The sequence below is a fragment of the Haemaphysalis longicornis genome, unplaced genomic scaffold (assembly GCF_048455015.1).
Source record: "Haemaphysalis longicornis isolate Haplotype H1 unplaced genomic scaffold, Haemaphysalis longicornis Haplotype H1 scaffold_13, whole genome shotgun sequence".
Taxonomy (NCBI): domain Eukaryota; kingdom Metazoa; phylum Arthropoda; class Arachnida; order Ixodida; family Ixodidae; genus Haemaphysalis; species Haemaphysalis longicornis.
Window position 1 is genome coordinate 16,681,907 of NW_027526233.1, and position 72,089 is coordinate 16,753,995.

General features: G+C 46.4%; 1 protein-coding gene and 1 pseudogene across 3 annotated transcripts; both read left to right on the plus strand.

Annotated features, from left to right (window-relative positions):
* The first annotated feature begins 5,136 nt into the window (after positions 1-5,136).
* On the plus strand, positions 5,137-16,204 carry LOC144164006 (uncharacterized). 3 transcript variants are annotated; one of them, XR_013320990.1, is made up of 3 exons: positions 5,137-5,373; positions 5,984-6,070; positions 15,522-16,204. XR_013320990.1 is itself a non-coding variant. In XM_077694630.1 (2 exons), the coding sequence occupies exon 1, from the start codon at positions 12,356-12,358 to the stop codon at positions 12,710-12,712; it is 357 nt and encodes a 118-aa protein (XP_077550756.1). In that variant the 5' UTR covers positions 12,246-12,355; the 3' UTR covers positions 12,713-12,758; positions 15,522-16,204. The 3 variants fall into 3 exon arrangements, 1 of the variants encoding a protein (XP_077550756.1); XR_013320991.1 differs by lacking the exon at positions 15,522-16,204 and adding an exon at positions 10,279-10,433; XM_077694630.1 differs by lacking the exons at positions 5,137-5,373; positions 5,984-6,070 and adding an exon at positions 12,246-12,758.
* A 16,111-nt stretch (positions 16,205-32,315) lies between these two features.
* LOC144163720 (uncharacterized) lies at positions 32,316-58,786 on the plus strand (annotated as a pseudogene).
* The last annotated feature ends 13,303 nt before the right edge of the window (positions 58,787-72,089 follow it).

Below are 72,089 nucleotides of genomic sequence, written 5' to 3' on the forward strand. Positions count from 1 at the left end.
CTTAGTTTCCCGCTTGTCTAGGATTAGCGGTGGTATCATTGTTACTGCTGCTTCAATGATACACACACGGTATACGCATTATGTGACACATGTATATTTATGAAGCGGCTCCGGCGCGGCGTCACCAGTCTCCCCAGAACTAAGCAAGTTCCACAGGCGCACGCCGGTGTTGCTCGACTCACGAGCCATCGGGTCCACGCAAGGCACACCTCGCATGATCATCCAGTGGACCGGGCCACAACGTGCGGAACGGAGGTCGCCGAAAACGTTCTGTTCTGTGCACTGTGCGACGCCACTGCTCCTCGCGCATGCGCATCACGGCTCTTCAGGAGGCACACGAAACTGTTCAGCCTCGGCCAGTGTAGCTCATGCTACAAAATTCTGTAAATAACTCCAGCTCTCGTAGGAGTCATATTAATTAAAACTGTTTGACAAACTGTTGGAACTTGTTTATAAACCGATGTGAAGCTCCCTGGAGCATTTCATGGGATAACCTAAACATTTAGGCTATGCTCTACGTATTCAATGTTTCGATTCAGAAACTAAACCATAAAACATTAACATATAATCTATGTTATTCGATTACATTGATTTGATTGATTGACTGATTAAAGTTTTATGCCTTTTGCAGAGGTCGAAGTCTCCTGGAGCACATTCAAATTTATATCCCTGCTGAAGTGGAGAGGGAGTGCGCGCTGTGGTTTCTCAATTGATATTGCAGCGCATTCGTTATGGAGAAACCGGCCTACGGAACGCAAATAATGTTTCATCGACTTTTCATTCTTTGGCTTCGTTTTATTCATCATTTATATGTAGAGGTACATAACTCACCATGCACCGATAGCGGCCGCCTCGCATGCTACCCAACTGCCGCAAAGTTATTTGGAATGTTAAAACAAGTCACCTCAGCCTCTAGTATTTCTCGACTCCCTCCAGGCGAAAGATGTAAACATATATGTCGCATTGAGCGCGTTTTGTAAGCTTCACGAGATAGGGTGCTAAAAAAGTTAATGTTCCGCGAGACGGTGAGAAGGAGACAAGATTCCGCGCCAGGAAAAGAAATCAGCACTGGGGAGGTGGGTTGCACAAGGACTCTACGAAATGACGGCGCAGACTTTTCTCGGAATAAGTGTGGCTAGGTAGCGGGATAAGCTTTGAGAGTGCTGGGCTAACATTAACACCAGATTGAGACGAGTGAAAGGGCAGATCAATACCAGGTTCAACTATGTTTTCACGAAAGTTCTTTTCGTTTTTGGAAAGCTCTAAGCATCCCACGAAACTTTTGATGTTTTTACTGACTAGTATTGATGTCCTTAGTTGCGCACACGGTTCGAAGTTTTAAAGCATGCTTATAAAAGCTCAAGCCTAATTCGTCACGCGTGCTCGTGCGTTGTCATAATAGGGGTAGGTCAACCGTCGTCGCGATGGTGCTGGAGAAACAATGTATTGATAAAAATACCCTAGTAATAAACTTCCCGCAATTCCCCCTGTATACGTGGTTGGGCAACCCAGCCTCACAAGGGTATATTGGTCAATGACTGTGTGCTGGAAAAATACATTTAGGGCGAAAGCCTTTCGTGCCCACTGCGCGGAAAAAGCGTCATTTTTGTTGCTGTCTTCTCAAGCAAACAGCCGCTGCTGTAAACAGTAAAAACGCAGGCGTGATTACATAATATTTTAGGCTGTATCTCCAAAGTAGCAGGCCCGAGCGCGACCAATGTTCTTGGTCCATACTTAATCCACACGTATTACACCTTGCCGTTAGATCTTTTCAAAAGGGAAGGCCGGGGGGCATAGGGGCTTGGGAGCGGGCGGTAAAGAACTCAATTATCAAAGGGTTTCGCAAGTCACGACTGGTGTCTTACACGGGGTAGACTTCACATGTTGCCAATGGTAAAGAAAAGTTTAGCTGTGCTTTTAATCGGGGCGTACACCCATTTAGGTTGACTGCGCAGAAACGGGGAGGTTTGAGCAGTAATGTTCTAACCTCCCAGAATTTAAAATACTGTTAAATGGAGTTAAAATTGTAGAATGTGGCTTGCTGCATAAAGAACAAAACGCACGAGCTCTCCAGTGCCCTGAGGCAAACGGTGGTGGTTGAGCCGTCACTCAGTGGGGTGGGTTCGCCTCAGTCCAGGTACCCTTGGGCCTTGGCCGCAGCCCTGGCATGCGTCCCTGAACCAAATAGTGAACAAGTTTTTTTTATTCGAGATGGCATTTTTTGCAGTGCGACCACTTAATTAGAGGCACGAGAATATTATCGAGCATATTTCTCAGTGGTAAGATTTCAATGTTGTTTGGTAAGCAATACATTTTAATCAAGCTTTCGGCGGTTTCCGGTAGACGTCCCGTAGTTTGGCTCAACTTCCCATCTTCTAAGGATCCGAGACTTGCTCGTTGGTGAGGCCCTACGTGCCCAGATCCTGGAAAGCGCCGGAAATGAGCGATCGTATCGCAACCAGAATACCAGAGTAAGAATATTCGGCAAAACTGCTGAACAAATGAGTGAACCGTTGTACGAAATTTCAGATTTGTCATGTGAGTGCGAAAACGGGAGACCAAAGTGTTGCAGCCGGACTCGCTCGTTGAATCGTTGAATAACAACGGAAAGAACAGTTGCCGAGAGTCCACAGGTAGCCAGCGAAGTTTGCACATGGATGGGGAAAGTGATCAGTTTGCTGGCAGAATGTGAGTGAATTGAGTGAGATCAGTGGGTTTGTTTGTAGCCGGAAACTCAGATTTGCTTTCACACTTGCGACGCCAACCGGTCTGAGAAGACACATCGAGGGCCACGGCTTTCTCACAGTCCAAAGTGGCCTCTACTATTACAAACTTGTTCAGGGTGCCCAGGTGGTGCGGGTCTATGAATAAAACTACGAATGGCGGGCGTTTTTTTATTACCAGAATATTATTTCCGTACCAACCCACGAAACGCCTTGTAGCGTTTATTTGATGTTCATCAAACACTTCTTGCAATCAAGGTCAAGCAAGTGCCTCGAACGGTTTAGCTGCGGAGATGCAAACGCAACTAACCATGATTGCCTCTCCAGATGAACCTATTTGCAGCACAGCACCACCGATAACTTTATTCATAAATGCTCTAGCCTGTATGACTTTGCGATCATTGGTTATCATTTCAGAGATTCTGAAAGCCAAAAGAATATTCGCAACTTTTCTTGGAATTATAATAGTAGGGTGAGAGACATGAAGCTGTTTATATGCCAAGACTGTTGAAGCGTAGGCAGTGCGTGTTAGGTGGTATCACAACCATTTAAAAAAAACACCGATCTAATCAAATTCGGTACTTAAAGAAGTATTGCATTGTATGCGTAACAACTGCCCTCCGCATGCAACGCAATGAAGATAACTTATGCATGACTTATTCTAAGCGTTTCCTTTTTCTTTTATTATGCTGGAATTAGAGGAACGCCTGCCAGGAGACCAGAGGTGATACCCTTAAAACCACCATCAGCAGCTCCCATAAAATTATACAGTAGAAATGTGGATGCATTCACCAGCCTCGCCTCAATTGCGCACGCATCGACTACCGACGGGTCAACCATCGAGGCATCGCCCAGCCAGGAATCAGTACCTGTCGCCACAGCCGAGCAATTTGATGTCTTTAGAGAGGCTTTTGAAGTTGCGGAGGAACAACGAAAAAAGAAACATCCCCCTCGCGAGGGGCACGATCAAACGCAGAGCATTTCCGCCGGGGGCGCGCCTGCAAGTCGTATGGATTAGGTATTCGTTGTTGTTGTTGTAATTATTGTCTTCCAGCGTAGACATTGTCGATGAAGTCGATGGCGAAACGTGAAACGTGCCGTGAACCCCCTGCCGCGGCCATGACGCAACGTGGAGCGGCTATGACGCGACGTGGCGCGGCTATGACGCAACACAATCTAACACAATACGCTTTAATCCAATCCAATCCAAATCCAAACCAATCCAATCCAAGCCAATCCAAGCCAACCCAAGCCAATCCAATCGAATCCAATCCAATGTCCCTCGCGAGAGAGTGTTATAGCGCCGAAATCGCGCCACCACACGAACGCGTGATGTTGACGTCACGATCACGCCACACACTAAACATTTTTACGCCCTTTTGGCCAAAAAGGGTGTAAGATAATTGAAAAAAGGGTGTTGGCAGGCCCTTACGCCCTTTTTCTTGAATCTCAACACCCTTTTTTGTAGCTTTCCACCCTTTTTGCGTGAAAAAAAGAGTGTTGACCAACCTCGACACCCTTTTTTTGGAAGGGTTTTGAAAGGGTGGGGAAAAGGTGTTCAGCTCATCATTGATTGAGGTCATGCATGCAATATAATTTCAAAAAGACACCCCATTGTGCCATCCTCCCAACCTCGTCAAAAATGTTCAAAAGCAAAAAAAAAGCTACCAAATTCAATAAAAAGCAGCGGCAGCACCGACGTTGAAACAGGAAAAAATATCAGCCCTTGCTTATTACGACATCGACAGAATAACACTCCCCCTCCCACTTTTTGTTTTCTACAACCTTGCACCGAGCACAGCACAACCTTGAACTGTGACATCTGTATCATCATTCCGTCATTCCCTGTTCCTCTCCTGCCCTACCAGCACAATCATAGCCCCCTCTGACAACAGTCATTCTCGTCACTCAGTGGAGTTATAAAGTACTAGCAATCACAATTTTATTCCATTCTTATTGTTAGCGACCGTAAATATTGTGTACAAATGCAATAAACAGAACACCTAGTTTCTCCCACAGAAACAACGTTGGAGAACAAGGCAGATATCAAAAGAAAACAAAAGTTGGGAATGGAGGGGGCATGAAGTCGGGCGCTAAATAAACAGACGCCAAATAATAATACGATTACTTACACTAGAACACTGCCAAATTTCATTGCGCAGTGTTATCTTACTATCTGCTGCTTTTTTTAACATTCAAATGGAGCGCCAAAAAACTCAGTCCGCGTTTTGTGTTTGTAAACTTTAAAAATCTAAGCTTCTTTATTATATTGCACACAAAAAATAATAATTTAGTGTTGTAGTCAGTAAAAGAGGCAATTATTTATTGTTGTCGTTTTAATTTCTTTACGCAACTCCCTGCCAACGGCCGAAACCCTGAGTACGGCGCATGGCGGCGTGGCCGGATTCCGGAACAGATACCCCGTGACCCTCCATGCCGTGACCCGTCTTTCATGGATTGTTTACTGTGGTGTGCAGTTACACAAGCGCAGTTATTATGATTAATTGGACACCTCGTCGTCTTCGGTTATGTCTGTCGTGTTCGACTTCGCGATGAAGTATTTGAGAACAACTTTGCCACCTGAAGACGGCTAAATTCGTTCGGCGCTTGCCCCTGAACGTCGCTCGCTCTTCTGCTTCGTTTCCTGCAGGTAAGCTGTCTCGACACATTTGCCGCCTTTCTTTTCACTGGATGCCGTTTGTAGCTGTCAGCGCCGCTTAAAGGATTCGTTAACAGGAGCCCGCGTGTGTGAATTGTTTAACTGAACTAGCTAGGTTGAACCTTGAGGGCTCGTCTTTAGAAAGGCGATGTGCGAAAGAACATTGTGGTGCTTGCATTGAGCGCTGAACGCACTGGCGCTCAGTAACGCAGTGGCGCTCAGTAACTCAGTAACATTTCCCATTCCGCAGCACTACATTGAACAGCTTTAGAGTTCCCCACTGCAAGCCACGTCTTACGCGTAGTTTATCAGAACACGGGCGGCTACTCCTCTAAACTGTGCTGCGCAGCGTTTACGGCTTCGTTAATCACCGCTGTCATTTGTGCCGTGTTGGGAATGGCGAGGGAAAATCGTTTGCGAGCGAATGTGCGCGCCTCGCAAGCTTCGTTGCGTTTGCGGCGAGCCACCTCACCATGTGTACAGTGCCGCTGTACGCGGGCATTGATTTTGGCTGAATATTGTGTTGCCCGAGTTGTAACATTCGTGCACCCAATAATTTCCATTCTTGCCTGTGTGGTAATCATGTGTCATCCTGTTTTAGACCTCTGGACGGTCTGAGCACATCACGTCCCTCCATTCAACCGGACAAGAGCCAAAAGCATTGTCAACAGTGTTTGGCCGCCAGAACGTAAGTTTTCAAACACAGTTTTGGTAGCACAGTGGGCTACCATACTTGAATAATGTTCGATCACTTGAATGTACAAGTTCTCGCCCCCGTAACAATTATTGGTGTTTCATGCACAACCTAACATGTAGCCGCTAAATGGCAACCTTTCTTGTTAATTTCGGAAAACTCAGTTTCACCCAAAATCATAATGCGGGCGTAACAGTTAATCACCATGTATACGAACTTCCTGGTGTTAGTCATGTTTACGGTGAAGCCATATTTCTTAGGTGGTGACACCCAAATGTTGTTACCTTTGTAGTTTAGTCTTCGATAAAGCCTTACCAGTTCTGTTTTCAGCTATTTTTTGGATGTTTATCATGTAAATTGACAGTCCTTGCAGTCCACTTTTTCAAATAGTTATGTAACTGCCTGTACCATTTAAAGAGGCCTGATTGGAGTTCTGAAGGCTGCGATTTACGCACGCTAGTGCTGTACCGCCAATAAAGAAACATCCTTCCACAAAGAAAAAGATTTGAAAGTGTAAAGTATAAGCAGCATTATTCTTAAGTGGAACATGCTAATTGCTAGTCCTGGGGCTTTTCCTGAAAGCACTGTGGATGTTATGAGAGAAGAAAACCACTCAAACACATCTGCCAAGGCCGTTGCTGCTCCAAGATGCGTGCAAGCATTGAGTCTTCTGAGCAATACATTACACCCTTTTTTTTTAAACAACCGACGTGCATGCTGAACGTACTCCTGATTGGGCGTGTGCCAGGCGCGTAGCCAGGAATTTTTTTCGGGGGGAGGGGGGGGGTGTGGTCAACCAAAAAATGGGACGGGGAAATATGTAGGCAAGGCATCTTGCGCGTTGTTTTGCAAACGAAGCTTGAAATAACTGACTTAAACATGCGATTTGTGTATGCTCAACACTACCTGTAAAGCCCACCTTAAAGGAGCCATGAAGACAAAATACAAGTTGGGTTTATTAGAAAGACTGCTTAGTCCTGATAACAATGATCCCAATATCATCGCAATCTTCGAAAAAATAACGGAGATATTAAGGGAAACGTTTGAAGCAGTCGCGACCCCCTAGCCAATTTCCTGCAACTTATCTATGACGTCACGGAACCTTGTTTGTGCGATTGGCGGCCGCCTAACTGACCTGTCGCGACGGCACATGACTGGACGTCTGTAATCCGGCCTCTAGTTTCATTTGACCGCATCACTTGAACGTTAAGGTGCAGTTAAGGCACTGAAAATTATGTTTTATTGTGGGCCCGTATGACGTCATTCTTGCTCATAACACGTCACTGTGGCGCAAAATTTGAAAGTTTTAAATACTTCTTGCTTTTTTTTGTTAAAAAACATATTTTGCGGCTTTAATGGAGCTGAGTGACATACTGAATCCTAGTTCTTTCAAATTAAACGAAGTTGTATTTTCTCTTCATGGCTCCTTTAATGAGCTTAGATGGTGATGATAGTGATGATCAGCTAAATTGCTGTTCGCTGGTCTATGGGCAGACCACGGGCGATTCATTCGTCCGCAGAGCAGGTGGTTAGGCGGACTCGCGCTCGTGAGTGTGATCATGAGTGCGCTCGTGAGTGGCGCGCGGACCCCGAAGTTCCTCAGGCAGAAGTGGAGGCCAACACTGAATTTTTACTATCAAGATTCTCGTGTTTTAGAAAAGGGACTATTAAGTTTTCTTCTCAGCTATGAAGTACAGTCCAGCACGATTTGAAGTTTATTGAGCGGCCAAGCGTGCCACCAGCCCACGGTTTCTTTCGGAACCATGAAAATCGAGATTTCACACTCTTCGCTCCCTTGTTGGCTGTTCCATGATACAACAATGGCCTGCACGACTGACTTGCCACCCTTTGGGTTTCAAGCTGTACAGGGCCGTCCACGCTAGGTGCGAACACGGCGCAGTGTGGCCTCGCTCAGCGGAGCGCCAGCGCACAATCCACGGCCGCGCATCGAAGCTAAGCGGCGCAGGCGCACTGGGGCTTGGAGGCGGGGTTTCGTGTAGTCTGCTAGAGCGGGAGAGCGCCGTGCCTGCTTTGCTGTGAAGCACGCCTAACTGTAGGCTTGCCTGTAGCGTCTAAGCGCGCTGCGACGGCGTTGCGGGAAAGCGCACTTTCCTTACGACGGTGCGTTGTGTAGTTTCTGCGTACGAGAACCCACAACTTCCGCTTTTCAGTTCCGTGGTGCAGGTTAAATGCAAGTATTGTTACAAACATTTCAGGACTGGCGGCTTGGTTTGGTTCAATGAGAGACGCTGTATAGAACGGCATCGTATAATTTCGACCACTAGGATTTATTTAATGCTCACTGGCATTACGCAGAACATAATTGTCTGTGCATTTCGCCTCCGTAGAATTTCGGTCACAGCGGCTGGGTTTCGATCTGCCGAATTTCTTCCAGATGTGTATTGGCTTTTTTCAAACATATGAATATCGCGCATCGTCGAGATGGTTCAAGCAGTCGCCCAGCCAGGAAGTCACGCCCCCAGCACAATCGTCTACTCTACGGTCGAATCCTGGACCGGTCCCACTCTAGTGTGCTAAATTATAATGCATACGTCATTGGTTGCGCTCCCTACATGGCTAGTTATTTGGAAAAAGCAGCCCCTCCCTTTGTTGCCACCTGTGCGCATCCTCCTTTATGGTAAGACCCGTACTTCCTCGCGACTCCTTGAACCATCTCAACGATGCGCGGTATTCATATGTTTGAAAAAAGCCAATACACATCTGGAAGAAATTCGGCAGATCGAAACCCAGCCGCTGTGACCGAAATTCCACGGAGGCGAAATGCACAGACAATTATGTTCTGCGTAATGCCAGTGAGCATTAAATAAATCCTAGTGGCCGAAATTATACGATACTGTTCTATACAGCGTCTCTCATTGAACCAAACCAAGCCGCCAGTACTGAAATGTTTGCAACAATACTTGCATTTAACCTGCACCACGGAACTGAAAAGCGGAAGCTGTGGGTTCTCGTACGCAGAAACTACACAACGCACCGTAGTAAGGAAAGTGCGCTTTCCCGCAACGCTGTCGCAGCGCGCTTAGACGCTACAAGCAAGCCTACAGTTAGGCGTGCTTCACAGCAAAGCAGGCACGGCGCTCTCCCGCTCCAGCAGACTACACGAAACCCCGCCTCCAAGCCCCAGTGCGCCTGCGCCGCTTAGCTTCGATGCGCGGCCGTGGATTGTGCGCTGGCGCTCCGCTGAGCGAGGCCAGGCTGCGCCGTGTTCGCACCTAGCGTGGACGACCCTGTACATTCGTTGTTATCAAGCACAGACTTGGACTTGGTTGCCCTTTATCTACACCAATGATAACGAAACTTGCATGGAATATTTGCTAAAGCTGTTGTTCTTCCTGCTTCGTTTGAAAGAGTAGCTTTCCCGCGACAACCTCCGAATCGCAGTGGACTGTACATGCGGCGCATTCATATATTATGGCGGTGAAACTAGCAAATGTGCGTCTTCGTCCTTAAGTAATCGCCTTTTGTTATTTTTTGTGCTAGTAGCGCGAGTAGTAAACTTTCGCTAAGCGGAACACCTTATTGCACTGCTGTTGAATGTTGAGCTTGTTGCACGTTCCTTAAATTTCATTACATTTCTATCTGTTAAATCGAAACAGACATGGCTTCAGTAAAACTCCGGTTAAGCAAATACAGAATGCTGATTCTAACCAAGAGGGAGGTCATGGAAACTGGAATAGTGGCAAAAAAACAAAGCTCCGCATTAGGGAGAATTGTGCAGTTTTGTTGATGTGGAGGAAATAAAAGATGAGCAGAGCAATGCTTTTTATGCAGAAGAAATTATGGATCTGCAATAGTCAATGAAATGCGATGTCGGTAGAAAAGTAAACATATCAAGGATTGATAGTTGACTGAACAAAATACAGCGACGTGCTCTGTCATGTGATTATACTTTGTACCAGTGTAAAGACAAGGAATGACACGCTCCCGACAACATGTAAGCCTATATGAGGCTTTTCCTGCTGTTCTGCCATTCCCCGGCCGTGCTGTTCCGCCATTGAAACAGTGCGGCTGTTTCGATTGGCTCGTGGCAGGTTCCCAGCGCTTGTCGGTGTATCCGGCGCGAAATGCAGCCGGGCTGTATATGTTGACAGGTACAGCATCTGGAGCGGGCGCAGGGATCAGACGTTGACATAGCCCTTGTTTTCAGCTTTATATGAGCAAGAATGTCCTTAAAACTGCAGGTTCCGCGCCTGCAGGTGACTTCAGGCGGTTTTTCAGGCTGCTTAAACCGCAGCCCAGCAGTTATCTTCTTGGATGTTCTTTTCCCCGGGGCTTCTCCTCCAAGCCGCAGTAGCGCTGAGGATCTGACCCCGGGTATCCTCAACCGACAAACTCAGCCTCCGATACAAAACTGTACATTTATTTACAGCCCAGCAGGCGACTAAAAAACAGTGCTCAGGCAGAGCTCGAAGACGACGGGCCGAGCTCTCCTGCGCCCGGGCCACGTCTCCCGATGTCGTCTCCTTGTCTTCATCTTCCCTCCACCCTGACGCTGGGGGCTAGGGAAGAGGGAAAAGCGAGTCCTTCGTGGGGGTCCAACCCCATGTGGTGGCCATTAGCGCATCCGGTGCGAGCAGGCGTGACCTTCCTCGGGATGCGCGGAGTTTCAAGGCGCCAAGCGACACGTGCGTTCAATTTCTGTGCCGCTCGTCCCGGGGCCCGCGCCAGTTCGTGCGTCGAAGCGCCCGACACCTCCACCGCCACTGTGAAACATACCTTCAGGAATGTTTCACACACGAAACACACACCACACACACATTTGGCCCGTGCACCATCGTTCCTTCAGTTGACGACACAACAATCAGCACGGCCAGTGCCTCTTGACCCTGGCTGCAGGTCACCATGACAAATTAGGCACAATCCTCACATAGCTCATTCAGAGCGAGCGGCCTTTAGAATGCGGTACGCACCGGCCGTCGTCGTCCGAAAACGCCCTTGCCATGCGCCGCACACCCTCACACAACAGTATCAGGGGCCCCTCTCTTCCTCGCTCGGGAAGGGACCACTGCTGGGTCGTCAGCATGCGTTGGAGCCACTCTGCACTGAGGTGAAGCTGACTGACGCTTGCGCCTCTTTCCAGGCGAACCCTCGGGTTCGGCCGTTTATGACCCACCGTACGCGCACGAGGTGTCACTTTCTACGACACACCTTTGGTCAGGGTAAGCAGCAGAGGGCTGCTTCGTGGGCACGTTAACGCGGTCATGCAATGCCGGAGAGGCTATCTCTTCAGTCACTGCAGTTCTACCTGCAACTGCCTGGGGCTGCGTTACTTGAGCGGCCGTACCCTGATTTGCACTTCCCTCTCTCAATTCGCTGGAGCTTCCCATGGCAATCATATTTTCAGGACTCGACATTTGGGGACCTCCAGAAACACACGACGCAGTGTGCGCGACACCAACTGCATCCGATTCTTCACGCGATTCCCGTGCTGCCGCATCCTGCAAAGCTACTGGCCGCTCGGCCATGCTCCCAGGATGTTCTCTGTCTCCGCACGGTGCGACGACAGGCTCACGCTCAACTGAAGCCAGTCTCTGCCCCTTCAGAATGGCTGATTTAAGAACCTCATAGTTCTTCCGCTCCTTAATGTGCGAACCCTCGCGTTCGGCCGCTACTGAACCACCGTTCGCGCACGAAGCGTCGTTCTCTACCACACACCGTTGTGTGACGCAAGGAGTAGAGAGGGGCTCATCGGTCACATGAATTAGAACATGCGACGCAGCTGAGGCTGTTTCTCTGGCTATCAGCTTTTTCACGGGCATGCCCACACTCCTTCGACGCACGAACTGGCACGGGCCCCGGGACGAGCGGCACAGAAATTGAACGCACGTGTCGCTCGGCGCCTTGAAACTCCGCGCATCCCGAGGAAGGTCGCGCCTGCTCGCACCGGATGCGCTAGTGGCCACCACATGGGGTTGGACCCCCACGAAGGACTCGCTTTTCCCTCTTCCCTGGCCCCCAGCGTCAGGGTGGAGGGAATATGAAGACAAGGAGACGAGAGAGACGCAGTCCCGGCACAGGAGAGCTCGGCCCGTCGTCTTTGAGCTCCGCCTGAGCACTGTTTTTTAGCCGCCCACTGGGCTGTAAATAAATGTACAGTTTTGATCGGAGGCTGACTTTGTCGGTTGGAGATACCCGGGTGAGATCCTCAGCGCTGCAGCGGCTTGGAGGAGAAGCCCCGGGGAAAAGAACATCCAAGAAGATAACTGGCGCAGTCGACAGGATCTTCAACAGCGACGACTCAGCCAGCCGGCGGGCGAGATGGAGCAGGCGGAGAAGTCGCGGCCTGCTGAACGGGACCGGCGGGAGCAGCGAGCTCGTCAGCCTGGTGGAGAAGCGGCTCGACCGGCACTCAGCGGACTTCTCAACGGAGAGCGGCAGCCTGCTGAACGAGATCTGCAGGAGCAGCGAGCTCGCCACCCAGGTGGAGAAGCGGCTCGAGCAGCGCTCAACGGAGACCGAGGCAATCTCTGCGGCCTGCTGAGCAGCGGAGAAGCAGCTTGGCGAGCGGTCAGTGGAGGCATCAGCAGCCCACTGAAGGAGAAGCGGCAGGCGAGAAGTCGGCGGGCGATTGTTTGGCGGACACCTCGGCGGAAGGAGCGGTGCATAAATGGATAACCCATCTGCACCGGTGCGGCATCTCTACAGGCGCCGAGCTATACAGGTCAGTGCCTCGTTTGATGCTGGGTCTGCGGTTCACCATGACATCTAGCGGCTATCTAGGTGTAGCCGCAAGATAATGATGAGGATTAGGAAGCGTGCATGAACGTTGCAGGGACAGCAAGCATTGCAATGTCGTTCGCTGAGCAGAAGGCGCTATTGCTGGCGAAATTGAGAATCGCTGAGGCAGAGTTAGCAGCAGAACGTTCGAAGAGTGAACGTTTCAAGAGAGCTAACAATGTTCCTACCTCACCGATTGCTCAAACAGTAATGTTCAGCACTCGGGGAGAGAGTGAACTGGGGTGCTCCGGTACGCCGAAAGATGCGCTGGGTGGAACCCATTCACTGGACGCGCGTAGTCCTCCTGTTTCGCGGGATCCGCCACGATCAGAGTCACGTGGGAAAGGCGAAGATAGGATAGTGGCGCACGCTCCTTCGTGGGCGTTGAGATTTTCTTCAACCAGGGAGCAGGATAGTGAAGCATCCCGCTTAGAGAATTTCACCGAAATAAAGATGGAGGTGAAGGAAGGTGTTACGCGCGAGGCTGCGTTGGTAAATGACAGGCAGTCAAAGTTGAATGAGAGTGTGCGCATGCCCGTGATGAAGCTGATGGCAAGAGAGAAAGGCTCCGCAGCGTCGCATGTTATTGTTCATGTTGACGATGAGCCCCTCGCTACTCCTTGCTTCACACAACGTTGTGTGGTAGAGAACGGCGCTTTGTGCGCGCACAGGGGTGCAGTAGCGGCCGAACACGAGGGTTCGCACAGGAAGGAGGGGAAGAACTATGAAGTTCTTAAATCAGCTGTTGTGAAGGGGCTGGTTTCAGTCGAGCGTGAGCCCGTTGTCGCCGCGTTCAGAGAGGGAGAACGTTCCGGGAGCGTGGGTGAGCGGCCAGTTGCATTGCAGGATGCAGCAGCACGGGAATCGCGCGAGGAATCGGATGCAGTTGGTGTCACGCACACTGTATCTTGTGTTTCTCGAGATACCCAAATGTCGAGTACCGACAATGTGATTGCCATAGGGAGCTCCAGCGAATTCAGTGAGGAAAGTGTAAATCAGGGTACGGCCGCTCATGTATTGCAGCCCAGGGCAGTTGCAGGTAGGTCTGTAGGAGTGGCTGAAGAGATAGCCCCTACAGCATTTCATGTCAGCGTTGACGTAGCCGCTAAGCAGTCCTCTCCTGCTTACGCTGACCAACGGTGCGTAGTGGAGCACGGCGCTCCGAGCGCAGAAGCGGCCGAACCCGAGGGTTCGCCTAGAAAGAGGCGAAAGTGTCAGTCAGCTTCACCTCAGTGCAGAGTGGCTTCAATGCATGGTGACGAGCCAGCAGTGGTCCCTTCTCGAGCGAGGAAACGAGGAGGAGAGGGGCCCATGATACTGTTGTGTGAGGGTGTGCGGCGCATGGCAAGGGCGTTTTCGGACGACGACGGCCGGTGCGTACCGCATTCTAAAGGCCGCTCGCTCTGAATGAGCTATGTGAGGATTGTGCCTAATTTGTCATGGTGACCTGCAGCCAGGGTCAAGGGGCACTGGCCGTGCTCATTGTTGTGTTGCCAATTGAAGGAACGATGGAGCACGCTCGCAAAGTGTGTGTGGTGTGTGAAACATTCCTGAAGTTATGTTTCACAGTGACGATGGAGGTGTCGGGCGCTTCGACGCATGAACTGGCGCGGGCCCTGGGACGAGCAGCACAGAAATTGAACGCACGTGTCGTGTCACGCGGCGCCTTGAAACTCCCCGCATTCCGAGGAGGGTCGCGCCTCCTCGCACCGGATGCGCTAATGGCCACCACATGGGGTTCCCACGAAGGACTCGCTTTTCCCTCTTCCCTGGCCCCCAGCGTCAGGGTGGAGGGAATATGAAGACAAGGAGACGAGAGAGACGCGGTCCAGGCACAGGAGAGCTCGGCCCGTCGTCTTCGAGCTCCGCCTGAGCACTGTTTTTTAGCCGCCCACTGGGCGGTAAATAAATGTATAGTTTTGATCGGAGGCTGAGTTTGTCGGTTGGAGATACCCGGGGTGAGATCCTGAGCGCTGCAGCGGCTTGGATTAGAAGCCCCGGGGAAAAGAACACCCACAAAGATAACTCCAGCCTTGGCATAAAACATTATGAAGGGGGGGGCACCGGGACCCCCCCTCCCTTCCCCCCCCCGGCTACGCCCTTGGCGTGTGCTTATTCTTTCTCTTGCATCCACCACATTCGAGTCGTCAAGTTGATTTGGGAATGCTGGAATCCAGCATATGCTGGCAAGATACGAGGGCTTGAACACAACCCACTTGCCCGCAATGAGTTTTCAAAGATCTCCACCACCTGAAGGTACTGAAGTGAGATGTAAGCATTGCCGGAAAACCATACCAGATAAGGGTACCAAATCATAGTTATGGGTCTTTCTCGCCCATTTATGTGTTTTGAACGAAAAAAGTGCCATTTAAAGGTGACACGTCGTTCCCTGCCGATTTCTGATGCCTGATTAAGTTTGTGGGCATAAATTTAGCAGCTTTCTCACATGTCTAACGTGTATGTGTGCTTGTTAGGAGTGAAGTAGGTAAAAATTGAAAGGTTTGATTGTAGTTGTGTATAGATTACCTACATTTTTTTCATTCCGAAAAGAAAAATTGAGGTAACCCTGCCAATTGTTCTGCATTGCTGCGTTTTATTATGCTTGTATGATTCGTAGAACCTGCAGGAGTTCAGCTGCTTGTTAACGGAAAAATGAACAGTGGTACAAAAAAAAGTGCATCTACTAAAAAAATCTTCACAATCGCAGGATGCCAACGGTCCACCTACCAACTTGCGTCCTGCATTGTTTCTGCTGGCTGGAGCGGCGCATGGAGCATTTTTCAACTTCTCGAAGTTTGTGATCAAGCGCTGCCCCAAGTGAAGGAAGCCACAGAGGGATCTTCGGTTTTAATGCCACAATTTCATGTGCTTAGCACTTACTCGTAAGGCATTTTAAATATTCATCATCCCAGAGGATATGTTACCTTCGTCTTGGGTGGAATGTGGCTGCAATCAGGTTATTTGTGACAGAAACAAGTGAACCACGTGGTGAGAGTCATTGAGGCCCTGTTGATTGCGCATGTTACTGAAATAACATTTTCATTCAGCTGAATACTTTCTAAATATTACAATTTGTGAACAAAATATGATAAAAGTCATGATTAGTTGTACTGCAGTGCAGGAAAGAAATGCCAGCACATGTTTTAGGAGCCTCTTGTATTTCAGGTCATTGGCTGGTGAGCAATAAAACATAACCGAAAATTGTTTAAAGTGAAATCAAATATTTGTTGTCGCCAGTGCATGGCCCGTAGTAAAAGCTATCTGGTCTCCCAATTTCAAATGAGACAGGAAATGCCAAAAAAATAAGGAAATAAACAAGACAGCTTGCTACAATAAACCAATTCAAATAATTGCTCAATGTCTATAAAGTGGTGATTCAGGCGGGTTAGTTCGGTATTGATGAAATAGAAGCAGGCCCTCGCCTGGTCAAAAACAAATAAACAAATAAAGACATTTTGGGCCACTACTGGCCTTTGATCACAATGAAAGGGGGGTGAAAGGTCGCGATTATTTATAGGTTTGGTGGTGCAGAGTGCGCATGTATATCTCGGGGAGATTACCCCGCGACTGGTTAATCGTGTTTTTAGTTGGTTGAATATGCACTGATTCTAAAAGTAGTCGTGTCGACAGGCACTTCTCTGATGCGATTATGCTTGCGGAATCCCAATCGATGACGTGGTCAGTAGCCAGGTGATGATCCGCCAAGGCATTTCAGCTTGCATTGCCTTTTTTGACATCGTTCTGGTGCTATTGAATTCTTATTTTAAATATTTCCAGTTTCACCTATGTAGGGTGCGTCGCAATCCTTGCATGGAATTTTGTAGGCAACTCCGGGGAATCTTGATTTTTCTAAAGGGTCCTTCACGCGTACCAGCTTCTGCTTAAGCCTGTTCGTTGGCACGTGTGCAATTTTAATGCCATATGTGCCAAACACCCTTGCAAGAGCTTCACTGATGCCTTGCGTGTAGGGGACGGCAGCGCGTTTTTGCCCGTCTTCAGGAATCCTTTCGGAGGAGGCAACTGAATCCCGCAATTGTTGCGTCCTCACAAGCTTTGAAGGGTAGCCGTTGCTGCGAAGGTCCTTCCTTACCACGGCTATCTTTTGCTTGCACAGACCAGGCTCAGAGCAGATTCGTGATGCGCGTGAGAAGAGTGCAGCGGAGACGGAGCATTTTTGGCCTATAGGATGCCCAGAGTCGAACCCCAGGTATCTACCCGTGTGGGTCGGCTTTCGATAAACACTGGTTATAAATCCTTTGGCCGACCGTTTCAGAAGTACGTCGAGGAAGGCGATCTGTCCATTATTTTCCTTTTCCATGGTGAACTGGATACTTGGAACACAAGAGTTTAGATGCTCAATTAAAGGCATTACGTCTCGGCGGTGGATCACACAAAAGCAGTCTACGTAGCTGACAAAAATCTTGCGGCCGTCTTGTACGAGCATAGCGCAGAATTTTTTAGAGCCTCTGAGGCAATATTTGCACAGACTGCTGAAACGGAAGCTCCCATCGCTGTTCCAAACCGCTGCTTTTAACATTGTACGTTGAAAACAAAACGTGTTCTGCAGGCAAAATTCCAGGCAAAATTACGCGGTCCGGAGTTGCAAGGATCTACTCAAGAACGATGCATCTCTGGCTTCACGTTCGCCAATTGAGATGCAAGACTTATGTCGTCTCCTGGAATTTGGCCTGCAGAACACATATTTTGTTTTCAACGGACCAGCGGTTTCGAACAGCGATGGGAGCTTCCGTTTCAGTAGTCTGTGCGAATATTGCCCTAGAGGCTCTAGAAAATTCTGCGCTATGCTCGTACAAGACGGCCCCAAGATCTTTGTCTGCTACGTAGACGACTATTTTTGTGTGATCCACCGCCTAAACGTAATGCCTTTATTTGAGCATCTAAACTCTTGTGTTCCAAGCATCCAGTTCACCATGGAACAAGAAAATAATGGACAGATCGCCTTCCTCGACGTACTTGTGAGACGGTCGGCCAAAGGATTTACAACCAGTGTGTATCGAAAGCCGACCCACACGGGTAGATTCCTGGGGTTCGACTCTGCGCATCCTACAGGCCAAAAACGCTTCGTCGCCGCTGCACTCTTCTCACGCGCATCACGAATCTGCTGTGAGCCTAGTCTGTGCAAGCAAGAGCTAGCCGTGGTAAGGAAGGACCTTCGCAGCAACGGCTACCCTTCAAAGCGTGTGAGGACGCAACAATTGCGGGCTTCAGTTGGCTCCCCCGAAAGGGTTCCTGAAGAATACAGGCAAAACCGCGCTGCCGTCCCCTACACGCAAGGCATCAGTGAAGCACTTGCAAGGGTGTTTGGCACATATGGTGTTAAAATTAAAATATGGTGTTAAACGCGTACCAGCTTAATCAGAAGCTGGTACGCGTGAAGGACCCTTTAGAAAAATCAAGATTCCCCGGAGTTGCCTACAAAATTCCATGCAAGGATTGTGACGCATCCTACATAGGTGAAATCGAGAGCATGACGGAATCCCGTCTGGCCAGGAGGGTACATTAGAAACGAAAAAGAGATGCCGACCAGTCCAAACAAAACGTACTGACGTTTCGGCTTCCAGCACGGAAGCCTTATTCACAATAAATGCATCACCAGAAGTGGGTCGTTTAAGCGGGCTTGAATAATCGCTGCAAAGAGCGTGCGTAGATCGGGTTTAGATTTCCGTCGTTACGATTGACTGTGTTAGATGTGGTCTGAAGGATTATTGATTCCAGATGTAGCCGTGATGCTGTCACTTTTTCTGTAGCGACGATTCTTGCATTGTCCCAATCAATCTTGTGGTCATTCACGATGGCGTGTTCGGCTACAGCATTGTTGCGGACGCTTTTATTCTTTACGTCACGTGCGTGCTGCTGCGGACGATTGTTATAATTTCCTGATTCCCCGATATACACGCCGCTGCAGTCTGCACAAGTTATCTCGTATACCACATCGGGGAAGCGCTCCTTGGGCAAGCGGTCCTTGACTCTCACGAGCTCATGGCGCATCTTTTTGGCTGGAATGTGGGCGACCTGTCGAAGTTCCTGCTCCAAGTTCTGGCTCCGCTCGTCAATAAAGGGACCACTCACGTTCGTAATTCTTTCGATTTTGTCGAGAAGACTCGCAACACCGTGATCGAGAAAGACGACTTGATGGTGTCCTTCGACACGAAGTCCCTTTTCACGAGCATTCCGAGTGACCTGGCTGTCACCGTATGCACCGCTGCTCTCAAGGCTGATGAGACGTTGCCCGAGAGATCACCGATGGATGTGCCAGAACTACGCAGGCTTCTAGATTTTTGCCTGAACAATACGTACTTCGTCTTTATGGGCCATTTTTACAAGCAAAGGCAGCGGACTCCAATGGGTGCCGCTATTTCGGTCACGGCGGCGAACCTGCCCATGGAAGCGCTGGAAGCACGCACGCTAGCCTCCTTTGCCCCTCAACCAAGTGTTCTTGCGTTATGTCGATGATTGTTTCTGCGTCGTTCAGAAAGACGTGGCGAACAGCTTGCTGGCCCACCTCAACAGTATGGACCGGGCCATTCAGTTCACGTCAGAAGAGGAGGCCGATGGCAAACTTCCCTTCCTGGACGTCCTCGTGTCTCGGCAGGGCCAGAGGCCACGTTTCAGCATGTACCGCAAGGAAACGCACACAAGCCACTACCTGAACTTCAACTCCGTGCACCCCGCTTCCCACAAGAGGGCTGTTGTTAGCACGCTACTGCAGCGTGCGAAAAGATTGTGCTCGAAGCCCGAGGATGCGGCGGTGGACACGGCAAAGGTGCGTGACGACCTGGCTAGCTGCGGTTACCCGAGGCACTTTATAAACGCAACGGAACGCCAACTGACCCGACGGGGACAACTAGACGTGCCTCCTGCCCCGATGAAGCGAGCTCCTGTGCCCTACCTTCCAGGAACAAGTGAATGTTTGGCACGTATCCTATGGGAATATGACATGCAGGTGGCCCACGGTCCAGCCAAAAAGATGCGCCATGAGCTCGTGAGAGTCAAGGACCGCTTTCTCAAGGAGCGCTTCCCCAGTGTGGTATACGAGATACCTTGTGCAGACTGCACCGGCGTGTATATCGGAGAATCGGGAAATTATAAGAACCGTCGGCAGCAGCACGCACGTGACGTAAAGAATAAAAGCCGAACACGCCGTCGTGAATGACCACAAGATTGATTGGGACAATGCAAGAATCGTCACTACAGAAAAAGTGACAGCATCACGGCTACATCTGGAATCACTAATCATTCAGACCACATCTAACACAGTCAATCGTAATCACTGAAATCTAAACCCGATCTACGCATGCTCTTTTCAGCGATTATTCAAGCCCACTTAAACGACCCACTTCTGGTGATGCATTTATTGTGAACAAGGCTTCGTGCTGGAAGCCGAAACGTCAGTACGTTTTGGTTGGACTGGTCGGCGTCTCTTTTTCGTTCCTAATCCTACATAGGTGAAACTGGAAATTTTTAAAAGAATTCAATAGCACCAGAACGATGTCAAAAAAGGCAATGCAAGCTGAAATGCCTTGGCGGATCATCACCTGGCTACTGACCAAGTCATCGATTAGGATTCCGCAAACATAATCGCATTAGAGAAGCGCCTGTCGACACGACTACTTTTAGAATCAGTGCATATTCAACCAACTAAAAACACGATTAACCGGTCGTGGGGTAATCTCCCCGAGATATACATGCGCACTCTGCGCCACCGAACCTATAGAAAGTCGCGACCTGTCAACCCCTCTTCATTGTGAACAAGGGGCCTGTAGGGGCCCCAAGGCGTATTTATTTGTTTATTTGTTTTTGACCAGGCGAGTGCCTGCTTGTATTACCAGGCGAGTGCCTGCCTGTTTGTATTTCATCAAGGAATAACCCTCCCCTGACGAGTTTTCGTCGAACCTTGGACTCTGTTAGGTGTCGGTAGGTTTACACAGCCAACTTGTGGGGACGCACATACGCTCTTAACAAACGAGCTGCGTAGTGGCTATGCACTAGCCATGGTTTTTATTAGTTGCTTTGATGAATATGATCTTCTGTCGCAGTGTTTTAGGTAGCTCACTCGCACATTATTCCTTTGTTTTTTGGACATTGTGGAGTGTCCAATGATTTTTCGTTCTATTTCTGATTTTTATTGCAACTGTAAATATGTCAGGAGTGCCGTAATGAGTTTCTGGCAGCAATAGAGCACTACTGTGTGCATGAAGGCAGCCTAAATAAAAAAATTGGCTGCCTTGCCTTTGCTTAGAGGGGCCATGCAGACAACGCACAAGTTTGGTTCATTTGACAGATTGCCTCGTTAGAATCATACTGACACCATTTTTAACGCGCACTTCCCTCGAATAAGCTATATAATTAGGAAAAAGGGAATGGCCATGCGACCCACTAGCTCATTTCCCACAGCAGTACCTATGATGTCATATGTCCCCAGCTGTGCGATTGGCTGAGGCCGGCAAAAGCAAACGCAAATAGGGCAGGCCTTATAAGCATGCCAAGCGAGCTATTTGCACTTAAATGTAATGCATATTCATTTTACAGCAGGAAAAATGGGGCAGTAAACAATGAAAGTTACGAAAATACGCGTAAACATACAAGTATCGATGCGCACTGCTGTTGGTACGGCGTGCACTATGCTTGTTTTAGCTGGACAGCACTCCGCCGCTTTGGAGTTGTCTTACGTGACCCTGTTTGTCGACGATACCCCATGTTTCACAAAACCATTACTTTCTACAGTAACGAAAACAAGCCAGGTGCAGACGCGGTCAAAAACAAAGCAATGGCAAACAACAGTTCGTGGATGAGTATGGTAGCTCCACCTGGGAGGACTGATGGCTAGCAAGGCTGCAGACCCGAGTGACGAAGTAGTCTGTTTGATCACACGCACTTATGGCTTCATTGCTGACAGCCCAAAAACACACGATATGGTGGGAGAATCAGACTTGTAACCTAAATTAATTTCTCAGTGAATGCAGCATCATTTGCTGCCAGTCAAGTGGTGGGGGCACTATAAAACAGGAAATATTTCGAACGAAACGAACTTCTATGTTGTCCAAATGGCCCCTTTAATGCACTGTATTGTATTTTTGGTTCCTGTAGTGATGTCACCATGAAGGAACCGCAGTAGACAAAGTTAATGTCAGCGCTTTACCATGCATTTTTTTGTGTTTCATGGAAACAAATACAATACTCTAACCAAGGACTTTATCCGAAGCGTTCCCAACGTTTCGGAACCTACTTGGCTCCTTCAGTAGAACTGTCTGTTTGACCAAGAGCAATAGTTCTACATATAAACAATTTTTTTGTTTGCTGCAGCGGATCAGAGGCTAGGGCACAAATAGGGGGTAGGACAGCTAGATATCTGTTCATCTTTCGCCGGCTTGCTTGGGTGTGACAACTGTATCTAGTTGTCAATTCCAATTTGTTGTGGTCAGTTTTTCTCAACTAAATTGTAGCTTTTTTAAAGATTATATTGTTTTTGTGGGCCTAAAGGGTGGCCTCATTGCGTGTTTCGCCTATGTAGCGTTGAAAGCGGATATTTTGCTTCAAAGTAGAATGTCGGCCTAGCATCACGGTCCTTTGGTTGCTGCTCACTTTGATTCATGCCATTATTTTTATATTATCACATAAAATTAAAAGTTAACCAATCTGCTGTCATTTTAATTTTGTCACCTGCTTTATACTTTCTTTTCTTCCAACTGCCGGTAAGGAGTGACAATTCGTAATTTTATGATACCAAGGCGTCGGACTGTGCTAGTCGGTACATGTTTGAATGGATGAAAAACCAGCGGAAAACACAGGGTACGGAAGAGAACGACGGGATAAGCTTGTCCCGTTGTTCTTTGTGTTTACCGCTGGTTTTTCATCCATTCAATTTTCATGAATTTGTTGAACAGTGATTAGTTTAAGTGCTCAAGCAATTTTTGGCTTGAAGGTTCCCTGTAGCATTTATGTAAGTGCTCCCTGCTCTTTTTTTACCCAAGACCCCTTTACCAGCCTTAATGAGATTGTCTTTTGTAGACATGAAGTTGAAATAAATATTTGTTTGCATTGCTTTACATATTTTGAAAGAATTGCTTGCTCACTTTTTTTCAACCCTGTTTCTTAATCCTGCTTAAAGCATTTTTCCATGTTTATTTTATTTTTTTTCAGAACCAGGAAGGGTGCTCATCCTCGGTTCTTGCTGATGCACCAGTATCTGTACTTCACACGTGAGCTTTGAACATGCAGTACTTACGGTATGAAACATTTTACCAGTATTAGCTTGCTTTGTAGAGGTCATTGTAGATGGCAAAGCTCTCGACAGTGTAGTACAGGGTCTGGTGTAGTGCACAATCTCTCTATAACAGCACCCGCTGGGTGCTTGTTGTAGAGAATAATATTGTGGCTATAATACTTGAGATTATTTTAAAATGTACGTCAAATACTAGTAAGAATAGCTCTCTAAATTGGTGACCATTTTCCTGGTGGAGGCAGAAAGTGAAAATGCCCACGTGTGGAGATTTAAGTCCACAATAAATATCCCAAAGTTGCCAATGCTAATCCAGAGCCCTCTCTTCGGTGCACTTAATATCCCATGTGCAGCTTTGTGTAAAAACAGCCAGAAATGTATGATCAATTTAAATTGATTTTAATGTTTCTAAATGCAAGTATTCTCAGTTTAAGCTGCCTTATTTAGTAAAATATTTTCTAACAATTGCATATTTACCAAAGGTTTACAGAAAAGCTTTCATTGGTTATGCACCTTCTCAGCGAAACAAAAATGTCATTAAGAAAAGCAGAAAAAACCTAAATATGGAAAGTAGCAACACTAAAGCTGCTAATAAAAAAGATGCTGAACGTTTTATCGATACTATTTTGCTGATTTTACTTCTAGTCAACTCTAAAAAGGGCTATAGACGGGTTTGATGCTTCCCATGAAGCACCTCGTAATACTAGACGAAACTAATGGGCACTGGCTGTTGGCTTTTCATTTGCAACATTGAAAAATGACCCCACATCCACCAGCAGCGGCATAATGCAAGGCACCATGCACTTGCTAGACTCATGATAAAATATTGCTATAGCAACAATGTCATCACATTTCAACCATGGGCTTCACCAGGGAACTCATATGCATTGTTCTGTGATGTTTACAGTTCTTGGTATTGCTATGTGGGGTCTTTTTTCATGAAGCAAAAAGAATAATGTAAAATAAAATAAGTCGCAGTGAGGACCCAACTTTTATGGGTAGAATAAAGCCACAGTACGGAGGGAAGTATACATATTGCATTTGGTCTGCCTTAATATTGAGTTTTTCTGCTCAGCTCAAGAATAAGGCACTAAACATTGCGGGTAGCTACCGTGATTGGAAGTTTGATGCAGTGCTGAGAAGCCAAGGGTTTTAAGGTTCAAAGAACTTTTGTGCAGTTGATGTGTTGCACGCCTACTTGCTTTCACTGCATAACACGTTTATGCTGTGCAGTGAAGCTCGAAGGATGTGCACTGCAGTTCAGCAAAATGAACATAAAATTGAATTTTTAACACCGTTTCGAATAATAATAATAATCATCATCATCACCAGCCTATCTACGCCCACTGCAGGGCAAAGGCCTCTCCCATTATTCTCCAATTACCTCGGTCCTGTGCCAACTGTGACCAATTTATCCCCCCAAACTTCTTGATCTCATCTGCCCATCTAACTTTCTGGCGCCCCCTGCAGCGCTTGCCTTCTCTAGGGATCCACTCTGTTACCCTTAATTACCAGCGGTTATCTTGCCTTCGCATTACATGCCCTGCCCACGTCCATTTCTTCTTCTTAATTTCTACTAATATGTCTTTAACACCAGTCTGCTCTCTGACCCGCTCCGCTCTCTTCTTGTTCCTTAATGTTACACCTATCATTTTCCGCTCCATGGCCCGCTGAATCGTTCTCAATTTAAGTAGAACCCTCTTAGTGAGCCTCCAAGTTTCTGCCCCGTAGGTGAGTACAGGTAAGATGCAGCTGTCATACACTTTCTTCTTCAGCGACAATGGTAGGCTGCTATTCATTATTTGAGAATGCCTGCCATATGCACCCCACCCCATTCTGATCCTTCTAATTATCTCTGCCTCATGGTTGGGATCCGGGGTCACAACTTGGCCTAAGTAGATATATTCGCTTACCACTTCCACTGCCTCGAATAATCGAATAATCAACAACCTCTAATGATACAACTTCTGTACTGCAATTTGGCTGTAATATTAGACTTTATAAATAGATGTTTCAAAAATCGGTGGGTCAAAAAGTTCAAGTAAATTATCAGCTGACATTGAGCTTCAATGGAATGTCTCGTAGAACGGAGCTTGGAAAGCACGAATGTTTCATACCGTAATTGTGTGTCATACTGTGCCATATGTGGCTGCACACCTGCAGCGCCATTTGTGAACCGAGGATGATGCACCATTTTGTACCCCTTTAGGTGGGTGCTTTTGCAGGAAAAGCTCCTCAGATTAGGGTGCTGAGTAAACACACTATGATATTTTGGGCAGAAAAGGGTGCTCCTGCAGCGACAGAATCCAGGCACCCTAAAGGGTGTAAAATAATGTGTTATGAGGGTGCTCCTGCGGCGACAAGCTGAACGAACCCTTTTGGGAATAAAAATGTTTAGTGTGGGGTTAGATCGAGCTCCGCAAGACGGCGGTACTTGTTGTGCTAAGCGCATGATATGGTTTGGACATTCCAAGCTCTAGCCCGCCGAACGCAAAGTAATGCCTTGACTCCAATGCGAGTGCTTTTAATAACAACTTTGATGACACCACTGTTGAGAATCGGTTGAAACGGAGCGGGCGACACACGTCGGTGTTATATTTTTCTTCGGCGTGCGGCCGCAGTGGCACGAGCCGCGCCATGTCCGTGGCGCGATCAGCCATGTTCGTGGCTATTTCAGTGTTGCCAAACAAAGAAATTAACAGCTAAACTTTTCAATTAATACCGGCTATAGGATGGGTCAAAGATAAATGTTCTTTATAGTTCAGACTGCTCTGTCCACCTCATTGCATTCGGAGGGAAGGAAGTTCATAATTGCTTGTATCTTGATATTTGGTATGTGCTTGGCTGTAAAGTTTTAAGGGAAGTTGCCAAAATGTTTATTAATAGACACCTCAATCATAGTTTATGGTTGTGAATTAGTTTTAGTCTCAGGATTCATGCACAGAATTTTGCAAACATTCTTGTTTCTTTTTTTTATGTTGCGACATTTACTGTCGATTGTAACAGTTTGTTCGGAAAACGTGGTTTCGTTCGGCTTGAGTCTCAAGATTTTTGACACAAAAGGAATTGTGCAATTTATGGTCAATTGAACTTATAAATGTGGTTGTCTGCCTTTTAAAAAAGTTGTGACGACAAATACCAATACAAGTTCTCTACGGCTGCACATCACATGGGATATTGTTTTTGGAAGCTACCACCAGAAAACATGATTGCAATTGTAGTGGGGCTCCAGTTCTGTCTAGTTGTATCACTTCAATGCTAATGTGTAGTGAGCACACTGATAACAGTTTTCAGTGGTCCCTCTAGTGCACCAACGTTGTGATCGTCACGTGCAGGAAATTGGGAAATTATTTCTTGTTTTTTGGTTCAGACTACTACGTTTTTTTTGTGTCATGTAAAGTTAACCGATATTTGAAGATATCCGAGTTTGACGCCGCGAGGGATCACTGTATATATAACTTAAAATTGTGCCATTAGTCATAAATTGTTGCATTTCATTTACTTACAGAGCCTCCAGACATACACCTGTCGCCATGAATTGCATTAAGACACCATGGTGACAGGTCGCAAGCCTCCAAGGCCCTGGTGATGACGCGCGCAGCACCATGGTACTGCGCATGCCATCACCTTTAAAAAACGGTGTGAGGATGCTCAACACCCTTTATTTAGGGTGTTGAGCGTCCTCAACACCCTTTTTTTAAGGTGTTGAGCTCAACACCCTTTTTTTGTTCTTACACCCTCTTTTCGTCCATACACCCTTTTTTTGCGAAAACACCTTTTAAAGGTGTTAGCCATGGGACAAGGTTTTTACACAATTTTCGGCCAAAAAGGGTGTAAAAAAGTTTAGGGTGCACAGATGTTAGCGACCGGAGCGCGCGCGAACGACATATGTGGTTAAAGCGCGAACCGACGGCGGCGAGAGAGCGCGATGCGAGCGCCCCCACCTGTTCGTGCGCGCGAACTGACTGTTGCTCAGCGCGAACCCAACGCGGCAAGAGAGGGTGTTGCGGACGTCCCCACCTGTTGTGCGCCCGAACCGAACGCGGCGAGAGAGGGTGTTCCGAGCGGAGAGAAGGCGAGGAGGACGCGGGGGAGAGGGCGCACCTGTGGCCGACGGTTCAATGAGTCAAGGATATAAGGCGCGTTCGTAACCTTCCGTTCTGTGTCGGCTTTGTGGCCGAGTGGGTAGAGCACCATGTACCTTGCGTTCCGCCCGCAGAGTCGTGGGATCGAAACCTGGCGCCGGTAAGTATTATTTTTTTATATAGTGTAGGGGGAGCGATGCGGACTACGGACGTCAACGTGGATAACATCGCGAGTTACTGAAATGCTCTGCATTTAAAAAGGAACTGTCGTAAAGACAGTTAGCTATTAGGAGGAGCAAATTATATCTCCTACGATATGGTGAACCTAGATACATAGATCCTCGAAATACAGCAGGCACGACAATCAGACCGCTATTCAGCTTTTGCCAATGAAAACCAATTTCCACACATGTGCTAACCCAATTCCGTACTGTTCGTTTTGCATGGTGCATGACTAAAACAGTGCTTTTTGAAGTAGTAACAGTTGGAATGAAAACGTGCTTTTGGACATGGCAAGTCGGACGGTTTCATCTGACGAGCATACTGCGCTACTCACGCAAAGAAGCTGCGGAGGATCTCCCGTTGGTACTTGAGATTTTTAGCGTATATCGAACGGGTCGCCCAAACGCTCGCGAACATCGTGAAGAATTCTATAATTTTGCGCAATGCTTTGCACATTTTTAAATTCACCCTCCTCAAGTCCATTTTAACACTTTATCTTGCCAAAATTGTTCCGCAGGCACTTTCAATTACGCCGCTCCCTGTGAAAATGTGTTTTTGAACATTTGCAAAGTGGGATGGTTTCACTTCTGTGAAGGCAAGGCTTCATCAAATGGTGCTTCCAAAGCCTGATCACCGAGGAGAAGAGCTCATATTGGCATGCCGTTAAAGACATTTCTATGTAAAGTAAGTAGTTTAGTCACAACTAGATTGGTGGCAGGAAAGTTATTTCATAGTTGCGCCAGGTATGCGACCCCAATATCGTACACTAATGAACAAGAACATCTAGTTATTGTTGGTGGAACATTTTTGCTAAGTATTTTGGAGCTGCAAAGGACGCCGGAAATGGGAAACACGAATGATTTGAGATAAACTGAACAAATCATTTAATCCGTGGTAGCGTTCTGTTCGGTTGCGTCCATAGGTCATTTCGCTGTATGCCTGTGCCTGCGCGCCTCTGCCACTGTATGCAGGGGCTGTACGCGGATGCAGGCACCTGTGGCTCCTTGGTGTGCCCCGTCATCATTGGTTCCGCAAAGAGAGTGACTGTTCCGTTCATCAGTGTGCCGACCTTGTGCTACAACTCAACCTAAACTTCCTTACGAGCGAGTACAAATGGGTCGTGGCTCAAAGTCGCAAATGAGCACCGTACTAGCGCTGTAAGGTAGCACCGTCTTTAGGGAAGGCAGCTGCAGCAGCAACAAAATTGTGTATCGCGAGCTCAAAAGCATTACCTTGACGTCAAGTGCAGTTTTCTGTAGCGTCCTACAGCCTACCTGTCCCAATAGACCATGCTAAGCCATCGGCACAGATCAGCGGTTTGCTAGCTGCCATGGTTTATTAACGCCAATAGATTTCTCAGCTGTCGGCGAGGGCGTTCTCCTTCGGCCACTTTCCGATAGCTGTCGTTCTGCTCACTACTACGCTATCATTTTGTCTGCACTGGTCTGCATTCGATTGTATTGGATGTAAATTGTTTTAGCAGCACTAAGCATGATAAACAGCTTATCCAAGACAAACAAAAAATCTAAGAAAAACCAGATGAACCTTACCTCACGCTACGTATATCCTGGCATAGCCGAGGTAAGCCACGGCAAATTTTTTTAGCACGCGTTAGGTTCTAGTGCGAGGCGTAAACGAGTGTCCTGCTGTTTTAGTACCAGGACCGCACGAGACGATAGGAGACGACAACAGCACCAGCCTCTATGTGGCGGCGCCCCTAAACAGGCTCATTGTTCTTATTACACCTTTAAAACATGAATCCCCTCTGAAGTAATTAATTATTTTTTATTTTGAAACTGGTCCTGTAGGTGTAAAGCTCTTCACCAATACCCACAAAAACTTCATCGTAATCAGAGCACATGCGAAAACTATTTTTGCGATGGCGCGGGGACATCGAATGGGTAGAGTAAATGTGGTGTGGGTGGGTGTACTAAAGCTCTAACCGGAAAAAAAGCGGCAAAACAAGCGAAAAATATCAAGAGTATAAAAAAATTTCAGTTAACTTACCAAAATTTCTTTAAATTTTAATTTGGCACGCAAAAGTAGTGCTTGTTTTCAAACTTTTTGTTTTTTATAAGATTTTATTCAGAAAATCAACATATTTATTCGTTTATTGTAAAATACAATAAAACCTCCAAAATGCTGAATGGGTAACCATCGCGGTTGGTAATTTGTGAAAATTCTCTTGTGTTAGGCTGAATACTGAGTATCACTTTCGTGATCCGACAAGGCATATGTCTGGTCCATACATTAGGACAACCCTGCGGCTGCGCCTTCTGCAGTAACACAGATTTAACGGACTGACGTCACAACTACGGATACGTAAGGCGCTTAAGGAATATTTAAAAGAAGGAAATACGCGTCATGTCGCGCGGTTTATTTTAATCGTCCTTTTATCATTGCGTGAATTACGGTGCCCCTTAGGTTCTGGCTTATGAAGAGGTCCGCTATGTCGAAAGGCCTATCAATTTTTTTGTGTCCCCTAGAAGGTTTCGTAAAGTTAATGACACTATGATTATGTTGGTAAGAGATAACATTTAAACTGACTGTAACTAGCTGACGAATCTTTTATCCATTCATTCGTTGGTTCGATAAACCATAGGTGACCAGTACCTAGAAACATTGCCTTTTGGCTGTAGACAACATAATGATGATGCGTTGGTTCATCGTAGCGCTCCCTGAACCAAATAGTGAACAAGTTTTTTTTATTCGAGATGGCATTTTTGCAGTGCGACCACCTAATTAGAGGCACCAGAATATTATCGAGCATATTTCTGAGTGGTAAGATTTCAATTTTGTTTGGTAAGCAATACATTTTAATTAAGCTTTCGGCGGTTTCCGGTAGACCTCTCGTAGTTTGGCTCAACTTCCCATCTTTTGAAGGGGTACTAAATACCTTCCGCCGATGCGTGGATGTACATGTAGCCAAATAAAGCAATGTATTAGCAATCTCCTCCCGCAAGAATTTTGTTAAAGCGATGAGTATCATCTGAGAAATCGTAAATCAAAAACCGCGCATTATCATCGCTCCGCGTTTCCTCCTCCTTTCGACTTACTCTCCGCTGTTGACGGCGTGCGAGCCTTCCCTCCCATGATGCTGCGCTCCTCGGCGGTCACGTACTCCCGCTATCGCGCTGCTCACACTGCCGTCTGCTACGGCAAGCTTTGTTGACACCATGAATCCCGCACTCCTCTCAAGGCTGAAAAAGCGAACGAAAAATCTGGCCGCATGTGTGCGGCGGCCTGGCCTTGCCCTTTCGCGGTGCACGTTGCGCAGTTGCTCAGTTGCTGTCGGCGGTACGTGACTTTTAATCGGCGGTGAACTCGCAGCCGCACCGGGAGGATCGTGCGCTCGTTTTCTTTGATGCACCGCGCACTGTTTATCCAAAAAGCGCCGTATCAGATGTGGCCCCGCTGGTGCCGGGTCTTATTTTGCGGCGGTGGTAATTCCTGCCGGCGGCATGTGAAAAAGACATTTTAAACTGATACAGTACCCGTGCACAAAACGCTTCAATCATTTGACCAGTTCAGCTTGGGGCGACCTGTGGTGGAGAGCGGCAACGTTGGCAAAACATGCTCCACCGCGGCTCTGAACTTTCTAGCGCAGGAGCGAGCGCCATTTCTTTGACAATCTCAAACATCGGTTGCCTTGGCAACAAGGCACAAACCGCTCTAGAACTCGGTTACAGTTTCGTGATCCCGGTTCAGCTCGGGGCCCCACCTTGCGACATGTGGGCACTGTAGGCGTACCACTCACTCCAATTGGGAAGTGCGAGATGCGTTTGGCATTACAGGAGGCGATGGTGTGTGTGTTGTGGACGCCTTTGTTGCGCGATAAAATGCGACGTTGCGCTTCTGCGCGTGGATAGTGCTTCCCATGTTCTGGATTATCTTTCTCGAGCGACGTATGACTCAACCTCGCATGGGGTATGTGGAGTGTGCGCGGTTAAAAGCCATCTCAGCTTGTGCAGCAGAGTTAAGTGACTTGCTGTTCGTCCCCGCAAACCTCGCGCGAAGTGAGTGCCGAATTTACGACGATCCGCTAGGAGGAAGCAACCCACCGTTTCTCAATTGCGGTTCAGACTTACAACGCATGTTGTGACGTTGTGTTCGTTCGAAACTCATCTCTGGATTGTTTTGAAGTTGAATAAAATGTGTGAGTCAAACCAGGGCGATCGGCTCAGGACGTTCTCTGCGATTGCACGAAAGAAGTGCCTCAAGGCTTCAACGCTTTTGATATGGAACGTACTCAGGAAAGAGAATATCCATGTCGTGTTATGTCCATGTTGCATTCAATATAAACGGTTAATCATTTGTTTACACTTGTTTTGTTTGTCGCAAAATGTCCAAGCACTCCGGCACTACGCTGGCAGATCAGCCGGCGAGCCGACGCTGAGCAGACGACTCATCTCTTTGCCGGAAGTGCGTGAAAAAGTCGCCCAATAGCAGGATGGTTAGCTCATGACGAACATCTGGATCGATGACGTAGACATGTGAAGATGGCGGCGTCCAAACCACGAAGGGAAGGGTGAAAAAAAGCGACAAACTTTGCAACAAAAGTGTGAGCTTTCCGCTGCGCGTGAAAAAGTAATATTTGGCACAGGTGACGTTGACGACCCAATCTAACGATTGCGCTAGTTCATTTAGTTTGCTCAAAACGCCTTTCAGGGCCCCTTTAAGGATCCGAGACTTCCTCAATTGGTGAGATCCTACGTGCCCAGATCCTGGAAAGCGCCGGAAATGAGCGATCTTATCGCAACCAGAATACCGAAGTAAGAATATTCGGCGAAACTGCTGAACAAATGAATGAACCGTTGTACGAAATTTAAGATTTGTCATGTGAGTGCGAAAACGGAAGACCAAAGTGTTGCAGCCGGACTCGCTCGTTGAATCGTTGAATAACAACAGAAAGAACAGTTGCCGAGAGTCCACAGGTAACCAGCGAAGTTTGAACATGGATGGGGAAAGTGAGCAGTTTGTCGGCAGAATGTGAGTGAATTCAGTGAGATCAGTGGGTTTGTTTGTAGCCGGAAACTGAGATTTGCTTTGACACTTGCGACGTCAACCGGTCTGAGAAGATACATCAAGGGCGACGGCTTTCTCACAGTCCAAAGTGGCCTCTACTATTACAAACTTGTTCAGAGTGCCCAGCTGGTGTGGGTCTATGAATAAAACTACGAATGGTGGGCATTTTTTATTACCAGAATATTATTTCTGTACCAACCCACGAAACGCCTGGTAGCGTTCATTTGATGTTCATCAAACACTTCTTGCAATCAATGTCAAGCAAGTGCCTCGAGCGGTTTAGCTGCGGAGATGCAAACGCAACTGACCATGATTGGCTCTCCAGTTGAACCTATTTGCAGCACAGCACTACAGATAACGTTATTCATAAACGCTCTAGCCTGTGTGACTTTGCGATTATTGGGTATCATTTCAGAGATTCTGAAAGCCAAAAGAATATTCGTAACTTTTCTTGGAATTATAATAGTAGGGCGAGTGACATGAAGCTGTTTATATGCCAAGACTGTTGAAGCGTAGGCAGTGCGTGTTAGGTGGTATCACAACCATTAAAAAAAACACCGATCTAATCAAATTCGGTACTTAAAAAAGTATTGCATTGTATGCGTAACAACTGCCCTCCCCATGCAACGCAATGAAAAAAACTTAGACATGATTTAATCTAAGCTTTTCCTTCTTTTTTTATTAAGCTGGAATTGGAGGAACACCTGCCAGGAGACCAGAGGTGATACCCTTAAAACCACCATCAGCAGCTCCCATAAAATCAGCAGTAGGAATGTGGATGCATTCACCAGCCTCGCCTCCATTGCGCAAGCATCGACTACCGACGGGTCAACCATCAAGGCATCGCCCAGCCAGGAATCACTACCTGTCGCCACAGCCGAGCAATCTGATGTCTTTAGAGAGGCTTTTGAAGTTGCGGGGGAACAATAAAAAAAGGAACTGTCGTAAAGACAGTCAGCTATTAGGAGGAGCAAATTATATCTCCCACGACATTGTGAACCTAGATGCATAGATCCTCGAAAGACAGTAGGCACGACAGTCAGACCGCTATTCTGCTTTTGCCAATGAAAACCAATTTCCACACATGTGCTCCCCCAATTGCGTACTGTTCGTTTTGCATGGTGCATGGATAAAACAGTGCTTTTTGAAGTAGTAACAGTTGGAATGAAACCGTGCTTTTGGACATGGCATGTCGGGTGGTTTCATATGACGAGCGTACTGCGCTACTCACGCAAACAAGCTGCGGAGGATCTCCGGTTGGTACTTGAGATTTTTACCGTATATCGAACGGGCCACCCAAACGCTCGCGAACATCGTGAAGAATTCAATAATCTTGCGGAATGCTTTGCACATTTTTAATTTCACCCTCAAGTACATATTAACACTTTATCTAGCCAAAATTATTCCGAAGGCACTTTCAATGACGCCCCTCCCTGTGAAAATGCGTTTTTGAACGTTTGCAAAGTGGGATGGTTTCACTTCTGTGAAGGCAAGGCTTCATCAAATGGTGCTTCCAAAGCCTGATCACCGAGGGGAAGGGCTCATATTGGCATGCCGTTAAAGACATTTCTATGTAAAGTAAGTAGTTTAGTCACAACTAGATTGGTGGCAGGAAAGTTATTTCATAGTTGCGCCAGGTATGCGACCCCAATATCGTACACTAATGAACAAGAACATCTAGTTATTGTTGGTGGAACATTTTTGCTAAGTAGTTTGGAGCTGCAAAGGGCGCCGGAATTTGGACACACGAATGATTTGAGATAAACTGAACAAATCATTTAATCCGTGGTAGCGTTCTGTTCGGTTTTGTCCATAGGTCATTTCGCTGGCCTGGTGCGAATGATGGCAACCGTGTGTGTTCGCTGTATGCCTGTGCCTGCGCGCCTCTGCCACTGTATGCAGGGGCTGTACGCGGATGCAGGCACCTGTGGCTCCTTGGTGTGCCCCGTCATCATTGGTTCCGCAAAGAGAGTGACTGTTCCGTTCATCAGTGGGACAACCTCGCGCTACAATTCAACCTAAACTTCCTTACGAGCGAGTACAAATGGGTCGTGGCTCAAAGTCGCAAATGAGCGCCGTACTAGCGCTGTAAGACAACACCGTCTTTAGGGAAGGCAGGTGCAGAAGCAACAAAATCGTGTATCGCCGAACTCAAAAGCATTAACTTGACGTCAAGTTCAGTTTTTTGTAGCGTCCTACAGCCTACCTGTCCCAAAAGACCATGTTAAATCATCTGCACAGATCAGCGGTTTGCTAGCTGCCATGCTTTGGTAACGCCAACAGATTGCTCAGCTGTCGGCGAGGGCGATCTCCGGCCACTTTCCGATTGTTGTCGTTCTGCTCACTACTACGCTATCTTTTTTTCTCTGTCGGCAATGGCATCAACGGGTAAATTCTGGCAGGAAAGAAATTTTCTGCGGGAAAATGGCTTTCCTTTAGGAGAACGAATTTGCCGTGGAATGGTGCGGACGCGCCAGTATCGGTGTTGACGTCCGCAGGCAATTTACACTGCAGGGTTGGCATTTTGTGCGTCGTGCGCGCTTTCTTTTGCTACCGCTGCTCAGTTATCTGATGGTGATATGGACTTCTCCCGAGCAAGTACAGCACCACAATGAAATTTCACTGCGATACTTCACATCTGTTGACACCACAGATGGGAATCGTGTGGTAACAGCGAGCGCGACCAACGCCAGGGATGATTTTTTTTTCAGCGAAATGCGCGAACAGGCGGACACAGTTATGGCGCCTTTCTCTGCTGCCAAGAGAAGAAATGGCCAACTAAACTATTGTGTGTCTACCATCTATACACCTACACATCACCATTGCCTGGCTTTCCTCCGGTTTATTCTGAAGCAAACAGCCGCGGCAGTGGCTGCTTGCATGACGTTTGATGGGCGTTTGATTAACAATTTTTTCAGAAGTTAAAGGATCTTCCTGGGCTGCATCGACGCTAAAATTGCCACTAGAATGTCAGAGCTTCTGCTGGTTGCCATATCCGTCCCTTTAGTTCCAGCTATTTCATGCGCCGCAGTTGCTTATATCATGCCCGTGAAATAATGTTTCCTTCGCGTTTTTTATAGAGAGGCTGTATAGGGTATATATATTTCAACTACATGTAGGGCAATGTATGTGTAGAACAACATGCGTTCTCCTATTCGCACGCGACGTATCTTTATGAAGTAACAAATCAAAAACTAGAGTTGTGTTTCGGCAAACACTTTCGAAAGCACTAAATGTGATACCACTCTACATACTTGTCAACGTTGTTGAAAACCGAGAAAGCATCAAGAACACTTGCGGTAAATTATAAGCACGTAAAACAGCCTTAACAGCACAATTGTTTCGTCGAGGCTTTCATTGCAAGAAGAGTGAAAACCGGGCGCAGCGAGGTAGAGAGGGCTTACCCTTGCGAGAGGGATAGCGAGGCCAAACACGTGCACCATAGTGGGGAGAGTGCGACCAAGCGCTAGCTGAGGTGCAGCGTAGTGGGGATAAGTGCGAGTGGACCCCAAGAGCAGGTGGGCGGAACCTAGCCAGGGGTGCGAGCAAACGACGTGCATAGTTACGTGGACTCAATGATAGGAGGACGAAGTCGATCAATTGGAGTACGCGCCAAACAGATGGCTTGGAGGAGCGATCGTATACGCAGAAGTACGCTATGCAGTTGCTGCTGGAACATAACTAGTGGACACCACCATTCTTCTGTTATTCCAGCCCCTACCGGAGCCAAGAACGCCCTCAAAGCAAACTTATCACGTCAAAAATCTCTCCTATAACAGAAAATACCCAAAGTATCGTGGAAGACGTTGAAATGATATTACAAATTGGCTGCTGCCACCAGAAGGCAACCTTCTAAACCAACCACCCCCATCAATCCCTGACATACTAAAACTGGCACTCCTATCAGGCACACGAATAGGCCACAGGTATGCAGTAAGCACTGGCAGACCCCCTAGATTGCAACATTTACATCCGTGTCCAGGCCGCCTAACACCGATCCGCCATTCAGCGTGGCAAAAAATGGTTGGATTACTCTTCGCAACACTGGAAGGGCTAACAAACTCCTTACGGGGCTGGCGATGAGTTCACTCCAACTGGAATTACCGATATCTCACGTGCGGGACACGCAGAGTTTCTTGCTGACCAGCTCACGCGCATGAACCGCAGCACTCATATGACGGACACGCCCAATCCACAGACAGACATGTATGAATTTGTCACGACTCAAGCAGCTCACATCCTCCCAAAGCCCGTCACCTCCTTATCGCCCTTTTGTATTTCCTGTGGCGGTACCCACATTTTGGCAGACTGGAACGCCAAAAGAAAAAAATAATTCCTGAACGCTATGCAGCACTCAAAACCACAAGGCGTCCAAGGACACTCAACAGATATTAAAAACCTCAACCAGCACGAAACCCCCTAGCATCTGTAACACCTTAGCGCCTACAGTAGAGCCCATGTGTGCAGAGACCTTCCCACCAACATACACCTTTCAGTAACCATCTACCTACTTAAGAAAGGCACACCCAGCTAATATCCCACATCTTACCGGTATATACACGTAACCTTAACCATAGATAAAATAATAAAACACATTGGCCTGTGCCACCTATTGCGTATTATACAGAGTGATGAAAACTGAGTCGACAGGTTTTTTTAAAAACTGGCGCTTAGATTCACGCGAAGTTCACCTCTACAGTGAGGTTCTGTGGCCAGGGGACACATAATTGGAAGGTAATTATTGATGTGGATGGCTTAAAGAACTAAAATTGGTTAATTAACTTTTTAGTGGCTGCAATAACCAGGCATGTTTGTGTTTGAAAGTTAGACGCAATCGTGTTTCTACGCAGTTTCAACTGGTAGAATTCTTCTAGCGCATTCGTAGTCCGAGATATCGAACGGTGAAGTTTAATTGCCATTAGCACGATTCATCCAGGCCTCAAATACTCATTGAAAAGACAGAAACCCTCTTCCCGCACCCAGAATATCCGAAAAAACTAGGTAACCTCAGAGGTGATCTTTAAGACGTACAATAGTCCCCAAAGGTTAGATATCTGGGCGTCATCATCGACGCCAAGCCTACATGGAGGCCCGCCCTCACCACCCTAGCAAGAGAGGCTAAAGCTGCAAAAAAAGAATGCACCCGTCTCGCACGTGGGCTGGGCTGCTGACACGCCTGGGCATTATGAATTCACAGACCTTAGCAAGCGCGCGTATCCTGTAAGCCCTCCCCTAATACTCTCTCAGTCTGATTCAATGAAAGAGACCCGAGGCCCATCAACGTAAAAGAATGCCTCTTATTGCCTTGCCGAACTCAAGTGGCCAGGACCCTTGTTAAAGGCCAGGCCCGTCGCTTTCTTCTACATGCTGCAGAAAGGGGCTTCAAAGATATGACGCTCCTCCACAAAACGTAAGATGGACTGGCCATAGCGTGCGCAGAGGGGGGGGGAGGGGGGATCTGATAAGCTTGCACAACGAGCTATTTGTGCCTAAATTTAGGGCACATTCTTTTTAAATTGATAAGAATGGTGGGACAAACAGTGGAAGTGACGAAAACGCATGTAAACAGATGTACTGATGCGTACTCCTGTTGGTATTGCGCGCACTATGGTTGGTTTAGCCGCACACCACTGAGGGGCTTTGGGATTCTCTCAGGCGACACTGGCTGATTGACGCAAGCAACATGGCCTGGCGTGATCAAATTTGTTAAGCGGGCACTATGTTTCACGAAACGATTCTCTTCTCCCACAACCAAATAAAGCCACATTTATATACGGCGTAAGAGGGCTTGACACGGTATGAAGGCGCTGCTAGGTTTAGTAACGTAAACAAACGCGCGAACAACGCCGCTATTTCCCGCCCGTGTGCAATCGCCTGCAGTAGAGAACCTCGATACCAGCGCCACCGTACAGGGTGGAGACAACCTGTGAACGGTCCCGTGCCGCCGCAACTGGGTCGACGTGCTTAGCACATCGTTCTTTTCGTTTCTCTCGAGGCCCAGCAACGCCAAAAATACAAGATAATTCAAACTTCACGAGTAAACCGCGTTGCGGCGATAATTCCAACGCGAATTGGATACAATGACTAGCTTCAGCGGCGAGCGCGTGACCTAAAATGGCGGCGGCCGCCTATACGTGTCTCCACCCTGTACGCGGACGTTTGAATCAAGGTACCCTAGGCGGCAGAGCGGTCGGTTACTGTGATGTCCTTGCAAACCACGCAAACACACTATTAGGCGGCAAAATCTAAAGTTTAACTCAAACTTATTAGTCTCACAGTCAATAGAGCATCGTGTGAATCCGGAAAAGCGCGTGGGACACTATAAAACACGAAATCTTTCGAATAAAACACACTTGTATTTCATCTGCATGGCTCCTTTCAGGAATTGAGGCCAGATGTGCGCCATCCCCGCCGCGGCGCTAGCTTTTCTGATGGAGGCGAAAAGCAAAAACGCCCGTGTGTACGAGATTTCTTATGTTGAGTTTTTTATATGAATTTGCATCTTGCATTTGCATACATTGATTTTTCAATAAATCACCACTTGTAATCACCGCTTGCCCTGTGTCTTTAACCTTCTGCCCGGTGTCTCTTCTCGCGCTATTTACACAACTAGCCAACACAGCAACCCTAGTGAGCAGCATTATCAAGTTCGATTATTTTGCAGTTTACAAAAGACAGATCTGTGATATCTTTCTGTGCTTTACGGAGAGTGGAAGTTCTTTCCGCAGCGTGCTGTCAAATTTATGATGCCTCCATCCTGGTACTTGACCCCTTGCCGGTGTTACGCATGAAAGTAAAAACTTGGGCTCAGAAACGTGTTAAAATTACATATCGTTCAACTAAATATTTTAGTACCATTTCTCGCGTTTCCACTGCGTTGTAACCATTAGGCCTTCTGTAGTAAGAGGCATGGAGTTGCCGGGGGAGGGGGGGGGGGGCACGCGGTAAGGCTTCGCCACTTATAATTGAAAACTCTGCGCACGCCTTCGTGAATGACACTCACTGACCAGCTGAAATGCACACCACACATTGAGACGGGACATCTCGCCCCACTGTTTGCACAATTTCATCATCGCTGCCGCCGACAGACCCCACAGGCGAGTGCTGTCTTAGCGCGCTGCTGCGGCGCCCAAATATAGCATTAGGGAGTATTCTAATCGCCAGCTACATTTTATTCTTTCACTTCACTCTCGATAATTCAGGTAAAGTTGGTTTTGCTGCAGGGCGTATTGGCGTACATCGCATCACTGAGGGCACTGCAGGTTCGCCTAAGTAGAATACCAAAAAATACCGAGTACACTCGCGCGCCTACCACGTGAGGAGTGCCCGGCATTGTCCGACACCACTTCAGAGAGCACACTGCCGCGCTATCGTGGCTGTGATTCCCCGCGTGCTGATCCGTCAACCAGTTAACCGGCAGCAGCGCCTAAAAATGGGAAGCGCCGATCAGCCCGCGCTACCCAAACCAAATTCGTTTCGCCGGTTCCTGCCGTTTCCAGCGCGTTCTGACGTGGTGCAGAGTCTTTGGGAGAGATGTGAAAGCCTACGCTGAAAACGATCAGGGCCGAACTGTCATAGAGAACATTTAGCTGTTAGAAAATTTATGTGAGGTGCGACAGACGGGAATCCTACGAAGGAAGAGGGGCGCCAGTTCTTCTGTTTCTCCAGGTTGCACCTAAAGGTGAATTCCGCCTTTTTTTGTTTTCTGATTATGAAAATTACAGAATTCGCTGGTGGACACATTTCAAGTCCAGCAGCAGCCAAAGATTCGAGAAGATGGCGGGCCGGTAAGATGTGAAATGCGGTCAAACTGAATAGGTTTTAAAAACCCTCACCGTTTTATCGTAGAAGGAGCGAGGGGGTAGGAGTAGAGAGTGAGCGACGGGTGTGAAAGAGAAGATAGATATTTGCAACGAAGTGACCAGTTAGGCTTCGCGCGTCTTAAGCAGGGAGGAAGCAGTGTTCGAATTGGAGGAACATCATTCTTCCGTTTGAATAAGTAGGCTGGGATAGCTCCGGTAGCTTTAAAATCCTCAGTAGCGACATCGTCGCTGCCTTTCATATTCAGAGAGTGAAAACACAATTTTTTTTGAACAGTTATTGGGCGCAGATGTTGTGTAAATGCCTCGCAACGTTTTTGTAGAATTTACAACCATTTCGTAAAGCCTTTGTTGCTTTCAATGGCACAACAAAAACTTTGCAAAACAAAAATCTGTCTAAAAGGTTTCCTGCGTACAATTTTTACAAAAACGTATTGTATTTCTATACTACCAAAAAAATTTATTAACTGCATACTGATGTATATAATATTTTACATACGTAACTGTTCTTCATTCCGTTGTTGTTATCTTTCTGCAAAATTTGAGTATTTAAGAAACTGGAACAAATATTTTCTGCTTATTTTTTAAATTTTTTATAATTTGCGTAAGTTTAAATAATTTTTAATCACTTTATAAACAGTAGCCGTCTTCAGCTTATCCGTCGGTTGTGCTTGTAATATGTATTGTGTGTTCATCGATGGTGTGTAACTGGGAGTATCGCTCTGCGTATTTACATACCGTGTTTACCAGCAACCCTGCAACTCTAAGCTTCATGTGCAGAAACATCACTGCAAGTTTGTACACGCCGGTGTGGAAAACACGCTTGCAGACCTGCGAGAGCGGTACTGGATTCTTCACGGATGACAGCTCGTGAAGAAAGTTGTTTCTGAATGTACTGTTTGTCGACGGCACCATGCAAAACTCATGGAGGAAGTGGTTCTTCCTTTGCCAAAGGACAGCGTCAGAGAAACCGACCCGTCCGATAATGTCGACATCGACTTCGCTGGTCTGTTGTTTGTACGCTGGGAACGAAAGTTCACGAAGGTGTACCTGTGCTGTTTACTTGCGCTGTAATCAGGGCTATACATCTCGCACTCCTAGACGACCATACAGCGCCATCCTTCTTGAATGCGTTTTAAATGCAGAGCATTTCAGTAACTCACGATGTCACCCGCGTTGACGTCCGTAGTGCGCACCGCACCCCTCCCTACTATATAAAACAAATACTATCCGGCGCCCGGTCACGATCCCTCGACCCTGCGGGCGGAACGCTATGTACATAGTGCTCCACCCACTGCGCCACAAAGCCGACACAGAAAGGGACGCTACGAACGCGCTTTATATCGTTGACTCATTCAAATTACTGCTGAGGAGCGCTCTCTCGTCAGCAGTTGCCACAAGTGCAACAACATTAACGTAACGCAACCTACTTAATGTCGTGCGCCCCCGGAAATGCTCTGCATTTGATCGTGCCCCTCGCGAGGGGGATGTTTCATTGCGTCTTCTCTCGGTCGCGGGACCCGTGGCGCCATCTGGTGGAGGCGCGGCACAACTTGTAGCACTTTCTTTGAAAAAGCCCCTCGAAAGCGCGGCAAATATGAAATAGGGATGACACGCTTTCGAGGCAATCCGCCGAAGCGGCTGCTTTGTGTACAGACTCGGCGGCGAGCGTCCCGGGATTCTGGTGCCGACCGAACCCCATTTTTCCGTAATGAAATAGGAATGTAATTACATATATAAGTCCACAAAATAAATGAGCGGCATCCGCAAAGAAACCGCCACCCGATGAGCATTTATTGAACAGACAGTATAAGTCGGCAGCAAAGCTACGTCTGAGCCATAGGGGCTTATGGATCATAATGCATGTTATTTATCCAGCACTTATCGATTCTGCATTTCGAATGCCAAATTATACAATGTTTGTTGAAGCATTCTTCGAGAAGCCGCTTATTAGAACCCCGTGAGGTAAAATGTGCCGGTATACCCTCACATTAAGGCAATTTAACGCATTTTTTCACGCTCTCCCTTACCTGACAGGCCCACGTCCGACCAAAATGTATTTGGTTGTGCTATTTAAATATTGTTGGAGGTCACGCGCGTCTGCTCTACATAGATGACAAAAGACGCACATAATCTCATTACGACCACATTCAGTGCATGGGGCCTCCACGGAGGAGTAACAGCGAGTTGGTTGCCCCACCAGCGTTGGGTGCAGTTACTGATATAAACTTTGATTTCTGGAGGCAGATGCAGGCGTGCTTACGCTTGAAAAAGTGTTACTAATCTGAACAAATAAAGATTTCATGTCTTCAACTATAAATAAAAAACAAAAATTTTGTACAACCGTACCTACAAAATAAATACAGTCAAACCTCGTTACTACCAGAGTTACACAATGTATACAGTTATGGATCCGGGCGGAGTTAGCCCCCCCTGCTCCGTGGAAGCTGAGGGGCAAGTCCACCCGCGCGGCACCTATTAGAAAAAAAAACTGACTTTGGCTAAACTACTATTATTCAAAATTTTGTTCTAAAATAAAGAATGCATTTCAATTTAAAATACTTTAATTACGAAAAATTTTTGTTGCTTTGTTTCACGCAGAAGTTTTCCGTCTGTGCTGTACACCGGTAACGCCCTCACCTTCAAACGCAGCAAAAAGGAAGTCACACAACTTGGGGAGAAAAATTCGCGATCCACAAGTGCAAAACACGTTTGCCAACCACAAGATTGAATGGAAATTCATCTTGCAGCGGGCGCCATGGTGGAGACGATTTTGCGAGCGTCTCATCCGTTCGCTGAAGCTGGCACTGAAAAAGACTCGGGACAACAATGTGTGGCAAGAGGTGAACTTGTTACCTTCCTCACAGAAGTAGAGGATACTCACTTACGTTGTCCGCGATCGCCAGGAACCAGAGCCACTAACTCCAGCCCAATTTATAACAGTAAATCGGCTGACCTTTGTTCCTTGCCCCACATCATCAGAACTCTGTCGTTTCCAACATTAGCATCTTCATATCCTGTGGGAAAAAAAGGGAAGATCTCCCGGAAACCTCCTGTCGAAGATGGGCAACCGAGTACCTGCTGGAGCTATCGTCTTGCCCCATCAAGTCAACAGCAGCTGTCAGAGCAGAAGACATCGTATTACTCGAAGATCCTCTCAGGCTTCGCCAAACCTAGAGACTTGCGCGCATCACAGATCTTCACGATGGACGCGAAGGAAAGATTGGAGCCTGCTCCGCGAAACTCGCGGATGGATCACAGTTACAGCGTTCCATTCCGATGCTGTACCCCTTAGAAGTGCGGTCTGAGGAAAACTCATAATCCCCGCCCTGTCAATTTCGTGGGGGCAGGTTGTTGAAACTTGGTTGTTGGAGGAAAAAGAAGCGACACTGAATGGGGGAGCTGGGCCTGCACTGCATGCTTCGGGTATGGGCCCAGCACGTGCATTTCGTCTGCACCTCTTCATGTTCGGAAATAGACGCGAACTGAGGGTGGTCTCCGAGACGCTCAATAAAGGCGCCTGTTGTCTGTGAATGGCGCCGTCTTCTTGTCAATAGCCTTTATTACATCCGGAAGACGCTAGGTCACGTGGCGGAAGCGGGAGTGAAAGGTAAGATGTTTGCAGCTTGGGACATCTCGAAATGGACAGCTAAAGTTGAAGCTGGTTGGCTCCTTACGAATGCGGAAGAGGCCACGTGGGGTTAGGGGAGAACAGTACAGAAGTTCTATTTTATGCTGTTTTTCTCAGTCAGGCAATCACGAAATCATTCTAGAGTTCACTACCCATTATTCCTTCTCACGGCTATATCTTCAGTACAGTCATAACTCCTAATACCTTCATGAACTACAATAACAACATGAACTTCAATAACAGCTTCAATACCTTCATGAAGCTCATGAACAATATGCTCGTAATACTTACGCTAACATTACCACTACAATATGAAAGCCATTTTACTACGTAACAGAAAAGTAAAAGCCCTTTACTGTAATTTTTCTTTCCTCAGGTGGAATGCTTCACTGCACAACACACAATATGGAAAAACCAGCTTACAGAGGACGCACCTAAACCGATACCCTAAGAAGTCTAGTTCACCTTGATACGCCAACGCATTGCTGGTGGGCGCATTTTTTTTCAGTTATGTACCTGGTGTTAACTCTTTTTCGACGCGCAGGAATGGCCGATTGCGAGTTCTTCAAACAAATTTTTTTGCTTTTGAGCTACTGGACACATTTACCATTGCTACGCATGATATTGTAGCTCATAGATTTCTCTTTTAGACCCATGAAAGCAGTTTTCGGAAAAACGCAGTTATTCAGACTTTATTGGTCAGCGAATAAACAATGCGGAATAAAGTATACACAAAAATCACATAGACGATTTTACTGCGGCTAAAAATTATTTAGAAAATTTTAAAATAAGCGAAATGTTTCTACGTACCTAAGCTCTCGTTCTATATGTACATCAATGCTGTATACAAAGTTCTTGATTCTTCCAGGAACACCAACCTAACGGTACTTACGGATGTGCCACTCCGTGACGCCACTCGAGAGTCAGTCAGTCTGTTTAAAATATGCATTTAATCTTGCTTGTTTGTGTCTTAACACAAAATTCTTAGCGCTGCAGTGCTAAAGAACAAGAAACAAAATGACACCACCTTCCCGCGAGGGAACCCTGAGTTGATGCGAAACATCTCGGAGGTTCCGAAACATTCATGAGATATGGTATCCAAATAACGAAAAATGACGGATCTTCGGACGGTGCAGCGTGACTCAACCGAAGCAGCAACTGAGAAAGCGGCGCGCGGATCGGGTTTATTATATTGAGCATATGGAGTGGAGAGGAGGAGATGAGACAGGAGATGCACATGCGCGCTTATCGCGCAGCTGCGGTGATGACTAGCGTGCGCGCTATCGTACAGCTGGTGGGGAGATGGGGAGACGAGGAGCAGCGCGCCAGCTATCGCACAGCTGGCGTGGAGAGAGGGAGAGGACGAGAAGCGCGCGCGCTATCGCACAGCTGGTGGGGAGAGGGGGAGAGGTGCGGACTGACGGACAACGGGCGACGGACGACGCAGCCGAGAGGAAGAAATGCTCTGCATCTAAAATTTAGCACTCTTGAAAAGCAGCCCACGTGTTTCCGAAACGCTACTTTTACACGAACGCCAGGATAACTTGAGGGTGATAACACGACACGGAGGCCTGAATAAGGCAAAATATTTCCGCCACTCATGGTCCAGATCGTTCACATGAAAGTAATATCGATGTCGTCACATATTAGCACCTTTTGTTTAAAATGCAGCGCGAAGTAAAAAACGAAGCTTCCCTGGCACTACCAGCCCAAGTCTGAGGCTGTTGAATGGCAGAGCCTTCATCAGAAATAAAATCTGAAGATGCCACATCGTTAATGCAGTCATCACTGTTGCTGGGTTAAAAAAACAGCTGCAGCAGTTTTCAAAGTGCCTGAAACCGCTTTTCGCCTTTACAGCATCCACAGTCACTTGTATCTTGCGTTCAGATTTCACTCGCGACGCCTTGTACCCCCGCAAAATGTAAACAAACGCCCACGAATCTCATTAAGGGGTTTACAATGAACACATCAGATAGCGCCAGTTGTCCGAATAGCGCCGTTTTTAGTTTTTGCGCGATGTTTCAAAATCATTGTTTATCCGTGAACGATGGTTTATGGCGCTGTCCCGAAGATTTACATCAAAATATGAAATACCTGGCCCTTTTTGTGCAACACGCAGTTGGGGTAGACCAAAATTTCCTGAATGCAGTGACTCGAGTGGGCGCCGTAGGGGTACGGCACGCTTTGAGAGATTCTTTTCATCAACGCTATTGTAAATGGCATTATCAGCTGGTGTCTAACCTTTGAGAAATTCCCTGTAAAAGCAATTTCGAATAGTGTCTAGTGGTAACAGAATTGTCTGAAATATTAAAAAAACACACTAGGTGCTTAAATCGGTCAGTTAGCACTCTGCTTAGCCTCTAGTTGGGTAAAGGCAGCTTTAACACCCACATGTAGACAAAAACCTCAGCACTGTTCCACTCCACACCACATACACACAACAACCAACGGAGAGACAAAAATATTTCAGCCATCGGAACTGCCGCAGCAAGTGTGCACAAACAACGGTGCTGGTTAAGTACGCTTAACGTGTTGATTCGAAGCAGTGCACAAAACAGCGAGCGAAGAAAATAACAAGCAAAAGAATTCCCGGACCTTCTCCAATAACGTGAAACCTGGGGAAGGGCGAAGCATGGATTCTGTAAATGTACACCCGCCCAATTTTTTACCAATATCACGGGAGAGTCGACCGCTCCGTCGATCAGCGCCGTACGATGGAGCGATACGACAAACTCGGCGAGAGTAACCGCATGCGCATTAAGCAAAGGCCGCTGCTATCGTCTTGTGCTGGGCTGTTCCAAGAGCAGACAACTACCCCCGATTATTTTATTCGCTTATCACACTGCCCCCCAACCCGCCGTTAACGGGGCGAAGAGGGCAAGTGAAAGCGAGTGGTAAGAGCAGTATGGGGTGGCTGTCGGCTCTTGGAACAGCCTAGCAGACGACGGCAGCAGCGGCCTTCGCTTAGTGCGCATGCGGTTACTCTCGCTGAGTTTGTCGTATCACCCCATCATACGGCGCTGATCGGCGGAACGGTCGACGCTCCCATGATATCGGTAAAAAATTGGGCGGGTGTACACTAACGCCTTGGCGTTTTTGGCAACGGAGAATAAACCTCAGTAGCGTAGAAATTTGGGCTTGTTAGTACATAACTTTCAAACATGTAGCGCAGAAGACGAGAGACACAGGCAAGTAGACGTGTGTTTCTACTTGTCTGTGTCTTTCATTTTCTGCGCTACATCTTTGAAAGAGATTTTGAAAGAATTGTTTGAAACAATTGTGAGATAGAGGCACATAGCTTTGTGGTCAAGTCTCTTGTATTTGAAGAAGAAAGCTCTCCAGCGCGAGTCGTAAACGAGTGCTCCGGTGTTTTGTAGCGTAAGCTACACTGGCCCAGGTTGAGCAGTTTCCCGTGGACCTTGAAGGGCCGTGCTGCGCAAGCACGAGGATCATTGTATTGGTTTGAATTGGATTGGATTGAATTGGATTTGGAATAAAGTGGATCGAACTGTATTATATTGAATTGTCTAATCAAATCCAGTTGGACTACGGGTGTGTAGAGAATTGGGTCTGCACATTCGCTGGTCTGCGCATTCTAGAAGAGGGACATCACAGCCGTGGCAGATGCACTGGCCCCGGAGCCTGCCCAGTTGTGCACCTCCATTGTACAAGAGCCAAGTCTCGCGGTGCGCCGGAGTCGCTTTATAGGCGTTTCGCGTGTCTCCTTCACAGCCGTCTGCACATGCGCGAGGAGCAGTGACTGGCGGGGCTGGATCGGACCAGACTGGACTGGACTGGATTGGACTGTACTAGATGAGACTGGAAATCGTTTTAGCAGTAGTAAGCATGATCATCTGCTAAACCTAGACAACCAAAGAGCTAAGAATACCCAGCTCATCTCATGTTCGGGGCAGTGTCCCTCCCTCCTTCTTGTTGTCCACCGTTCGCACTCTACTGCGCATGCGTGTCTCTTCAGCCCTGTCAGCGTTTGGGCTGACGTCAGCGCAGTTCACTATAAACTAAGGGTGTGCGAATACCAAATTTTTCGAATACAAATGGAATACGAATATCTACCATCGAATCTCGAATCGAATATCCAATAATTAAGGGGAACCCCAAGCAGCACAGAACTTGTCGGCCTAACTCAAGCCGGTCTACTTTGGCCGGTGATTTTCTGACCGGCCTTTCTGCGGCAACCATGTTCAGCCCGTGCCCAAATGTGGGCCTTTTCGCCGTATACGGCCGTACTCCCATTACTGTCCAACGGCCAGTGTCCGTCGGCCAGTCGACCGGCTAACGTTCATACGGCCAGATTCCAGCCGTAGGGCTCCGGCCATCGCAAAGCCACCTGTGTGCGGCCGAAGTACGGCCACCGGAGGACAGCCGAGATGCGGTCGTCGGACTCCAGCCGTATTAGGCTGCCGGAAATTCGGCTGTGCTACGGGCATTGGAGTTGAGCCACAGTACGTTAACTGTACTGAGGCCGGTGGACGACCATTGCATGCAGCGCAAGCAGATCACGCAATCCCGCTGTGCATCAGCACATACCCACCATTTTGGGTCCACTGCACCCACATCAAAGTGAGCCCGCGCGCAACCACCAGCCGTCCAGCCTTCAGCGCAGCCTTGCTTAATTATCAACGTCAGTTTACACCAAAATTAATTTATTCAACAGTGCTTACAAATAGTCGTTCCTTTAATTGCTGTGCCTCTTTTACTGTCGAATACAGCAAATATTCATTTCTTTGCAGAGCTGGGATAGATGTATTGTGCAGGTCCTGATATCTTCTGTGGAGCGGCTTACCTGTAATAAACAAGGAAGGATGGGGGGGAGGTGGGGGGGCGGCGGAAGGCGCATACTTTAGTGGGTTGAATTTCACAAAGATGAAAGTGCCGCTTTTAGGCAATTTCTTTTAAGACAATACTTTCAGGCTCTGATAAATCAATTATTTTTACAACAGCTGTTTGACCAGTTTTTTTTATATAAAACCGGTGCGAATGCCTTTACGAAGCGGTTCGGTACTCCACAAAACACTCAGCCGCATTCAATATAATTTACTTCACACAAAAAGTATGTCCAGCATTTGCCCATTTTTCTTGCAAAGAAATTTTCTACTCCATCAACTTTTCTGAAGATCTTTGACAGGGCTGATCCTAGGAGAGATCAAAGAAGTACTTTCATTTTCAATACACTTTTTATGTTGTTTTCATGAGTTACGTGCACACCCCTTAATAGTCCAAAAAAACTTAATTTTCCTCTAAAGTCGAACTACGTTAACAAAATTCTAGACGTGTTGCGAATGACGCCCTGCTTCAGGTGGCTGCAGTTGTATCCCTCTGTGTTCACGCAAGTAAAGGCGTAAGGCTAGAGTTTCATATTTTGTTTCAAACAAATAACTTAGCAATGGTAGTATTCATTTAGCAAACCTTGCATACTGCAACGAATATAGAAATAAATAATTTATTGGTCAAGTTTGAATGCGCAGGGTTCTCAATCCGTCGGAGGCGAGTTTGCTAGTCCGCAAGCTTATTTATTTATTTATTTTTTATTATTTTTTATTTTTTTTACCCTCTTGCCTTTGCATACGTTACAGCATGGAGATACATAACACTAAGCATCAAATATGAGGCCAAATAACAAAATAATTCTACAAAGCGTGGGGAAAATCGTCATTATAAACAGTAGATACAATCATACGGGGAAGATAATTACACTGCAGTATTGATGTAAAATAAAATGAATCGCGCAAGGCGTCACCTTTAAAGTAAAGTTAATAATGTGCTTCAAGCTAGCGGTCCCACTTTGGGATACGTAGAATGGCGCTCGGATATACTTCCCCCCGTCTATTCCAGTTTTCGAATGATAGATATTACGAAAATAGATATTACGAACCTGAGGTTTCCACTATGATCTTTCCCGTCTTACCATTTAGGTGAACTTTTACTTTCCCTCATCCTAAGTTGACAGTGCCAATACCTAATACGAATCGCACTGCCCTATTCTGTATGTTTTCAAACGTATCAACCAGCTCTTTGCTGTAGGGATCCCAGAAAAGACACGTTGACTGCAACATTAGGCGCATATGAGTGAAATACGTTTGTTCTTTTAAGATAAGGGGGGGTTCGCTTAAATTTTATCTAGGAAAGCCAAAAACACGTGCATCCATATCTTTTATGTTGTGAACGTGCTTATTTTTCTAAAAAACTCGTTAAATAAACTCCTAGTTATTTATATTCCCCGGCCGTTCTTAAAGCAGTGTAATTTACTGTATACGTATTCAATTGAAATGAAGGTTTTCTTGTAAAGTTGAAGTTAACACACTTTTTAAGATTCAACGACTTTTCTGAATCAGCACTTCACGAATCAGCACTCCACTCCACTCCAGCACTCCACAATTCCTGAGGTCGCGGGAATATATACGGACGAACAACCATTGAGAGCGACCAACTGCTGCCTTAGAGAGATATACTCGGCTGTCCATGCAATAACCGATTCATTCAGTTTATTGCCCGCAATGTCTTAACAAGAAAATGATATGAAACACTGTCAAATGCCTTTTAGCCGTAGAAGAAAATAGTCAGCTACTTCAAGCTTATCTATTGCTAAAGCCAAATCGTGCTTGAACTCAGCAAGCTGCGTTGAGCAAGAAACACCTGATGAAAACCGTGTTTGCTAGGATACTGGTTATTATGTTTACCCAAATGAGTCATATCCCAAGTGTACCTAATCTAAGTTTCAAATACCGCAACTAAATTAATATCCAGGCTTCGTCATTCACAAGGCTCTGTTGTTATGGGAAATTCAAAATAATACTTGTTTCTAAATAGGCAGTCATAAAATCCCAGAAAGTAACACAGTGCAGGGCACGAAGTTGAGCCTACAAATGCACGAGCTTAGCCTCTTCTACGTTTATCACCAACAATATAGTGCAACATTGTTTTTCGCAGTATTATGGTAAGAACAGTAGCCGGAAACTTGCTCTTTTGCGCGCCCTTGCCTTTCTTTGGTGGGGAGTCCTTGACATGGCGCCGGTTCAGCTCCTGCGGGGGGGTGGGGCCGCTTGCTATACGCCCTTTAAGGCCACTTATTTTGGTGAACCACCGACATCTCGTGTCGGACATCGCTGCCGGGTCGATGTCTCCAATGCTCTCCATTTCTTGAGGGGGCGAATATCCTCGAGCTGATGCGTCGACGAAGCTGACAGGCGAGGCGTTTTAGTGGCTATGACTGGCGAGGCTTAGCTCACCCGTCGGCGTGGCGCAGTCTTCTTGTGGCAATAAATGGCATTTCGATGACCTAAAACTTTCCCTGGTAATGTCCAGTGAGTCCTTGCACCTTGCACGTTCACCTAACACTCATTACTGTTTGACAAACGTAGTTTGTTCATTTAAAACGCAGAAACACCGAGGGGATGAAAAACGTGTCTGCGCCATTCGACTCCCTAACGGCTCTTTCTTCACCCAGGTAAAAACCGGTCCACCATCGGCGGGTCTTCTTCCAAACACGTTTGTGCATGAATTCTCGGCGCCCAGACGCCCGCCGTTCTTCGCATAATGACGTATAACCTAATACCTTACGAAGGCTGGTGTCCTCTTGAACACCGGTTGCCGAAAATTCGGCGGCAGTTCGCTTGCCCTAATTCGGCCGAGGACCGCTAACCGAATGAAAAACGTACACTCTGTGGCCGTAAGTCGGCCGGTCTCCATTATAACACCAGCTGCCGGAAGAAAACGAATATTCTGCCGTCGGACAAGGGGTTCACCGTGGAAAGCGAATGCAGGGCAGCCGCGCTCCGGCCGGTCTCCTTTCGAACACCAACTGCCACAAGAATACGGATATTCTGTGGCCGGTCGCTTGCCGTGCATCGGCTGAACACCGCTTCCCGAAGGAAAAAACGGATGTCCTAAAGCCGTACTTCGGCAGTTTTCTTTCTCAACATGGGCAGTCGAAAGGGAACTGAATATTTGGCAGCCGGTAGGTGCCCTTGTGCGTATGAACACAGGCGGTCGGAGAAATAACGTAGCGCTGGTTGCCGAATTTTGGCCGTTCATCGTATGATCAGTGGTGGCCAGAACCTGGATGCTGGCTGGACGTTCCAGAAAGCGGTCTTGGGACTTAGGACACACTTTCTGTGCCGCCTGGGACGTGGGTTTCAAAACCAACTTTTTATTTCTTTGTGGATTTGGATGACAAATGGCACACAACTGTAAATGCTTGTGTGATACCACCATGATAATTTCAAAGTATTATATGAAAAGCTTTTTTTGATAAAATTTTATTTCTGTTCACTTTGTACCGAGCTTGAGCGGCCTATAAAACATGATAGAAAACTTGTTTGAAGTGCTTTGCATTCCCAAATGAATGGATAAGGTCGCGACAGTTGGATTTGTTTTTTATTAAGGCAATTTTTTTAGTTCTCAGTTTTTTTGAAGTGAATGTACAAAAGGCATATAGACCACGAACGACAATTGGAATAAAAATCTCACAGAAATTAAATCTGAGAAACCGAGAGTGTCACGACCACTTCAAGGAATGTAACGCAAAGAACGGAATTAAAATACACCTCGCGGTCACAAAGAAATCACTGGAACAAACGACGTAGGGGGCAAAAAAAACTTTTGAGAAAACGGCTTCCGAGTCCGAGGTTGCAACATAGATATCATTCATGAAAAGTCAGAAGGGTTGTAGGCTTTCTTGTGCTTTTGAATACGGGGCTGATGGGATGCCTTGCCTTGAAATTGGAGTGCCTTTGGCAGCCTTTTTCTTTCCATAAAACATCATCTTCAGCTCGTCTGTGCAGAGTACATAACCCAGTTTGCGGAACAAACGGGGGGAGATAGCTTTCTATGCAAAATAGGTTAGCTGGTTGCCTGTATTGCACTGGACAACTTCCCTCTGCTGTGTTGCGACCATGGCAACAAGTGAAGAACTCCTTTTTTTAATTTGAAAACAGGTTTGACGTATTTTATGCTTTAATCATAACCTTGCCTGGAGCAGCAACTTCGTACTCGTACGCGCAGGTGTTCATTGGCAAAAGATTACATACCACAAGGATAAAAAGGAGCTACTTTGAAGCATGGTTTAATATTATGCGTAAAGTTTTTAATATTATGCATGCAAAGTTTTTTAGTACTCTTGACTTTCAGGGCATCCAATATTCCTCGAAGCACAACCAATATGCACTAACTTATAGATGTATGCATTGTTCATAATTGTTTCCCCCAAAATTCAGTTTTTTATATGCTACAACAGTAAGGTAAATTTTTAACGCATTGGTATTACTAATTTCCCTAAAAAATTTAATTTGTTAAATGCTACGAAAGTAAGTGTACATTTTTAACGCCGTCAACGTTTTTATTCCTGACTCAGACTTGTTTGCATGATTATCAAGGAGGTTAAAAAAATTGCCCTTTGGTTGATATAGGAAACTTCCACTCCAGTAATTTTTTGAACCTCTTTGATGATTACTCAAAGTGGACAGGAAACATTGCGCAAGAAAGCGATATGGCTCGCCCCCATCGCGGCGCTCGTATACCGCACCATGTATACTTTGGTTATCCCTGAAATGGCCCTTCAGGTCGCTTTTAGGATTAAATGTAATGTCAGAGGAATTAATTCGGCCTACTGGCGTTCAATCGTACCCGGTTTCGCAGTCAGGCGATGCTCCAACGCACAGCGGCTACGCCGTACGCGCCCCAGCTTCTTACGCGTCGGCCGTTTTATCGTGTAAGCTCACAAATCAGACGAAACGTTTACTTCGAGAACCGCTGTCACTAGCGCCCCCACCGCGTTTCACCCTCCGGGGTAAAATAACGCGCATTACGAAGCGTTCGGTGTCCTCCGCCTCTCGAGCCACGCAACTTCCCGTAATCTGGCTTGTAATCTCAGGCATTCTCATCTCGATAATGTCCGCGTTTAATACCACAGCAGATAAAATGACTGAACACGAACATGGCCGAGCTAAGCAGCGAAAATGAACCCTGAAAAGCGGCCGCCATCTTGCATTGCCACGGCGACACCCAATCAGCAGGGCCGTTTCAGAGCGCGCCGACTTCGAGGTCATTCGTGCATCAGAATCTTTCTGGCTTCGTTTGTGCGTCTCTCTTTCCCTTCCGTTCGGGCGTTTGTGAATAAACGAAGATAAAATATATGTCAACGATCGGAAAGAAGATCGCTTGGCCGATCCAATGGTACCAAAATGGCCCCACCCGGGGCCACCGTTGCATAGATACGGCGCTCCAAAAATTGCCGTTGTTTCGCCTTTTTGCGGTGACATTTTGTCACTGCAGCTAGCAAAAGTATTTGTTATGCCACTTGGCGGTGGTTTTCGGTTTGAAAACATTGCATACGCAAAGGTTAGAAAACATAGAAACCGAATATGTTGCTTTACACACCTAATATACGCAGAAATAGTTAGGCGGCGCCCAGTTTCGATCCCACGAATCTCTGGCCGCAACGGGAGGTTAGTGGCGCTCTTCCCACTACGCTACAGACCGACACGGGAGCATGTGCTACGAACGCGCCTTATGTCCTTCACTCATTCAAACTACGTCAAGAAGCTACTGATACAACAAAGGCACGCGAAGCGGAAGGTCAACGGAAACGACGAACTGAAAACTTCAGAGGAGGATGTATATTTTCCTGCGGGAAAGCTGTTGCAGGAAGCGCCACGTGCCTTGCAGCTCAACAAGATAAGAGGACGAAAAGGGCGGGCAGCGGGGTGGGAGCGTGAGCACGCAATATAGAAAGACAAGAACCAGGAGGTGTTCGATCAGGTAACGCGGGTGTCGGTCTCTTCGTTATCTCTACATTTCTCTGTGTCTACATGGGGGTTCACACCACGTTCTCATTCGTGCTCCGATAAATGAAACAACATACCGGCAACACAATGGAACCTACACGGAACCCCCATGATGCTTCGCATCCTCCTCATGGTTCCCCACGGGATGATGGTGTAATTTTTTTAGCACGCGTTAGGTTCTAGAGCGAGGCGTAAACGAGTTTCCAGGTGTTTTAGTACCGGGACTGCATGAGACGACAGGAGAAAACCACCGCAGCCTCTCAGGAGCTTCGCGCCTAAAAAGCCCAATGGTTCAATAACACCTTTAAAACATAAATGACCTCGAAGGTACTTATTTTTTTTTCAACTTGTTTCCATTGGTGTAAAGTTCTGCAGCAATAACCTGAAAAACTTAACCGACATTAATAATAATCACAACACATAAACAACAGTTAGGCGTTTGAAAGCAGCAGAAAGGAATAGGTTAGCTAAATTTTGGTTGGGTGGTTTATTAAAACTGTAACCGCAAAAAAAACGGCAAAATAAGGGATGCATATCAATACTATGCAACGACGTCACTCTGCATACACTATATTTTAAAAATTTTACTTTGCCACACGAAACATAACGTTTGTTTTTAAACATTACGTTTGGCGTGAGATTTTATTCAGCCAATAAGAATATTGATTTGTTTCTTGCAAAATACAGTAAAAACCTACACAATGACGGGTGGTTAAAAAGCCCAGAAAGCAATACCAGAAAATTCTGTTTTTTAGGCTGAATGCTGACTATCAATTTCGTGATTCGTCAAGGCATAAATCTGGTCATACATTTAGACAACCTATTGCTCCACTATCTGCACGAACTCACATGTAACAGATCGCTTTGGGTCACAACTAAGGTTACATAAGGTGTTTAAGGAATATTTAAAAGAAAGAAATACGGGTCTTGTTGCGCTACCTATTTTAATCGTCTTATATCACTGCGTGAATTACGGTGCCCTTTAGGTTTTCGCTTATGGAGAGGTCCGCTATGTCGAAAGGCCTATCAATTTTTCTGTGACCCCTGAAGTTTTCGTAAAGTTAATCACATGATGGTTATCTGGGTAGGAGGGAACATTTTAACGGACTGTACCTAGCTGACGAATCTTTATCTCCTTAAAGTCGCTGGTTACATAAAACGTAGGTAACTAGTAACCTGAAACCTTGTCATTTTGCTGATGACGATGCGTTCGTTTATCGTAGCGGTCTCTGAACCAAATAGTGAACAAGTTCTTTTTATTCGAGATGGCATTTTTGCAGTGCGATGACTTAATTAGAGGCACCGGAATATTACCGAGCATATTTCTGAGTGGTAAGATTTCAAGGTTGCTTGGTAAGCAAAAAATTTTCATTGAGCTTTCGGCGGTTTCCGATAGACCTCCCGTAGTTTAACTCAACTTCCCATCTTTTAAGGATCCGAGAATTGGTCAATTGGTAACGCCCTACATGCCCAGATCCCGGAAAGCGCCGGAAATAAGCGATCGTATCGCAACCAGGATACCAGAGTAAGAATATTCGGTTGAACTGTTGAACAAATGAATAAACCATTGTTCGAAATTTCATGTTTGTCATGTGAGTGTGAAATCGGGAGACCGAAGTGTTGCAGTCGCCCTCGCTCGTTGATTAAAAACTCCAAGAACAGTTGCCGAGGGTCCATAGCTAAGCACGAAAGTTTGAATATGGATGGGGAAAGTAAGCAGTTTGTTGGCAGAATGTCAGTGAATTCAGTGAGATCAGTGGGATTGTTTGTAGCGGGAAACTGGGATTAGTTTGCACACTTGGGACGTCAACCGGTCTCAGAAGATAAATCGAGGGCCACGGCATTCTCACATTCCAAAGTGGCTTCTATTATTACAAACTTGATCAGGGAGCACAGCTGGTGCGGGTCTATAAATAAAACGGGGAGGTTCTGGTAGTAGACCAAACTCGGCTGGTAAACCTTGAAGTGGGCGGCTTGCTCGGCTTGGGCTGGATTGTCGGATTCCAGAAGGCGTAGGGAGCATGAAGAGTGCGTACCCAGCACCTCACCAGATGTCATGCAGCCAAAGATGACGCAGTTGACTCGCAAGTAAAACAAGTTGACTGGAGCGAACTTCTGCTCCCCTAGCAACTCAAGGAATACAGAGGTGCCAAAGCAGCAGTTAACAAAAACACGTGCCTCGGAGAGTGTCGGCGAATCGAATATCGGGGCTCCCGCTCTGCAGGTTTTTTATCTTTCGGCTCGAGTGCTTCTCGAACAGTCTATTTACATCCAGAACATTGTAGATCAAAGAAGATTATTCTAGGCTAGGGACGTTAGTTCGAAACAGTCTCCTTATCTGAATGAGACAGCCCGCGCGGCATAAAAAAAATAATTGAACATGCGATATGCTAGCCATACAGATAACAGTGCCAGGCCCGGCCCGGCTGTAAAAATAAACAATAAATAAACAAACCCATACGTGGTTCGCGGCAATATAGATCAACGTTACTTCTCCTATCCGCAGCCTACGTAGCTTTATGAAGCAACAAGTCGGAAACAAGATGTGTGTTTAGGGAAACACTTTCGAATGCAGTAAATGCGACACCACTCTTCATACTTGTCAATGTTGTTGAAAGCAGAAAAAAAAAACATCAACAATAGTTGCGGTAAAACAGCATTACGTAATTGGTACTTGCTGCCTTCTTTATTCGAAGTGAATTTTCCGCTGTACAGAATAGCGGAGTGGGCACGGCGGCAGCGTGGCTGCAACGTTGTTCAACCGGAACATCTTTTTTTGGCGCAGATCTTCAGCATCGCATTCTTCGGGCACGCTCACGCATGAAACCACGTGGACCACCCTGATAACCCGTACCCGACTTTGCTTCACCAAGATAACGAGCAATCGTCACACTTCTGCCACATCACGGATCCACCCGGGGGGACGCTCGCCGTCTTTTCCGAGTACACGCCTGTAGCCGAGTGACGTCATCGCAACAACAGCTCATAAATACCCCACCGCCTCCCGGACTCTTCAGTGGGCACAGCGGTAGCGTGGCTGCAACGATGTTCAACCAGAACATCTTCATAGTGGTGAAACAGCACACAAAAAACCAGGACAGAAAGAAGAGGACAACAACACCAGCGCTCGTGTTGTTGTCCTCTTCTTTCTGTCCTGGTTTTTTGCGCGCTGTTTCACCACTATGAATCTGTACCAACTGGCCCAGTTCGCGAGACTTCGGAACCTCTTTTTCTTGGCGCAGGTTAGTCGCTTGCGTGAGGCAAAAACTTTTCGAAGTGACGATGTTTGTCTTTTGCTGCTGCCCTGCCCCACTGGTGTGAAACGCGTGTTGTCTTCTTTAAGTTTCCGCGCATTTGTTAATCTTCTTTTGAGATGCGGTGACGTCGTGCAGAACCCAGGGCCGGACTCTGTGAGCTCGGACAATGAAGGCCAGCTTCATTCTACTCTCGCTGACCGTGAACTGATACTTCACGTACTTAATAGCCAAAAAGAAATAATAAAACAGATGAACTGTTTTGGTGTTGCGAAGAAGGCCTTAACCGACTTTTTCGCGCAGTTCAACGATAGGCTGGATTCATTAGAAGTTGCCGTCGCTCGCCTTGCCAGTTTCGGTGAAAAAAGTCAGTCACTCGAATCAACTATCACGAAGGTTCAAGATGACGTTACCTTCGTGTTAGATACATTTGACGATCTCGAAAATCGCAGCAGGCAAAATAGCATCATTATTCACGGCTTAAAAGAAGAACAGAACGAATCTCTGGAATCCTTGCACGAGAACGTGGTTAACACATTTTTTAAGGAAACCTTCAAAATTGGTGTTTCAGGAGTAGAAATGTGCCACCGGTTAGGAGTTAAAAAACAGAACAAATTCGCCCCGTAATTTTGAAGCTTGTCGATTTTCGCGAAAAACTCTTAACATTTAAGAACTACCCTAAACTAAAGAACACAGACATGTACATTACAGAAGACTTCTTCCAGAATGTTCGTGAAGTCAGAAAAAGACTTTGGGAAAGCACAAGTGAAAACCGCAAGCGGAAAGAGGACGTAAAGCTGGTTTTTGATAAGGTGTCTGTGAATGGAACTATGTATGTCTGGGACAAAGAAAAAAATGATAAGGTGCCTCTTCGAAAACGATCCGCCATATGACAACCTTCCGCATCCCCTTATATAAAGCTACTAAATGTTAACTGCCATAGCATTGTAAACAAGACACTTGATCTAGAACATCTGATAACGATACATGATCCGGAAATTGTTGCCCTCACAGAGACCTGGCTGGGAATCCATGATAGCGAATTTGTTCCCCCAGATTATTGTGTTTATCGCAAAGATAGTTAATTCAGGGGAGGCGGTGTGGCATTACTCTTTAAAATTAACATACAAATTGCTAGAATGGCCGACCCCGTTGGTGTTGAGGCGTTATTTTGTAAGATGTGTCGCGACGGAAACTGCCTGGTCATTGGTGTTGTTTACAGACCCCCTGGTACCAGAATTGATGCTTTGCAGAATTTAATGGAATACATGGGTCTCTAGATAGCGAAAAACACGAAACGTGTGCTCTGTGGTGACTTCAACCTACCTGGTATGGAATGGCCCACCTTCTCTTCTGGTACTCATGATACTTTTAACAATGAGGAGTTGATTGATATTGCATTTCAATTTGATTTGGTTCAATTAGTTCATGAGTATACACGTATTCACGGAGAGAGCAAATCAATACTGGACCTTGTTTTTGTTCGGTCCATTATTGACGGTGACCTGAGTGTGAGGCACTGGATGGTCTCTCAGGTCATAAGTGTGTCTTAGCTCAATTTCGTTTCTCTCTCCCAAAGACAAAGTTGAAAACGACTCGTGTACCAATTTTTTCTGCTGATAACGATTTTTGTATACTAGACAGATTGGAGTCTGTATATGATCGCTTTTTGAGTACTTCTTCGGACATTATGTGCGACGCTAACTCTCTCTGGGTGAAATTTAGGAACACAGTAAACGCATGCATTGACTTCTATGTTCCCTTCCGGTATCGACCAGCAAATCCCTCGAATCCATGGATCACCCGAGACATCATTCATTTAAAAAGGAAAATCAATCGTCTGAACAAACGGTTCAAAATAAATCGTAATACGAAGCTAAAGGAAGAAATTTCCCTGCTCTCTCGTAAACTAAAAGACCTAATGCAAACAGAGCGGCGTACATTCTACATACACTGTGCGCTGGAGTAGCATGATTATAGAATCTCCCTCGAAATTATAGCGAAGGGTAACCCCTAAACACTCGGAAACTAGCACTTTCGTAATAGATAACATACGTACCTCGGATTCTAAAAAACTCTCTAATTCATTGAACGAAAATTTCTAGTCCGTATTTACAGTTGATGACGGAACTACCCCGCTTTTCGATAAATATCGAATGCTGCCATTACTTGAGGATGTTATAATTACCGAACCCGGTATACTTAATCTACTGCATAACTTAGATGAAAAAAAATCTCCTGGACCTGATGGCATAACCAATGCTTTTCTAAAAAGATACGCGGAGTGGTGCGCCAAATTCCCTGTTATTATTTTTAATTTGCCTCATTCAACTGGAGTCCTGCCGGAAGATTGGAAAGTGTCCAAAAGTAAGCCCCTGTTTAAACAAGGGGATAAACAGTCAGTTACGAATTACCGTCCTATAGCTTTAACCAGCACTTGTTGTAAATTATTAGAACATGTCATTCACAAACACATATCTACTTTCTTAACAACGCATTCGATTCTCTCTTCAGCACAACATGGTTTTAGGCGCGGCTTTTCCACTGTGACCCAACTTGTCGAAACCGTACATGACTTCGCCGTGACTATCAATGACCGTAAACAAACAGATGTAATATTTATAGATTTCGCGAAAGCGTTCGAGAAGATATATCATGTAAAACTATGGATCAAACTACGTGCCATTCTTAAAAATGATAAATTTTGCAGTTGGATTCAATCATACCTTACTTCACGTTACCAATATGTCATCTTCAGCGACACGCCTTCTAAAATAGTACCTGTCACTTCGGGTGTACCCCAGGGTTCTGGTCTGGGTCCGTTGTTATTTCTTCTTTATGTTAACGACATTGTTGGCGAGCATGACATGAAAATTAGGTTGTACGCTGATGATTGTCTGAGTTATTCTACTGTAGACTCTTTGGATGACCAGATTAACCTTAATTTGAAGCTGAACGATGTTATTCAATGGTGCAACACATGGCAGATGTCTGTCAATTATAAAAAAAGTGCTGTTATGTAAATCGCAAACAAGAAGCAACCCCTTCTTTTTAATTACACAGTCGATAATAACGTGCTAACGCGGGTAACTGAGTATAAATATTTTGGTTTACATATATGTAACAACTTGCACTGGGATAAACACATTACATACGTTGCTACTCAATCAATGAATAAACTTCGCTACTTGAAAAGGTCTAGCAGAAATGCTCCAACAAGCATAAAATTACTAGCCTATAAAAGCATCGTGTTACCCATTCTCGATTATAGAAATGTAATTTGGGACCCTTTCACAGCGGCTAACTTATCTAAATTAAATCGTGTAGAAAATAAAGCGTCCGTTTTATTTTTAATTGTTATGGCCGCGCATCAGTTTCGGAACTGACAGCCAAGGCTGGTTTATTGAACATTGCAGACAGAAATAAATTATGTCGCCTACTCTTTCTTTTAAAATTGTGAAGAACCTTCTCAAAAGCGAAACTCATCAATACTTAATGTAGTTTTCTTCAGGTCATTCATCCCGCCACCGTCACTCGCTGAACTTAACTCCATTCCAGCCGAAAAACAATGACTTTAAGCATTCTTTTTTTCCAAGAACAGTTAATGAATGGAATAACCTTGAAAGTCATGTTGTCGAACAAACTGATATTAACAAATTTGAAACCATACTTGACTTTTAAACTTTTCTTTCTTGTTGTTCACTTGATATGTGCATAACGTGTTCTGGTTCTCGGTGTATATTGCGTTCGTGGGGCATTGATGTATGCTCTTCTTTTTGCAGTGTGTGTCGTGTCAATGCGTGTATCGGTTTCTTCTTTCCTTTTTTGTGCCCTTCACCAGATCTTATCCACCCGCCACTGTGAATTGGCATTCTGTTCAATCCTGTTTTTTGCTGATGTTATGCATTCTTTTTGTCTGTTTTATTGTGAAATGTATCACACTGTTCTTTCCACCCTGCTACGACCCCTTAACTGGGGTCAGCAGTATTGTAAATAAATAAAATAAATAAAAGAATAAAAAGAAACGCTTTGAAAATAGCCTGAACCGAACAAATGTTTGGTCGAGTCTTTCATGGCTGGAAGCGTGAAAACCAGGCGCAGCGAAGTAAAGAGGGCTTAGCTTAGCCAGAGGGATAGCAAGGCCAACCGCACGTGCACCATAGTGGGGAGAGGGCGACGAAGCGCTAGCTGAGGTGCAGCGACGTGGGGATAAGTGCGAGTGGACCCCAAGAGCAGGTGGGCAGAACCTAAGCACTGGTGAGAGCAAACGCCCAGCGCAGTTGGGCCGACTCAAGAATAAGAGGACGGAGTCCATCATTTGGAGAACGCGCCAAACAGATGGTTTGGAGGAGCGATCATATGCGGAGAAGTACGCTTTGCGTTCATTGGGGGAAAATATTTTGGGGATCCGGCCATTATTGTATCATTATAGCCCCATCCGGAGACAAAAGCGCCCTCAAGACACACTTATCACGTCAACAATCTGCCCAATACCAGAAAATACCCAAAGCTATAATGGAAGACGTTGATTTTATCTTACAAATTGGCCGCTGCCCCCCGGAAGGCAACCTTCTAAACCAACCACACTAACCCTTACCGGACATACTACAACTGGAACTCTTTGGAAACACACGGATAGCCCAGAGTTATGCAGTAAGCACTGGGAGACCCCTAGATTGCAACATTTACATCTGTCTCTACGCCGCCTAACTATGACCCGCCAATAAACGTCCAAAAAATGGTTTGAATTACCCTGCTGAACAACTGAGTAGCAAACTGCTTACGGGCTTGTGGGTTAGTTCACTCCTACTCGGATTACCGCTACCCACACAAACCAGCCCTAAACATAGAAGTCATATACGTATCTCAAACGCGGCGCACGCCAAGTTTCTTGCTGACCAGCTCACGCGCATGATCCGCAGTACTCAGCTGACGGACAAGCCGCATGTATGACTCTAACAGCTCACGGAATTCAAAATCCCCTCGCCTCCTAATGACATTTTTGTATTTCCCGATATGGTACTCTAATTTTGGCGACGGGAATGATGAGAAAAAAGTCACCGAACGGTAAGCATTACTCGAAAACACAACGCGTCCAAGGACACTTATAAGATATTTAAAAACCTCAACCAGCACGAAAACCCCTAGCGCCTGTAGCACCTTAGCACCTACAGCGTAGACCGAGTGCGAAGAGACCTTCCCACCAACACACACCTTTCACTAACCATCTGCCTCCTTAAGAAAGGCAAACCCAGCTCCTCTTCGACATCTTACCGGTCAATAAACGTAACCATATTCATAGAGAAATTAATGGAACACAATGGCCTGTGCCACGTTATGCGGATTCTATACGGCAGGAAAATTCCACGAAAAGCAGACCAATGTTGGTCATCACCACTGCACAGCAGACCCCAAACCCGACTTCACCACTTTATTTAAGAAAGCCAAATGCTCCAGGGAAGCTTCCATTGTTATCCCCGATATCGAGGCACCTTTTTACAACCTGCGAAATTGTGCAATAAACAAATTGCTTGATGACCTTGGAATGCTGGGCTACATATAAAATGGTCTTCACGCTGCACCGAACAAGCTGTCTCCTCTTCTTCTTTAACCTCGTCCTCACCCGGCTAATTTGAACGATCGCTCAGAACCGCGCACACAAGGTGTATATTACCATTTACGCAGACGACACTTCTCTGTCTGTCTACTGGCCCCGAGTTGTACATAACATTACCCGAAACCACCTCCAAGAATGGTTCGGACGTGGGTATTAACACACGATTCAGCCAGGCCTCAAATACGTACTGAAAATACAGAAACCCTCTTCCGGCACACGGAACTGCCCAAAATACTAGGTAACCTCAGAGGTGATCTTCAAGACGCACAATGGTCCCCAAAGCTCAGATATCTAGGCCTCATCATTGACGCCAACTTTACAAGGAGACCCGCCGTCACTGTCTTCAAAACAGAGGCTGAAGCTGGGAAAACGTCCGCACCCGTCTCGCACATGGGCGGGGCTGCTACACGGCTGGGCATGATTAATACACGAGACCCTAGCAAGTGCTCGTATCCTGTACGCCCTGCCCTAATACAGTCTGAGTCTGACACAATGAAAGAGACCCGACACCACTCAACGTAAAAGAATGCCTGTTACTGCCTCGCCAATCTCAAGTGGCCAGGACCCTTGTTAAAGCCCAGGCCCGTTCCTTTCTTCTACATGCTGCAGGAAGGGGTTTCCAATATATTACGCTCCTCCACAAAACTTAAGATGCACTGGCCATAAGCGTGCGCAGAGGGGGGCAGAAGTGGTGGTATCCCCTTCTGCCCCCCTCTGCGGACGCCTCTGCTGGCCCCTCTAAGCATCTTAGAGAGGCCAGCAGCCCCTCTAAAATGCTTATGTGGTTTTTATGGGGTTTTGCATCGTGCAGATATATACATTGCTTTTTCAATAAATCACCATTTGTAATCACCGCTTGCCCTGTGTCTCTAACCTTCCACCCCGTGTGTCGTCTCGAGCTATTTACAATCAGTATGAAGAACCAACTAGCCAACTCAGCAGCCGTAGTGAGTACCATTTTCAAGTTCGATTTTTTTGCAGTTTACGAAAGTCAGATCTCTGATATCTTTCTGTGCTTTACGGAGATTGTAAGTACTTTCCGCAGCGTGCTGTCAAATTGATGCTGCATCAGCGCTGGTACTTGACCCCTTGCCGATGTTACGCATGAAAGTAAAAACTTGGGCTCAGAAACGTGTTAAAAGTACATCTCATTCAACTAAATATTTTATTTCCATTTTTTGTGTTTCCACTGCGTTGTAAACATTTGGCCTTCTGTAGTAAGAGACATGGAGGTGCCGGGAGGGGGGGAGGGGGCGCTGCGGTAAGACTTCGCCACTTATAATTGAAAACCCTGCGCACGCTTTCGTGAATGACACTCACTGACCAGCTGAAATGCCCACCACACATTGAGATGGGACATCTCGCCCCACTGTTTGCACAATTTCATCATCGCTGCCGCCGACAGACCCGACAAGCGAGTGCTGCCTCAGCGCGCTGCTGCTGCGCCCAAATATAGTATTAGGGAGTATTCTAATCGCCAGCTACATCTTATTCTTTCACTTCACCCTCGATAATTCAGGTAAAGTTGGTTTTGCTGCAGGACGTATTGGCGTACATCGCATCACTGAGAGCACAGCAGATTCGCCTAAGTAGAATACCAAAAAATACCGAGTTCACGCGGGCGTGTACCACGTGAAAAGCGCCCGGCATTGTACAACAACACTTCAGAGAGCACACTTCCGCGCTATCGTGGCTGTGATTCCCCGCGTGCTGATCCAGTCACCAGTTCACCGGCAGCAGCGCCTAAAAGTGGGAAGCGCAGATCAGCTCGCGCTACCGAAAACCAATTCGTAAAACCGGTTCCCGCCGTTTCTAGCGCGTGCTGACGCGGTACAATGTCTTTGGGAGAGATGTGAAAGCTTGCGCTGAAAATGATCAGGGCCGAACCATCATAGAGAACATTTAGCGGTAAGTTTGAAAATTTATTTGAGGAGCGACAGCCGGGTTTCCTACGAAGGAAGAGGGGACGCCAGTTCTCCTGTTTCTCCAGCTTGCTCCTCAGTGGGAATTCCGCCTTTTATTGTTTTCTTATTTCTTACAAAATTACAGAATTCCTGGTGGACACATTTCAAGTCCAGCAGCAGCGAAAGATTATAGAAGTTGCGGGCGGGTAAGATGTGAAATTCGGTGAAACTGAATAAGTTTTAAAAAAACCCTCACCGTTTCTATCTTAGAAGGAGCGTGGGGGCAGGAGTAGACAGTGAGCGACGGGTGTGAAACAGAAAATAAATATTTCCAACGAAGTGACCAGTTACGCTTCGCGCGTCTTAAGCACGGAGGAAGCAGTGCCCGAATTGAAGGAACATCATACTCCCGTTTGAAGAAGTAGGCCGGGATTGCTCCGGTAGCTGTAAAATCCTCCATAGCGACAACGTCGCTGCCTTTCATATTCAGAGAGTGAAAACACTGAATTTTTTTTGAACAGTGATTGGGCGCAGGTATCGTGTAAATGCCTCGCAACGTTTTTGTAAAATTTACAACCATTTCGTTAAGCCTTTGTTGCTTTCAATGGCACATCAAAAACTTTGCAAAACAAAAATCTGTCTAAAATGATTTCTGTGTACAATTTTTACAAAATCATATTGTATTTCTATACTACCAAAAAAATTCACTAACTGAATAATGTTGCATATAATGTATTACATATGCAATTGTTTTTTATTCTGTTGTTGTTACCTTTCTGCATAATGCTAGTATTTAAGAACCTGGAACAAATATTTTCTGTTTTTTTATTTTTATAATTCGCGTAAATTTAAATAATTTTTATTCACTTTGTAATCAATAGCAGTTGTTGGTTTCGCCGTTGGGCGGCTTGTAATAAGTATTGTGTGTTGATCTATGGTGTGTAACAGAGTATCGGTCTGCGTATTTACATAGCGTATTTAAAAGCAACCCTTCTACTATAAGCTTAATGTGCAGAAACATCACCGTAAGTTTCTACACGCCAGTGTGGAAGACACGCTTGCAGACCTCCGACAGTGGTACTGGATTCTTCAGGGATGACAGCTCGTGAAGAAAGTTGTTTCTGAATGTACTGTTTGTCCACGGCACCATGCAAAACTCATCGAGGAAGTGGTTCTTCGTTTGCCAAAGGACAGCATTAGAGAAACCAACCTGTTCTTTATTGTCGGAATCGACTTCGCGGGTCCGTTGTTTGTACTCTCGGAACGAAAGTTCACGAAGGTGTACCTGTGCTGTTTACTTCCGCTGTAATTTGGGCTATACATCTCGAATTCGAAGACGACCAGTCAGCGCCATCCTTCTTGAATGTGTTTTGTTGCTTTGTTTCACGCAGACGTTTTACGTCTGTGGTGTACACCGGTAACGCCCTCACCTTCAGCCGCAGCAAAAAGGAAGTCACAAAACTTTGGGAGAAAAATTTGCGATCCACAAGTGAAAAACACCTTTGCCAACTACAAGATTGAATGGAAATTCATCTTGCAGCGGGAGCCATGGTGGAGAAGATTTTACGAGCGTCTCATCCGTTCGGTGAAGCTGGCACCGAAAAAGACTCGGAGACAACAATGTGTGACAAGAGGTGAACTTGTTACCTTCCTCACGGAAGTAGAGGATACTCACTTACGTTGTCAACGATCGCCAGGAACCAGAGCCACTAACTCCAGTCCACTTTATAACAGGAAATCGGCTGCCCTTTGTTCCTTGCCCGACAGCATCAGAACTCTGTCGTTTCCAACATTCACATCTTCATTACCTGTGGGCAAAAAGGGAATATCTCCTGGAAACCTCCTGTCGAAGATGGGCAACCGAGTACCTGCTGGAGCTATCGTCTTGCCCCATGAAGTCAACAGCAGCTGTCAGAGCAGAAGACATCGTATTACTCGAGGATCCTCTCAGGCCTCGCCAAACCTAGATACTTGCGCGCATCAGAGATCTTCACGATGGACGCGAAGGAAAGATTGGAGCCTGCTCCGCCAAACTCGCTGATGGATCACTGTTACAGCGTTCCATTCCGATGCTGTACCCCTTAGAAGTGTGGTCTGAGGAAAACTCATAATCCCCGCCCTGTCAATTTCGTGGGGAGCAGGTTGTTGGAACTTGGTTGTTGGAGGAAAAAGAAGCGACACTGAAAGGTGGTGCTGGGCCTGCACTGAATGCTTGGGGTATGGGCCCAGCACGTGCACTGCGTCTGCACCTCTTCATGTTCGGAAATGGACGCGGACTGAGGGTGGCCTCTGAGACGCTTAATAAAAGCGCCTGTTGTCTCTGAAGGGAGCCGTCTTCTTGTTAATAGCCTTTATTACATCCGGAAGACGCTAAGTCAAGTGGCGGAAGCGGGAGTAGAAGGTGAGATGTTCGCAGCTTGGGACATCTCGAAATGGACAGTTCAAGTTGAAGCTGGTTGGGTCCTTACGAATGCGGAAGAGGCCACGTGGGGTTAGGGGAGAGCAGTACACAAGTTCTATTTTAGGCAGTTTTTCTCAGTCGGGTTATAAGGAAATCATTCTAGCGTTCACTACCCATTATTCCTTCTCACGGCTATTTCTTCAATAAAGTCATAACTCCTAATAACTTCATGAACTTCAATAACAATATGAACTTCAATAACAGCTTCAATAACTTCATCAAGTTCATGAACAATATGCTACTAATACTGACGCTAACATTACCACTACAATATGAAAGCCATTTTACTACTTAACAGAAGAGTAAAAGCCCTTTACTGTAATTACTCTTTCCTCAGGAGAGAGTACTTCACTGCACAACATACAATGTGCAAAAACCAGCTTACAGAGGACGCACTTAAACCGATTCCCTGAAAAGTCTAGTTCACCTTGAAACGCCAACGCATTGCTGGTGGGCGCATTTTTTTCAGTTGTTGTGTACCTCGTGTTAACTCTTTTTCGACGCGCACGAATGGCCGATTGCGAGTTCTTCAAACAATTTTTTTTCCTCTTGAGCTACTGGACACATTTACCATTGCTACGCATGATATTGTAGCTCACAGATTTCTCTTTTAAACCGATGAAAGTAGTTTTCTGAAAAACGCAGTTATTCAGAGTTTATTGGTCAGCGATTAAACAAATGCGGAAAAAAGTATACACAAAACTCAAATAGACGGTTTTACTGCGGCTAAAATAATTTAGGAAATTTTAAAATAAGCGAAATGTTTCTACGTTCCTAAGCTCTCGTTACATATGTACATCAATGCTGTATACGAAGTTCTTGATTCTTCCAGGAACACCAACCTAACAGTACTTACGGAGGTGCCACTCCGTGACGCCACTCAGAGTCAGTCAGTCTGTTTAAAATATGCATTTTATCTTGCTTGTTTGTGTTCTAACAGCAAATTGTTTGCGCTGCAGTGCTAAAGAACAAGAAAAAAATGACACCACCTTCCCGCGAGGGAACCCTGAGTTGATGCAAAGCATCTCGGAGGTTCTGAAACATTCATGAGATTGGGGATCCAAATAACGAAAAATGACAGAACTCCGGAGGGCGCAGCGCAACTCAACCGAAGCAGCAACTGAGACCTGCCCTTCAGGGGAGGAATTAACCGACCGTTTCGGCGGGTGAGGATGAGCGCTAGGCGGATGTGACGTCACGTTTGTTCCCAGCGCTCCCGCGCGGTATGTTTACATTTTTCCGAGTGCTGCCTACACGGCGTGCGCGCCGTAGAGATTCAAGTAGCCGCGTTGGACTTTTGCTGTCAACGCGAGTGTGGATGGTTGTCGCCCTGTCAATCGTCGTTCAACAGCTCCAGCGTCTTCTGGCTCTACGGCTGTGCAATCAGCCGTGGGCGTTCAACTGTCCACCATCGGCCGACTCAGGTGAGCGCTCCTTTTTGGCGGGTTTGCAATCAGTTCGCATATCTCCTACTGAAAAGCTCAATTGCTTTCTGCTCGCTGCAGTTATATTAGCGACGTTTACGAAATTCTTAACGGCGCGTTCTCACCGTCTTGCGTCATTGTCACTGTTTATGCTGCTCTGTTCGCCTCTGTCGGCGATCGCGAGCTGTTGACGGTTTGTTGCACGCCGCAGAAACTCGCTCGCATGCAAACCCGTCTCGCCCATGGCGTTTCTTTGTCTCTTCTTTAATGTGGCGTCATTAAAATCACTTGTTAGCCTCGAGGCTTTTTTCTAGACAATGTGCCTTGTGCTAACCGTGTTGTAACGAAAATGAACTTGCAGTAGAAGCGTGACAGAACGCTGTTGGGAAGGTTTTCGTGTGTGCGTGTGGTTCGTGAGGGCGTTGTAACCAACGGTGTTTCATTCCTCATGTTCCATTTCTTTCTCTTGCAGCATCTTTTGACTGCAGTCGCGGTGCCCCTAGCCTGCCTGCAGCACTCATCCTGCCATTCCAGTGGGAACTAATGTTCGCCGGCCACTTGCCACAACCTAACGGGTTCCCGCACTTGCCTGGCTTGTAATTCATGGTATACTTTAGATCCACCATTGCGTTCTCACTCTGCGTACATTTCAAGTGAGGGTTTACAGTAACACGGTGGTTGATAGCCATGAAGACAGCAGCGTGTGTACTGGAAATCAAACTCAGTTATTTAGGCCAATGTCAATACCACCCTGGTCTACGTATCCATTCCAGCCTGACATTTTCAAGCACAAGTTTTTCAGTAAGTAGTGTAACAATGAAGAGGTAGGGATAGCTTATGCACTGCTTATTTACTACCTTTATTTTTTTACTGTTGAAAATGTATGGATGATGCTATATGTACCACCTAGTGAAGTCCCACCAGAAATTGTTATATGCACTATCGATATCGCGCAATCTATGAGGCAGGCTGGCGTGACCTTCGTGCAAACGGCATCGTACGTGGTTTCCGTCACGACAAAGTTTGCACTGTAGTCTTGGATGTGTAATGGGTTATGGCTGACCACAGGGCTGTTTACGGCACCTTTCACATTCCAGTGGAGGCAGGCACAGAAATTACGTGGTCGGCCAGGACACAATACATGGTGTTGGTCAACACCGTAGATATACCGTGCCTTGGCTGCCCACGTCATTTTTTTTTACTTTTGAGTTTTGTGTAAGGAAGTATGTATCTAGTGCCCCTATGCTGTCTATCCTTGGGTTTTGTAAACCCTCTAAATAATATCACACGGTAGCTTTATTCAACTTCATAAGATTTCTGAGGTGTCAGATTGCTCAGATCTCTCATGGTCTCCTGTGGCTGCAGGGATGTACAATGTCTGGGGTTTGATTCCTGGCTGCCGAGGCTGCATTGAATTTACAAAGCCAAAAAAATTACCTTTTGTACGCGATGTCTTGGTTTACGCTGAAGATCCTCGAGTGAGAAGTCTACTACGCTGCCCTGTGCCTCATAGTGCGAAGTGCCTTCAGTTTTACTCGATTATGCAGCAGTCAATTAATGCCTGCTCATACAAACTCTTGAGTGCAAACGGGAGAAAGTGCGCCTACCTTGCCTTGAGCTGCTAGACCAAGTTGGCTTTTTCGCACGACGTCTAAGCTGTGCGAGAAAGCCATACAAGGCTAAGAATGTTGTAAAATACGCCTTTTATGTGAAGCAGCTCATCCATAGCATTTAAAAAAAGCTTAAAGGAGCCATGAAGACAAAATACAAGTTTGTGTTATTCGAAAGATTTCGTGTTTATAGGGCCCCCAGCGCTTGTCCGCATGCAAACGGTGCTTTATTCACTGAGAAATTAGTTAATGCAAGTTAAAATTTTGATTTTCCCACTAAATGCGTTTTCGTGGTCTGCAATGACATCACAGGGCCTTGTTTACCGTTAGTGAACCTAGATGACACCACCACACCGCGGCAAGCCATTTTCGGCCCTTGGTTTGTTTGTGAACGTATTTGTACCTGGCTTGTTTTGTTCATGGAGACAATCGTTTCGTGAAACATGGTGCTCCCTCGACAAATACGGTCATGCAAGACATCATCACTTGCGTCAATCGGCCAATGTCGTCTGAAACAATCCCAAAGCCCCGCAGTCCTGTGCAGCTAGACCAAGCATAGTGCAACAGCAGTACGCATCGGTACTTCTATGTTTACGTGTGCTTTCGTAACCTCCACTGTTTGTCCCACCATTCTTAGTGCTTTAAAAATAATGTGCCCTCAATTTAGGCGCAAATAGCTCGTTCTGCAAGCTTATAAGCTCTGCCTAATTTGCGTTTGCCTTTGCCGCTCTCCGCCAATCGCAGGGCTGTCTGGTATGACATCATAGGTTCTGTTGCGAAAAATGAGCTAGTGGGTCACATGGCCATTCCCTTTTTTCCTAATTATGTAGCTTATTTGAGCAAAGTTTACGGTAGAAGTGGTGTCAGTATGATTTAAACGAGACAATCTTTTGAATGAACCAAACTTGTGTTTTCTCTTCATGGCTCCTTTAAGGCACATTATTTTGCAATGCGATCATTAAACGCTTTACACCCTCCTACCACCCTGCTTTTATTGTTAATAAACGCGCTTTGTATTGTAAACACAGGAAAATGAAGCAGGAAGACTTATAGATATTGTTTTTCAGCTGCACAGTGTCCCAGGCTATGCACCTGATGTAATGCTGTTTCTTCATCACGGTTTGCATTGTGCTTTGAAACAGTTTGTTACCAAGATCCAAAGACTCAGTTGGAGATTTCA

Coding starts and splice junctions, on each gene's coding strand:
- LOC144164006 (XM_077694630.1), top strand. CDS start 12,356: ATGGAGCAGGCGGAGAAGTCGCGGCCTGCTGAACGGGACCGGCGGGAG.